This window comes from Oncorhynchus clarkii, chromosome 17 (genome assembly GCF_045791955.1).
Source record: "Oncorhynchus clarkii lewisi isolate Uvic-CL-2024 chromosome 17, UVic_Ocla_1.0, whole genome shotgun sequence".
Lineage (NCBI taxonomy): Eukaryota > Metazoa > Chordata > Actinopteri > Salmoniformes > Salmonidae > Oncorhynchus > Oncorhynchus clarkii.
In genome coordinates this window covers 71,960,179-72,029,002 of record NC_092163.1, presented here as the reverse complement: position 1 = coordinate 72,029,002, position 68,824 = coordinate 71,960,179, and the positions used below count along the sequence as shown (strand labels likewise).

At 41.2% G+C, this 68,824-nt stretch overlaps 1 protein-coding gene and 1 pseudogene across 1 annotated transcript; both read right to left on the bottom strand.

Moving 5' to 3' along the window:
• Positions 1-27,392: 27,392 nt before the first annotated feature.
• LOC139371358 (plakophilin-1-like) lies at positions 27,393-39,218 on the bottom strand. The gene is made up of 13 exons (XM_071111708.1): positions 38,936-39,218; positions 37,534-37,631; positions 36,060-36,565; positions 33,181-33,322; positions 32,888-33,095; positions 31,602-31,767; positions 31,107-31,224; positions 30,663-30,842; positions 30,294-30,464; positions 29,965-30,118; positions 29,473-29,659; positions 29,193-29,277; positions 27,393-28,417 (listed from the first exon to the last, which is right to left on the bottom strand). Exons 1-13 carry the CDS (start codon positions 39,126-39,128, stop codon positions 28,343-28,345), a joined length of 2,283 nt encoding a protein of 760 aa, XP_070967809.1. The 5' UTR covers positions 39,129-39,218; the 3' UTR covers positions 27,393-28,342.
• Positions 39,219-53,603: 14,385 nt separating this feature from the next.
• On the bottom strand, positions 53,604-58,084 carry LOC139369497 (sphingomyelin phosphodiesterase 2-like; annotated as a pseudogene).
• Positions 58,085-68,824: the final 10,740 nt, after the last annotated feature.

Below are 68,824 nucleotides of genomic sequence, written 5' to 3'. Positions count from 1 at the left end.
CATGCATTATACATGCATTATACATACATTATACATGCATTATACATGCATTATACATACATTATACATGCATTATACATGCATTATACATGCATTATACATACATTATACATACATTATACATGCATTACACGTGCATTATACATACATTATACATACATTATACATGCATTATACATGCATTATACATACATTATACATACATTATACATACATTATACATGCATTATACATACATTATACATACATTATACATACATGGACTTTGAGACATGGACTCAAACATGCAATCATTATTTCAATAGGCAGATGGTACTCCTTTATCAGAGTCAAATAGAAAATGACAAATATTACCATAGTTCTTTGTCTACTGAGAACTTTTTGTTGACCACGGTACTAAACATTTGGCCCTGTCCGGAAACAACCCCGGGTTTAGATCTGAAATAATTTAATAGGAATAAGCAATATGGTAGTACCTCTGCCTTTCAATTTGATAGGCCAGGTGGGACATTAAAGAAGGTAGCTTTTTCAGAACCAAATCTCTCTTTTTTTTTATGTAAATGGTATTTTATAGAAGGGTTCAGACGTACCCCAATGAGCGATACCTTTCCTCATCCTCGTTGTGCAGTACAGGTGCTCTGGGGAAAAAACTAGCAAAGGCTCCAAAAACACCCAAATAATGAAACATAGTCATAACATCGTCATGATGATCATCACCGTCAAGACAGGGTGTGCTTTGTTACAATTATTGTTACCAGGTATTAGCCTATTTACCAACCCCTGGTATTACTTATGGAATATTGCTCAAACCCATCCACTCCTCTCATATCTCTACACAAGTGCAGAGGGAGTTTGATTAGGGTTAAGGGGTTATGTCTCGACAGGGCCCACCTCAGTCTCAGAGCAGTAACTGCAGTGAGGGTAGAGGGCAGTGTTACCTAAGTGCGGAACGAACTATTAATGCTGTCTGTGTTCAGATTTCCATTCAAACTTGTAGTAGGCCTGACAATGTTGCATTAGTAGCTGAAAGGAATTCATTAACTGTGGATTGCATCCTAACTTGAAATATCCCATTGAATGGACTTTTTCATTCAATGGGATATTTCTGTGAAGAGTACATGGCTTTCCAGTCAGGCTTTGTCCCTGGAGTTCTCAAGTCCTTCAGTACAAGTGTGGAGGGATATGCAGTATCACTAGATACTGTAATATCACTTGTATCTAATTTAGCATTTAACCTCATGTCTGTCATGATAAGGCCAGGTATGTATGCATGAGGGCAGTTTTATTCATGAAGGTTATTATAAAGTGTTACCCAGTTCAGTTACAAAAACCAGAGGATTCTTTTTCTATAACCACATTAGCATATGTGGATGTTCATTTACTGTAGTGCTGATCTCAGTTTTATTATCACGGATCAACTCCACCATAAAAGTCTAACAATTCTCTGTAAAGAAGGTGTGGCAGTATTCTCGAAAATACCTTTTGGACACTGGTTCCCTAATAACGGGTTGTGTGTTGTTGCAAACATAATTCGAAATTAACGTTATTGTTTGAATGAAATTGTTTGGATTGTTTCAAGAGTTCATAAAGAGCTATGCATTTTGATATGTTTCGTTGTACTATAAGTGCTATGGGTTTAATGTTTCAGAAACACTGTGTTATTCTGTTCGTCGGACAAAGGAAGTTCAGAAAGGAGCAACACACGGGGTGCTCCTATCATAAACTGTTGAGGTGTGGTGTGTGATTAGATTGGAGAATACATGTTAAGTTTTATTTATTTTGTTGTAATGTTTTGGGCCATGCAAAGTGATTTTAACTAGATAGTAGGACATACTGGGAGTTGACACTCTTGGAAGAATAATAGCAGGGTATAAACTTAGATCATGGAGTCATTGGTAAACATTTCTATGTCTTAGCGGTGAATTTTCTATGCTGTTAAGATTTAAGATATGTTGTATTATTTTTATTGTGAAGATTTCTGGTACATACCATCTGTTAATTGTATTTTTATTTCTGGTACATACCATCTGTTAATTGTATTTTTATTTCTGGTACATACCATCTGTTAATTGTAGTTTTATTTCTGGTACATACCATCTGTTAATTGTAGTTTTATTTCTGGTACATACCATCTGTTAATTGTATTTTTATTTCTGGTACATACCATCTGTTAATTGTAGTTTTATTTCTGGTACATACCATCTGTTAATTGTATTTTTATTTCTGGTAAATCTGTTAATTGTATTTTTATTTCTGGTACATCTGTTAATTGTATTTTTATTTCTGGTACATACCATCTGTTAATTGTAGTTTTATTTCTGGTACATACCATCTGTTAATTGTATTTTTATTTCTGGTACATACCATCTGTTAATTGTATTTTTATTTCTGGTACATACCATCTGTTAATTGTATTTTTATTTCTGGTACGTACCATCTGTTAATTGTATTTTTATTTCTGGTACATACCATCTGTTAATTGTAGTTTTATTTCTGGTACATACCATCTGTTAATTGTATTTTTATTTCTGGTAAATCTGTTAATTGTATTTTTATTTCTGGTACATCTGTTAATTGTATTTTTATTTCTGGTACACACCATCTGTTAATTATAGTTTTATTTCTGGTACATACCATCTGTTAATTGTATTTTTATTTCTGGTAAATCTGTTAATTGTATTTTTATTTCTGGTACATCTGTTAATTGTATTTTTATTTCTGGTACATACCATCTGTTAATTGTATTTTTATTTCTGGTACATCTGTTAATTGTATTTTTATTTCTGGTACATACCATCTGTTAATTGTATTTGTATTTCTGGTACGTACCATCTGTTAATTGTATTTTTATTTCTGGTACGTACCATCTGTTAATTGTATTTTTATTTCTGGTACATACCATCTGTTAATTGTATTTTTATTTCTGGTACGTACCATCTGTTAATTGTATTTTTATTTCTGGTACATATCATCTGTTAATTGTATTTTTATTTCTGGTACGTACCATCTGTTAATTGTATTTTTATTTCTGGTACATACCATCTGTTAATTGTATTTTTATTTCTGGTACATACCATCTGTTAATTGTATTTGTATTTCTGGTACGTACCATCTGTTAATTGTATTTTTATTTCTGGTACGTACCATCTGTTAATTGTATTTTTATTTCTGGTACGTACCATCTGTTAATTGTATTTTTATTTCTGGTACGTACCATCTGTTAATTGTATTTTTATTTCTGGTACATCTGTTAATTGTATTTTTATTTCTGGTACATACCATCTGTTAATTGTATTTTTATTTCTGGTACATACCATCTGTTAATTGTATTTTTATTTCTGGTACATACCATCTGTTAATTGTATTTTTATATCTGGTACATCTGTTAATTGCATTTTTATTTCTGGTACATCTGTTAATTGTATTTTTATTTCTGGTACATCTGTTAATTGTATTTTTATTTCTGGTACATACCATCTGTTAATTGTATTTTTATTTCTGGTACATACCATCTGTTAATTGTATTTGTATTTATGGTACATACCATCTGTTAATTGTATTTTTATTTCTGGTACATACCATCTGTTAATTGTATTTTTATTTCTGGTACATCTGTTAATTGTATTTTTATTTCTGGTACATACCATCTGTTAATTGTATTTTTATTTCTGGTACATACCATCTGTTAATTGTATTTTTATTTCTGGAACTGTAATAAATATGATTACTTATTAATGTACATGAACCATAGTCTTCACAGTTCTGAGTAATATTCCTTGAATTATTATTTGGTGAAATGTTGTTCATAATATACATAGCATATATGCTCGGTCTCTAACTGTGCATCTCTGAGCTATGGGTAACTCAGTAATTTAATGCTAGGACATTGATTTCAAGATATTGGCTCTTTGATCCTTAGCCTATTAACCCTCCTGCTGTGTTCCGGGCGAATTGGACCAACGTTTTCTCTCTGAAAAATGTAGTTCATTTAAAGTTCCATGACTCTGTCCACACAGGGCATCTGAAAACACAAGATACATGATGATTTTCATTACATTTTGGGTGTTTTATTGAACTTTTGTACACCTGTGGTGTTCCCAGCCAAAAATGACCGGTCATTAGACATTAATGGGTGAGACTACAGATGGACACACTTCCTCTCCCAGAGCTCCCACATGCATTTGGGACGGCAGGTAGCGTTGGGCCCATAACCGAAAGGTTGCTGGATCGAATCTCCGAACTGACAAGATAAAAATCTGTCGTTCTGCCCCTGAACAAGGCAGTTAACCCACTGTTCCCTGGTAGGCTGTCATTGTAAATAAGAATTTGTTCTTAACTGACTTGCCTAGCTAAATAAAGGTTAAACAAATCATAAAAAATGCATGTGTGTTTGAGCACAAGCACACACACTTCACTCCCCTTCTTGGCTTCCATGGCAACTCACATGGGAACCATTCCCCCATGGGAACCACACCTGTCAGCATTTTCACAAACAATTGCAACATTGTTTCAATAATATATAGATATACTGTATGTGAGGCTTGATCTTTGATCATGACACTGGTGAGGAGGAGAGAGTCCTTGTTAAACTTAAACCCCCCTATCCACATCGATGGAACAGTAGTGGAGAGGGTAGCAAGTTTTAAGTTCCTCGGCATACACATCACAGACAAACTGAATTGGTCCACTCACACAGACAGCATCGTGAAGAAGGCGCAGCAGCGCCTCTTCAACCTCAGGAGGCTGAAGAAATTCGGCTTGTCACCAAAAGCACTCACAAACTTCTACAGATGCACAATCGAGAGCATCCTGGCGGGCTGTATCACCGCCTGGTATGGCAACTGCACCGCCCTCAACCGTAAGGCTCTCCAGAGGGTAGTGAGGTCTGCACAACGCATCATCGGGGGCAAACTACCTGCCCTCCAGGACACCTACACCACCCGATGTCACAGGAAGGCCATAAAGATCATCAAGGACATCAACCACCCGAGCCACTGCCTGTTCACCCCGCTATCATCCAGAAGGCGAGGTCAGTACAGGTGCATCAAAGCTGGGACCGAGAGACTGAAAAACAGCTTCTATCTCAAGGCCATCAGACTGTTAAACAGCCACCACTAACACTGAGTGGCTGCTGCCAACACACTGACACTGACTCAACTCCAGCCACTTTAATAATGGGAATTGATGGGAAATGATGTAAATATATCACTAGCCACTTTAAACAATGCTACCTTATATAATGTTACTTACCCTACATTATTCATCTCATATGCATACGTATATACTGTACTCTATATCATCGACTGTATCCTTATGTAATACATGTATCACTAGCCACTTTAAACTATGCCACTTTGTTTACATACTCATCTCATTTGTACATACTGTACTCGATACCATCTACTGTATCTTGCCTATGCTGCTCTGTACCATCACTCATTCATATATCCTTATGTACATATTCTTTATCCCCTTACACTGTGTACAAGACAGTAGTTTTGGAATTGTTAGTTAGATTACTTGTTATTACTGCATTGTCGGAACTAGAAGCACAAGCATTTCGCTACACTCGCATTAACATCTGCTAACCATGTGTATGTGACAAATAAAATTTGATTTGATTTGATTTGATTTGAAAGTAGTCTGTGATAAATAGCACAATATGTTTCATCTGAGTATTTGTTATAGTCAAAATAATCCATGCATAATTTTTTTTTTAACTCATAAACGAGTTGTATGAGCTCAGGTCAATGAGGCCTACAGGCCATCAATAGAAAATAGAAGTTCAAAACTTAAAATAGAAGTAATGTTCACAAGAACTTAAGTTGATAAAAAGATCTAACACAACATTAGGTGATACTATATTTATTATTATGGATTTATAATCAGCTATAATGGGGCGGTCATTTTGGACCGGGAACACAGAATGAATTAACATGAAACGAACACAACAGGAGGGTTAATAACCGCAAAACGGTAAACTTAGACACATGCATCTTATAGTATTCCGAGTGGTGACGCATGGCTCACAACCTTGGCTATACCCACTGGATATGATTATGGACATAATACACATAGTAATGGAGTCCGATTGATAACCGTTGTTTATTATTATTCAACATCATTTTTACACGTCTACATAATGGAGACCCCGTCATCCTGAATTGATGGGAATTTCCACCAACTAAATAATGGTTGGGCAATTTCCACCAACCCATCCACCAACCCACATAATGGTTGGGCAATTTCCACCAACCCATAATGGTTGGGCAATTTCCACCAACCCATAATGTTTGGGCAATTTCCACAACACTATAAAAGGTGACTCATTCAGTTGATGGGGGTGTTCTATATTACACTATATTCACAGGCCAGAAACACACTGTAAATATTTGGGGCAACATGGGTAGCTAGAAAAAAACGTTGAAAGGCTGTGGAGGCATGTTCTGAATCATATTATGTATTAACAGATTTGGCAGAGAGATAAAGAGTGCTGCTAACATGCTGATGCAAGTGAGGCCAGAGGAATAAGACACTGAACAATGGAGGTGCAGTGTGAAAAACGAAAATAGGCCTATACCCTTCAACTGTAGTGTATAACAATACTTTTATATCCAATGGGAATATACAGATGTAGGATTTGAATTTTCCATCACTAGCACATTAGAGGATGCTGCCTATATACGTAGACTTGAAACCACTATCCACTTTAATAATGGAACACTAGTCACTTTAATAATGTTTACATATTTTGCATTACTCATCTCATATGTATATGCTGTATTCTAATCTATTCTACTCTACTGTATCTTAGTCTATGCCGCTCTGACATTGTCCGTTCATATATTTATATATTGTTAATTGCATTCCTTTGCTTAGATTTGTGTGTATTGCGTGTATTGTTGCGAAATTGTTAGATATTACTTGTTAGATATTACTGCACTCTCGGAGCTAGAAACACAAGCATTTGGCTACACCCACAATAACATCTTCTAAACGTGTATGTGACCAATACATTTTGATTTGAGACAGTTTGCTCCAAAATAATCCTGTAGCAACAGGAAATGTGATTTATTACATGGATTATAGTTAATTAACGTTTTTGCAGGGGTTGATACATTTTCCGTGAGGGAAAATCAAGTCTGAAATTTCAAAGTGGAAATTCCAAACTTTAGAAGCCATTTTACACCTCAAATACACTGTAAATTTTCCTGCAACAGGGTGGTCAAATTAAGATCATACATTTGTCTGCAAATTTTTTCCTAATCTGACAGCTGATTCTTTCTTACTGTTGCTCCTAATTGGAAAATAATATATACAATAATTGTTGCCAATGAATAACAGATGAGCAGATTAAACATATCAACAATATCCATTCTATGAGGGTCACATTTCATAATCAGAAACAACAGTAGAAAGACCGACACATCTAGATATGTCCAGTTAGTTCTGTACTGTATGTGATGCGTATCAGGGCTATGCTGTGCTGTCCCTCATGCTATCTGGTGACCACTTGGAAGACTCTGGCCCTGTAATAACTCAGGTCAGAGGTCACAAGTCATAGGTAGCCTAATGTTGAACAATGCTCTTGTGTTCTTTGGCACAGTGGTGCCTGCAGAGTTCTTCCCGGCAGAGTGGTGCCAGGAAAATAACCTCTCCCTCAATGTCAATGAAACGAAGTAGCTGTTCGTGGAATTCAGGAAACAGCCGAGGGGGAACCCCCCTATCCACAGGACTGCAGTGAAGATGGTAGAAATCTTCAAGTTCCCCGGCGTACACATCACTGACAATTTGAAATGGACCACCCACACAGACAGTGTGGTGAAGATGGCGCAACAGCGCCTCTTCAACCTCAGGAGGCTGAAGAAATTTGGCTTGGCCCCTAAAACCCTCAGAAACGTTTACAGATGCACAATTGAGGGCATCGTCGAACTGTATCACCACCTGATACAGCAAATGCACCGCCGCAACCGCAGGGCTCTCCAGAGGGTGGTGTGGCCTGCCCAACGCATCATCACCAGGGGCAACACTGCCTGCCCTCCAGGACACCTACTGCACCCGATGTCACAGGAAGGCAAAAAAGCTAGGACCAAGACACTGAAAAACAGCTTCTATCTCAAGACCATCAGACTGTTAAATAGCCATCACTAGCCGGCTATCCCCCGGTTACTCAACCCTGCAACTTAGAGCCTGCTGCACTATATACATAGATATGGAATCACTTGCCACTTTAATAATGTTTACATACTGCTTTACTCATCTCAAATGTATTCTAGTCTACTGTATTTAGTCAATGCCACTCCGACATTGCTCATCCTAATATTTATATATTTCTTAATTCCAGTCTTTTACTTTTAGATGTGTGTGTATTGCTGTGAATTGTTAGATATTACTGAACTGTTGGAGCTAGGAGCTAGAGACTGTAGAACTGGTGTTATAGTGCTATTAGTCCAGAATAGGGGACCCTAGGGAAAAGATGCAGAATGCCACTCTTGGTTTGTGGATGTGTTTCATGTTTCCCTCTAGGGAGAGTCATAGAGTTAGTGTTGCCGACCACTGCACTGTCACTGGCACAATGACTCTGGAATCAATGGTGACCTTTGATTTTCAGCCTTGAAATGCACAGTCTGCAACAATGAGAGCGCTGTAGCGAGCTGTATCACTCTCCCTAGAGTGCTGCTCACATTGAGGACACCAATCCAATGAGGAGATACATTTCAGCTGTGCTGTTACACTCAATCAAGCTGTGTGAGAAAAGGGCTGACACACTAAATAATTGCTTTGATCCATTGATTGAAACATAAAAATAGAATGCTGTATAGAATTATTAGAATTATGACTTTGCTCTTCTGTTAGTACATTAGTTAGGACCCTACTGTCTTGGTTGGAGAATGCTTTGCTGTCTCACAATATGCGCTATTTTTGCAACAGAGGAGGTGGAGGAAGCCATGGAGGAGGAGGTTGCAGAGGAGAAGGAGGAGGTAGAAGAGAAGAGGTTGAAGAAGAGGTGGTAGAGGAGGTAGGGGAGAAGGAGGGTGCAGAGGAGGAGGAGGAGGTAGAGGAGGTTGCAGAGGAGGATATAGAGGAGGAAGAGTTTGCAGAGGAGGAGGAGGTAGAGGAGGAGGTATCATTTGCATATTTCTATTAGGGAACGCCTACTCGGTGAAGTGCGCGTAGGCAATAACTCAATTCGCTTTTGCATTTCTTATAAACAACTACATTTTTTAAAACTTTGGCAAAATGTAAAGTCTACACATCTTAGTCCACTCTGTTCATAACAGATTCTGGTTTTGTGAACAGAAAACTACATTGAGATCGAATGTTTCATCGATGAGAACATTAGTTCCATTGCGTTCTCCCACTGCCGGCCACTCGGCTCCCTCTCTTTACCATATTTGGTAAATCCAGTAAAATATCTCTCTCTGGGTGATTTGAAAAGTCATAGTCAATCAATCGATAATTTAATAATAATTTTAGCAAAATGTTTATCTTTAATTTACAATCTGTAGAAGCTATGAGAATAGTAAGGTTAAATTATTTTGTGAAGCGTCACAGCACAGTTGAAAAATATATGGCAAATAGAAATCCAAAATGGACGGTGTTAAGAGATAGATGGGAGGGGTTGAATGGAGCTGAAGGGTGGGACTAATAACAAGATAACCAATGTAAAACATACGGGATCTGTAAAATGTATTTAGGTTCAGATATTTTGTGAACTAGCACAGTTACAAATAGAAATCAAACTGGATGGGCATCAGAAATAGAAGGACTAAAAACAAACAAAATATAACTATTACTAGTGCTTCTACACCTGCATTGCTTGCTGTTTGGGGTTTTAGGCTGGGTTTCTGTACAACACTTTGAGATATCAGCTGATGTACGAAGGGCTATATAAATACATTTGATTTGATTTGATTTTGTCAGGCGGGTGTGTCCCTATATTAGTTGAATCTGCCCTGAGTTGAAAGAGAGAGTGTATACAGTGTGGAAGAGAGTGTTTAAGCAGAGTGGTAAAAGACTGGAGAATCTGTTTCTGTCCCTAGGGGCTCAGGAAGGTAAAAGCGATACAGGTATGGACACACCTAAACCACACCTGCACACCTTCCTTATGTAGTATGACTCACACAGATTCAGGCTGAACCAGACAATGCAGTGTTGTTCAATACCACGGTCTCATCTCAACTGATTATCTAAAACAACATGGCGAGTCATAGGTCTATAACCCGTGGGTTAAATACCTCACTGGCTAACTCCATCACTATTGACAGCAGCAGCTTGACATGCATGACAGAGCCTGTGTTCGAAAAGCATGTATATGGACAAGGGACAGAACACCCAGAAGAGGAGAGAAGTAAGCTGGGGGGTAGTAGGACTGGCTGGGGGGTAGTAGGACTGGCTGGGGGGTAGTAGGACTGGCTGGGGGGTAGTACGACTGGTTGGGGATAGTAGGACTGGCTGGGGGGGAGTAGGACTGTCTGGGGGGTAGTAGGACTTGCTCGGGGGGGGGGGGGGGGTAGGACTGGTTGGGGGGTAGTAGGACTGGCTGGGGGGAGTAGGACTGTCTGGGGGGGGAGTAGGACTGGCTGGGGGGGGGTAGTAGGACTGGCTGGGGGTAGTAGGACTGGCTGGGGGGTAGTAGGACTGGCTGGGGGGGTAGTAGCACTGGCTGGGGGGTAGGACTGGCTGGGGGTAGTAGGACTGGCTGGGGGGGTAGTAGCACTGGCTGGGGGGGGGGGGGGGGGGTAGGACTGGTTGGGGGTAGTAGGACTGGCTGGGGGGGAGTAGGACTGGCTGGGGGGTAGTATGACTGGCTGGGGGGTAGTAGGACTGGCTCGAGGGGGAGTAGGACTGGCTGGGGGGGTAGGACTGGCTGGGGGGAGTAGGACTGGCTGGGGGGGGGGTGTAGGACTGGCTGGGGGGTAGTAGGACTGGCTCGGGAGGGGAGTAGGACTGGCTGGGGGGGAGTAGGACCTCTGGGGGGTAGTAGGACCGGTTTGGGGGGGAGAAGGACTGGCTGGGGGGGGGAGTAGGACTGGCTCAGGGGGGTAGTAGGACTGGCTGGGGGGTAGGAGGACTGGCTGGGGGGGAGTAGGACTGGCTGGGGGGAGTAGGACTGGCTCAGGGGGGTAGTAGGACTGGCTGGGGGGTAGTAGGACTGGCTGGGGGGAGTAGAACTGGCTGGGGGGTAGTATGACTGGCTGGGGGTAGTAGGACTGGCTGGGGTGTAGTATGATTGGCTGGGGGGAGTCGAACTGGGTGGGGGTAGTAGGACTGGCTGGGGGGTAGTATGACTGGCTGGGGGTAGTAGGACTGGCTGGGGGGGTAGTAGGATTGGCTGGGGGGAGTAGAACTGGCTGGGGAGTAGTAGGACTGGCTGGGGGGGTAGTAGGATCGGCTGGGGGGAGTAGGACATGCTGGGGGGAGTAGGACTGGAACAGTTGTTAATCAATATCTTGTTATGGGTGGAGGGGTATATTTTCATGTGAAATTGAAACAGATATTGTTGGGTTGTGGAAACCAGTTTTGCAATGTTCTACCTAACTTTAATTGTGTCAATAACTGAATCCTCCCTTTTCCCACCTGGGGAGAAGATGGAGCAAAACCTAAACCATAGTAAGTATCGTGAACCAAAACTATATTCAATCAATTGAACTCAGAAAAGGTTCAGGAGCACATTTCAAACACCATTACAGCGACAGTTTTTATGAAGTGTTATAAGAGTTAATGTCTGTTGTTTTTATTATAACTAAAGACAGAACAGAATGGCAGGCCAAAAAAGAAAACAGTGAGAGAAGAAGAGAGCGATCTTAAGTGGACGACGAAAGGAGCTGAATATTTACCATCTCAAAGAGGACAAACTAATGTAACTGGGTTCAGTTAGAATTCAATCCTCCCTATGTCACTGGGTTCAGAAGAACTTTACATAGGCATGTCGTTCTGATAACAGTATGAGGGACATTCTCCAATAATTAATGTTAAAATCTTACTCTAACCAGATGAAAGACTACTCTCTCATTATTAATTATACACATATGTGTGAAATAGGACAAATATAAGCCTCCCACCAAATGATTATTATTATTATTATGCTACAGATGTTCAGTTAACCACTGAGCAGAATTAACCACCACCACTAATTTCCCCTTTGTTCTATGAAGTCCACTCTCTCCCTCATATAGAGAAAAGGCTAGTGAACTGTGGAAGTGGATATATCAACTTGAGGCAGAGAAAATGGATCTGCAGGACCAACACTCACGGCAGAAATATGGTGTAAGGTTGACACTTACTTTTCTTTCTATACTTTAGGCCATAGTGTCAAACTGAGTAAACAGCATGTGCATACGATTCACATGAAAGAGAAAGTGGGGGATCTAAGATCAGTTTTCTTTTTACAACAGCATTGCTAACACATGTACTATAAAGTGACATGAGTACATAGATTTATATACTGCTTTCTCATAAAATTAACACGCTTACACAATACCACAAAACCACACCCTCTTCATTACTGGAACTACTGTATATCTCACTTGAATGGACTTGACAGGGAGACATAGAATAGTCTGTTGGCTGTGATCCAAGAGAAATACATAGACATGCAGTGCGTTCGGAAAGTATTCAGTATTCAGGCTTTTTCCACATTTTGTTACATTACATCCCTATTCTAAAATCTATCTATCTATCTACACACAGCACCTAATAATGACAAAGCAAAAACAGCTTTTTAGATTTTTTTGCAAATGTATAAATAATAAATATCACATTCAGATAAGTATTCAGACCCTTTCCTCAGTACTTTGTTGAAGCACCTTTGGCAGCGATTACAACCTTGAGTCTTCTTGGGTTTGACGCTACAAGCTTGGCACACCTGTGTTTGGGGAGTTTCTCCCAATCTTCTGTGAAGATCCTCTCAAGCTCTCAGGTTGGAGTGTTAATGCACAGCTATTTTCAGGTCTCTCCAGAGATGTTAGATCTGGTTCAAGTCCGGGCTCTAGCTGGGCCACTCAAGGACATTCAGAGACTTGTCCTGAAGCCACTCCTGCGTTGTCTTGGCTATGTGCTTAGGGTCGTTGTCTTGTTGGAAGGTGTGAGGTCCTGAGTGCTCTGGAGCACTCAAGGATCTCTCTATACTTTGCTCCATTCATCTTTCCCCCGATCCTGACTAGTCCCAGTCCCTGCCGCTGAAAAACATCCACACAGCATGATTCTGCCACCACCATGCTTCACCGTAGGGATGATAGGGTTCCTCCAGGCGTGACGCTTGGCATTCAGGCCAAAGAGTTCAATCTTGGTTTCATCAGACCAGAGAATCTTGTTTCTCATGGTCTGAGAGTATTTAGGTTCCTTTTGGCAAACACCAAGTGGGCTGTCATGTGCCTTTTACTGAGGAGTGGCTTCCGTCTGGCCAGCGTACCATAAAGGCTTGATTGATGGAGTGCTGCAGAGATGGTTGTCCTTCTGGAAGGTTCTCCCATCTCCACAGGGGAACTCCTGAGCTCTGTCAGAGTAACCATTGGGTTCTTGGTCACCTCCCTGACCAAGGCCTTTCTCCCCCGATTGCTCAGTTTGGCCGTGCGGTCAGCTCTAGGAAGAGTCATGTTGGATGTCAACTTCTTCCATTTAAGAATGATGGAGGCCACTGTGTTCTTGGGGACCTTCAGTGCTGCAGAAATGTCTTGGTACCCTTCCCCCAGATCTGTGCCTTGACACAATCCTGTCTCAGAGCTTTACAGACTTCAAGATTCCCTTGACATCATGGCTTAGTTTTTGCTCTGATATGCACTGTCAACCATCGGACCTTATTTAAACAGGTGTGTGCCTTTCCAAATCATGTCCAATAAATGTAATTTACCACAGGTGGACTCCAGTCAAGTTGTAGAAACATATCAAGGATGATCAATGGAAACAGGATGCACCTGAGCTCAATTTTGAGTCTCATAGCAAAAGGATTGAAAACTTATGAAAATAAAGTATTAATATTTTATATTTTTAATACATTTGCTAACATTTCTAGAAACCTGTTTTTCATTTGTCATTATGGGGTTTTGGGTGTAGATTGATGAGGATTTGTATTTATTTAATATATTTTAGAATAAGGCTGTAACGTAACAATTGTGGAAAAAGTCAAGGGGTCTGAAAACTTTCCAAATGCACTGTATGTTATAAATATGATATGTGTATGTATTCACTGTCAAAACTCATTATATAAGTCACAGTGCTGAGGAATCGAGTCAGTGATCATCAGAAAGTGTGAGGACAAAGACTTGACCTAGATTTAAGGTAACTCCCAAAATAAAGGAAACACTTGATTAAATTAGGTATATCAAGCATATTGAAAGCAGGTGCTTCCACACAGGTGTGGTTCACTAAGCAATTAACATCAGATCATTCTTAGGGTCATTTATATAAATGCCCAGTGGCCCATTATTTTGGGCTAAGTGCTATCCGAGATTCTTGGGACATCCCTACCCAAAATCCTTACCCTAACCTTAACCCTTACCTAACCCTAACCTTAACCGTTTTAACTTCAATGGTGTAAGGACATCGAAAGGATAGCTTGATCTCAGTGACTTTGAAAGAGGGACCTCGAAGCACAAAGATACTGTATGGCCTATACTGAACAAAAATATAAACACAACATGCAACAATTTTAACAATTTTACTGAGTTACAGTTCATATAAGGAAATCAATCAATATAAATAATTGAATCAGGCCATAATCTATGGATTTCACATGACTGGGCATGTGTAGCCGTGGGTGGGGATAGGCCCACCCACTTGGGAGACAGGGCCACCCACTAGGGAGCAGGCCCAGACAATCAAAAGGAGTTTTTCCCCACAAAATGTGTTTATTAAAGACAGAAATACTTCTCAGTTTCCTCAGCTGTCCGGGTGGCTGGTCTCAGTTGATCCCGCAGGTGAAAAAGCCGGATGTCGAGGTTCTGGGCTGGAGTGGTTACATGTGGTCTGTTGTTGTGAGGCCGGTTGGACGTACTTCTATATCCTCTGAAACGACATTGGAGACGGCTTAAGGTAGAGAAATTAACATTCAATTATCTGGCAACAGCTCTGGTGGACATTCAGACAGTCAGCATGTCAATTGCACACTCCCTCAAAACTTGAGACATATATGGCATTGTGTTGTGTAACAAAACTATGCATTTTAGATTGGCCTTTAGATTGTTTTTCATCCAGTAGTGTTTCAGTCCTTGATAACACTCTGCTAGGTTTCCTCCAGTAGTGTTTCAGTCGTTGATAATACCCGGCTAGTTTTCATCCAGTAGTGTTTCAGTCGTTGATAATACCCGGCTAGTTTTCATCCAGTAGTGTTTCAGTCGTTGATAATACCCGGCTAGTTTTCATCCAGTAGTGTTGCAGCCGTTGATAACACTCTGCTAGGTTTCATCCAGTAGTGTTGCAGCCGTTGATAACACTCGGATGGTTTTCCTCCAGTAGTGTTTCAGCCGTTGATAATACAATATTAGTTTTCCTCCAGTAGTGTTGCAGCCGTTGATAATACCCTGCTAAGACTGATAAGCCTGTCCCAGTGTAAAGGCTCGCCTTGAGCCTCATCAAGTTTCTGCCCCCTCTTGAATTTCCATCCTCTCCACTCTCTGCCCATTCCCAGTTGTTTGAAATGAATCTGCTGACAGCTGCAGGCTGACCCTGAGAGGGGTTGAGAGGTGCTGAGAGGGGCTGGCGCTGTGGCACAAACGGCCCACCACAATCCAGACAACCAAGGCCTGGGGCTAAAGAAAAGTGTATCAGAAGAGACCAACCTATAGCTGAACAACCAAAACAACAAATGCATGCACGCCAACATGTACACAACACTCACACCAGTGTATGCACACACAGAAACACACACAGTGGGTACAATGGAACCGCAACAGCTGAAAGGCCTCAAATCTGCCTGTGAGGTCACCACTAGTATTACACCCTACAATAAAATACAGAAGACCCAACACTGGTATTGTAAGCACGTCAGCCCTACCGTCAGATACCTCATGTAGGGTATCTAATACATTCTATCTTTAGGTCTTATCTGACGGTTTAGCTCCCAGGCTCTAGCCTGAATATTGACTAGCCTGAGCATGTCGGTAGTGTATGTACTAAGAACGACATGAAACAGTTATTATAAGTCTGTGGGCCATACACTGTTGGAATCGTAAATTAACGGTGTTATACATCAAATTATGTCTCACTGGTTTCAGACCTGCACAAACATTCTGGACTCAGTCTCACTTCAATATGGATGTAAACCACGTTAATACTATCAATATTGCCTAAAACATCAGTGTGTAGCAAATATCTGGGGAGGTGAACCGAATGCTGAAATCCCACATTGTAGCATATTACATGTGGCATAATGGGCTGGCTGGTAGTCAGCATTTAGCAACAGGATCACTCACCGGATTAGCTACATAAAATAACTACGTAGTTATTCTCACAGGCAGAGTCAAACACTAGGAATTTGCGTAATCCCTGTCCCATGGCACATTTCTTTCAACAGCCTTCACTAGCTTCTCTCTGTAAACTTCACTAGCTTCTCTGCAGCCTTCACTAGCTTCTCTCTGCAGCCTTCACTAGCTTCTCTGCAGCCTTCACTAGCTTCTCTTTACAGCCTTCACTAGCTTCTCTCTGTAACCTTCACTAGCTTCTCTCTGTAACCTTCACTAGCTTCTATCTGTAACCTTCACTAGCTTCTCTCTGTAAACTTCACTAGCTTCTCTCTGTAAACTTCACTAGCTTCTCTCTGTAAACTTCACTAGCTTCTCTGCAGCCTTCACTAACTTCTCTGTGCAGCCTTCACTAGCTTCTCTGCAGCCTTCACTAGCTTCTCTCTGTAAACTTCACTAGCTTCTCTGCAGCTTTCACTAACTTCTCTCTGCAGCCTTCACTAGCTTCTCTGCAGCCTTCACTAGCTTCTCTTTACAGCCTTCACTAACTTCTCTCTGCAGCCTTCACTAGCTTCTCTTTACAGCCTTCACTAGCGTCTCTCTACAGCCTTCACTAGCTTCTCTCTGTAAACTTCACTAGCTTCTCTGCAGCCTTCACTAGCTTCTCTTTACAGGCTTCACTAGCTTCTCTCTACAGCCTTCACTAGCTTCTCTCTGCAGGGCATCACATTCAAACACTTACTGATAGGGTAGAGGACATGATCTGCACCATGCTACACCTGCTGCTAGGGGGCTATTCATCACCAAATCACTGACCGGGCACGCAGGGCATGTGCTCTGGGGCGTGACTTTCATGGGGCCCCCCATTCATTTGGTTAGTCACTCTCTCACAGCTATCATGAACATGGCATAAGTAATGGCAAATGTGTTGGCACTGTCATAGGATGCCACCTTTCCAGCAAGTCAGTTCGTCAAAATTTTTGCCCTTCTAGATCTGCCCCGGTCAACTGGTGTTATTGTGAAATTGGAAAAATCTAGGAGCAACAACTGCTCAGCCGCAAAATAGGAGACGACACAAGTTCACAGAAGAGGATTGCCGAGTGCTGAAGCGTGTAGCATGTAAAACTCCCTCGGTTGCAAAACTCACTACAGAGTTCCAAACTGCTTCTGGAAGCAACATCAGCACAATAACTGTTTGTCGGGAGCTTCATGAAATCGGTTTCCATGGCCGTGAAGCCGCACATAAGCCTAAGATCACCAGCATCGACTGCTTCAGAGCCAATTGACTCTGATGGACTCTGAAGCAGTGGAAACACGTTCTCTAGAGTGAAGAATCACGTTTCACCATCTGGCAGTCCAACGGACAAATCTGGGTTTGGCGAATGGCAGGAGAACGCTACCTGCGCCAATGCATAGTGCCAACTGTAAAGTTAGCTGGAGGAGGAAAAATGGTCTGGGGCTGTTTTTCATTGTTCGGGAGAGATCAATTAGTTCCAGTGAAGGGAAATCTTAACGCTACAGCATACATTAACATTATAGACGAGTATATGCTTCCAACTTTGTGGCAACCATTTGGGAAAGGCCCGTTCCTGTTTCAGCATGACAATGCCTCAGTGCACAAAGCGAGGGCCATACAGAAATGGTTTGTCAAGATCGTAGTGGAAGAACTTGACTGGCCTGCACAGAGCCCTGACCTAAATCCCATCTAACACCTTTGGGTTGAATTAGAAGGTCGACTGCGAGCCAAGCCTAATTGCCCAACGTCAGTGCCCAATCCTCACTAATGCAGGTAGCGTTCTAATAGCATCCGCTAAACCCAGATTTGTCTGCTGGAATATGGGGTTTCCCAACAGGATGAATGATGATGGCCAGCTTGCTGATATTACCATGGCGGAGGCGGTGCAGTACCTGTCCAGTGGAGATGTGAACTACCAGCACTATGGCGCCTCATTCATCCAACACCCAGAGGACAAGGCCAAGCAGGAGGTGAGGACCAGCCGTGGGTTTCCAGGACCCGGACGGATACTCTCTCTAATTCTCTCTTTCTTTCTCTCTCTCGGAGGACCTGAGCCCTAGGACCATGCCTCAGGACTACCTGGCATGATGACTCCTTGCTGTCCCCAGTCCACCTGGCCGTGCTGCTGCTCCAGTTTCAACTGTTCTGCCTGCGGCTATGGAACCCTGACCTGTTCACCGGACGTGCTACCTGTCCCAGACCTGCTGTTTTCAACTCTCTAGAGACAGCAGGAGCGGTAGAGATACTCTTAATGATCGGCTATGAAAAGGTGCTGACTTGTTGCACCCTCGACAACCAGTGTGATTATTATTATTTGACCATGCTGGTCATCTATGAACATTTGAACATCTTGGTCATGTTCTGTTATCTGGCCAACCCTCATAGCCTGGTTCCTCTCTAGGTTTCTTCCTAGGTTTTGGCCTTTCAAGGGAGTTTTTTCTAGCCACCTTTCTTCTACACCTGCATTGCTTTCTGTTTGGGGTTTTAGGCTGGGTTTCTGTACAGCACTTTGAGATATCAGCTGATGTAAGAAGGGCTTTATAAATACATTTGATTTGATTTTAAATGTTTTATTCCTCATCTGGGATTACACTCGTATTACATTTTTAAGCATTAACTCAACCAAGTTAACCAAGTTGCTACGCTTTATTTTGGGGCCAAGTGCTAGGAACAATGTTGACTAGAGATATATTTTGAACAGTGCACATTCATGGTTAAGTAATTAGAGCCTATTGAGCATAGGCACAAGGCATCCACAAGGTATCCCAACTTTTGTCACAGTTGTTAATGAATCAGACGCAGCTGAGAAGAAGCGAAACAGTTGAGTTTAGTGGAAACCATTAGTAACAAGAATGGTAACGAGCATTTGTTGTTACACGTCTCTAATTACAGACCGCAATTACTACCAGGTACATGTTGTTAGTACATTGTAACTATGAGCCGTTACAGTTAACTACTATAGGTGTTACAGTGCAATTACACATGTAATTACACTGTAATAAGGACCCTTTTAAAATAAGTGTAATCGAGATGGATAGAGTATCTCTCAATTTTAAATCAGGTGATCCCATATGCGGTCGAAACCTCTAGTATGGAAAGTTAAGGGTTAGGGTTAGGGTTAGGGTTAGGGTTAGGTAAAGGCATGCAAATTACAGGTCCAATTCAGCCATTCTTATCTCTATATCAAATTATTTCTGGGTAAAAATGAAATACCTCTGTGTACATATTTTCAATTAAAATAGTAAAAAAGCAACAAAAATAGCTTCTTAGTAAAGGGACATTTCTCAAGCAGGAATTCATTTAGCTAAGACTGTATGGGAGTGATCTGAGTGGGGAAGGAAAAGCTGTTATTGGCAGAGAGGTTTGGAACTATCTTTCTTATTGGTCTATTAACTAATTTACCGCATGGTGATGTCACCATGGAAGGCCAAAACTCCATCCCACCAATACAGGCTGAAATCTCAGGCGTTCTACTCAAAAAGCTCTTACTCTGAAATGTCAGCTCTTACATCTTTTTCAAAATGTCACAGTATTATTCCTACCTCATAGTGTGTAAATATACATATAAACCACCGGAAAATCACGTTTTTCACTGCACTGGGCCTTTAACATTGTGTTGGCATGTCACTTTCTGACACCATTCCTTTTCTGCCAGTTAAATATACACTTTCATAATTAGATAATGAAACACCGTGGAGGTGGAATAATTATGTAACAGGGTGGTGCTTTACAAGATCCAAACAATACAATGCTCTGCCTCTTCCTGATGTACAGTATCCATGGCTCTATACCAATGGCTATGTTGGTGGGAACCTGAAGTATCTATGTTAATGATGATTAATGCCATGGTCATTAAAAAAACAACCACACCTTCCTTGAAAACCACTTATGTGCCGACCTGGCTAAGTGCCAAGTCTCAGTAGTGTCGATGATCTGGGATTGTTTCACACTGTGGTTCTATACCACGTGACAGAGTAGATAATGTGTTCTTTGGTGGGTGTAGTCATCCACAAAATGAGTTGTAAGCAAAGACTATATCTCAAGTTAAAAGGTCAAACATTACCCAACTCCTTTCCCTATACATCCCTCTTAGGAAAAAAGGTGCTATCTGGAACCTAAAAGTGTTCTTCTGCCGTCCCCATATGAGAGCCCTTTGACAAACCTTTTTGGTTCCAGGTAGAACCCTTTCGCATTCCATGTAGGACCCTTTTCACAGAGGGTTCTACATGGAACCCAAAATAGTTCTACCTGCAACCAAAAACGGTTCTACCTGGACCTAAAAAGGGTTATCCTATGAGGACAGCCGATGAACCCTTTTGGAACCCTTTTTCTAAGAGTGTATACTGTGTATATTAAAACAATTACAATATTCAAACGGGCCAACAAATCTGTGCACACCATTGTTTGTTGTTACTTGCTAATCCCAGAGCCATAAATCAATAAGGTACAGTAAATACTGGGTGAAAGACATAAACTGGTATTGTGCCCACAGTACAGTTTTTGCCCTATGCCCACACAACATTTTTTATTTAACTTTTATTTAACTAGGAAAGTCCGTTAAGAAGAAAATCTTGTTTACAATGACGGCCTAGGAACAGTGGGTTAACTGCCTTGTTCAGGGGCAGAACGACAGATTTTTACCTTGTCAGCTCAGGGATTCAATCTAGCAACATTTTGGTTACTGGCCCAATGCTCTCACCACTAGGCTACCTGACACCCCATGATACAAGACAGGCAGGGTAAGTAAAACAAATCAAAGTGAGGTAATGGGTGTAAAGGGCACAGGGTGTGTCTGCTGCTGCACCACCTGCTGTTATTCAGGTGTAGCTTAACCGTCCTTGTATGACCAAGTGGCTATCAGGAGTCGTGTCTGTTTCTGCAGCATTTCCCGTGAATGCGATCTCCGTGAACGTCGGAAACATTGCCTTTAAAAGAATGTAAACATTTAGACAGGCAGCCCAATTAAGATTTTTATTCTCTCACTATAATTATTATTTTAATCAATCATATTAGCTCTGAAAAAGGTTACATGCAAAAAGATTTGATGTTATTGTAATAAAAAATATCACAATTGGGCTGCCTGTCTAAATGCATTCCACATTTACTGAGCTGCTGCCTCTGGTTGATATGGTTCTGTTATTTAGGGTTTCCCAACTCAGTTCTCAGGGCCCCAAGGGGGACACATTTTGGTTTTTGCCCTAGCACCACACAGCTGATTAAAAAGCCTTTAAAAAACGTTTTATTTTATTTTCTTTTCTTTTCTTTAACCAGGTAGGCTAGTTGAGAACAAGTTCTCATTTACAACTGCGACCTGGCCAAGATAAAGCACAGCAGTGTGACAGAAACAACAACACAGTGTTAAACAAGCATACAGTCAATAACACAATAGAAAAAAAGTAATTACAATTTAGCAGATTAACTGGAGTGATAGATGAGCAGGTGATGATGTGTAAGTAGTGATACTGGTGTGCAAAAGAGCAGCAAATTAAATAAAAACAATATGGAGATGAGGTAGGTAGATTGGGTGGGTGGGCTATTTACAGATGGGCTATGTATAGCTGCAGCGATCGGTTAGCTGCTCAGATAGCTGATGTTTAAAGTTAGTGAGGGAAATGTATGTCTCCAGTTTCAGCTATTTTTGCAATTTGTTCCAGTCACTGGCAGCAGAGAACTGGAAGGAAAGGCGGCCAAAGGAGGTGTTGGCTTTGGGGATGACCAGTGAGATATACCTGCTGGGGCGCGTGCTACAGGTGGGTGTTGTTATCGTGACCAGTGAGCTGAGATAAGGCAGAGCTTTACCTAGCATAGATGTATAGAAGATCTGGAGCCAGTGGGTCTGGCGAAGAAGATGTAACGAGTTCCAGTTGACTAGAGCATACAGGTCGCAGAGGTGGGTGGTATAAGGGGCTTTGGTAACAAAACGGATGGCACTGTGATAAACTACATCCAATTTGCTGAGTAGAGTATTGAAAGCCATTTTTTTGATGACATCCCCGAAGTCGAGGATCGGTAGGATTATCAGTTTTAATAGGGTAAGTTTGGCGGCATGAGTGAAGGAGGCTTTTGTCACGTTCTGACCTTAGTTCTTTTGTTATGTCTTTGTTTTAGTATGGTCAGGGCGTGAGTTGGGTGGGTTGTCTATGTTAGTTTTTCTATGATTTGCTATTTCTGTGTTTGGCCTGGTATGGTTCTCAATCAGAGGCAGCTGTCAATCGTTGTCCCTGATTGAGAACCATATTTGGGGAGCCTGTTTTCTATTGTGTTTCATGGGTGATTGTTTTCTGTTGTCTGTCTGCACCAGCCAGGACTGTTTTCGATCGTTTCTCTTTGGTATTTTTGTTATTTCCGTGTTCATTTTAATAAATATGGACACATACCACGCTGCACCTTGGTCCTCACCTTCTTCCACCAACAACGGCCTTTACAGCTTTGTTAGAAAGCCGTAGAAAGTCGATTCTAGATTTGATTTTGGATTGGAGATGTTTGATATGAGTCTGGAAGGATAGTATTCTAGATCAGAACCATCCAGAGTAGTGATGCTAGTTGGGCGGGCGTGTGCGGGCAGCGAAGCATGCATTTAGTTTTACTAGCGTTGAAGAGCAGTTGAAGGCCACGGAAGGAGTGTTGTATGGCATTGAAGCTTGTTCGGAGGTTAGTTGGCACAGTGTCCAAAGAAGGGCCAGATGTATACAGAATGGTGTCATCTGCATAGAGGTGGATCAGGGAATCACCCGCAGCAAGAGGGACATCATTGATATATACAGATGAAAGAGTCGGTCCGAGAATTGAACCCTGTGGTACCCCCATAGAGACTGCCAGAGGTCCGGACAACAGGCCCTCCGATTTGACACACTGAATTCTGTCTGCGAAGTAGTTGGTGAACCAGGCGAGGCAGTCATTTGTGAACAGAGTGGACAGAGTTTGGGAAGCGTTATTTGAAGTAGACCATGCATTCACACGGTATTGACATTGGCACTGTTAAGACTGGTAACGCCCTGCGATAGACTAACATTCTGTCCAGGGGGTGTATTTGTACGTAAAGATGTATCACTCTATAGAAACAGGCTCCTGCTCCTATGAGCCAAGACTCGTGGAATACTACTTACTGGTATCATCTTAGAATTGGTGAACTTGGGGAAACAACACAAAAAGCTAACAACACAAAAAGCTAACAAGCATGAGTTCTTAAGAACAAATGTTTTGAAAATATTCTTTATCCATTATCCATTGAGATCATACAAACAGAATAACAGAAATTATCTTTGGCTAAACATTACATATGCAATTTCTCATCTGAATTTAACCCAAGTGTGGAGGTTGGGTCTTTAGGATCCATTTTCAATGTTTACTAAATTAAAAATTATACAATGAAGAGAGACAAGCTAGCAGAGAAACAAGCTTGCTGCAATCAGGTCAGTGTGGGGCAAGCGGGTGGACCGCCTTCCCCTGTTTTTCAACCCTGGGCCCAATGTTACTGTTGATGTGCAGCTTATGCCATTTAGGAGCCGCTGCCCTTTCAGGCAGTACATACAATCTAAATATGGAATCAAGATCTGGGCTGACTGTGATGCTGCTTCATCAAATGTGTGGAACTTGCAAGAGTGTACGGGGAAGCTCCAACCTCAGCTGTTGAATACATGGAATAGGTCTATCAATTCCTCTAAGTTTGTGTTCACGGCTGACGCGTGCCTAGTGTCCTACGTGCCAAAGAAAGGCATACTTGTTGTACTCATGAGTATGCTTCATAGGGATGGGAGAATCTGTGGCCAGGAACATCAAAATACAGAAATCTTAATAGATTCCAATGCCTCAAAGGAAAAGTGGACAATTTAGACAAGCTGCTGACTTGCTACAGCTGCAAAAGAAGAACCCTGCGCTGGCCACTTGTGATATTCTTCAACATCTTCGACGTCTCGGCTTACAACACGTTTTTCATCTGGATGGCTTTGATCCCAGAATGGAACAGAGGGAAGCTCCAGAGGAGACAGCTCTTTCTCGAGGAGCTGGGCAAGGCATATCCCAAGGACCCCAGCTTCTGCAGCCATCGTGAGGAGGATTCAGGAGGAGGATGCTGGTGCCCCATCCGCCCGACCCACAGAACCAGCAACTCCAAAACCGGAAGTAAGTGTGAGTGATTTTGCTGCTTGTGTGTGTGTGTCTGACTCTCCTACCTTGACCTGCTGTAACTATATATGTGAGTGAGTGAGTGAGTGAGTGAGTGAGTGAGTGAGTGAGTGTGTTAGTATGAGTGAGATGTTAGTAAAATTCCTGAACTAAGTGTTTTCATCATTCTAGATTGCAGTCGGTAGCAACAAGAAGAAGTGATGCGATCTGTGTGGACCCAAGAAGGACAGGAAGACACAGTACACATACATCAAGTGCAAGAAATACATTTGCAACACTCACACAGTAACACTCTGTCCCTCATGTGGTGTGTAGACCGGCCTTAATTTGTGTTCAATGGGGCTCATTTATAATTTCCATAAAATACTGTACGTAAAATTTGTCCTTCTAATTTGTTCACTTCAAAGCAATAAACATCAATAGTGATGACCGTTATATTTCTTCAAGATTAACATGATTTATTCCACCCATGTCTTGATTATAATTGATTTTTGTTTCCAAAAATCACATTTTATTTAAAAAACGAATAGAGCTTTTATTGATGAATGTGATCTAGCATAGGTAAATGACAAATGTATAAAACCTTTATTTAACTAGGCAAGTCAGAACAAATTCTTATTTACAATGACGGCCTACCCCGGCCAAACCCGAACGACGCTGGGCCAAATATTAACCATGTATGCGGTCTGTATTGTTTGCTTAAGTATTAAGTATTTTTACGTAAATTCTTATGGCTGTATTGTTTTAAAAATAATGTTGTGGGTCCATCAGACCCGACAACATTGGGGCAATGACAAAAACATGTACACCACACAAGGGTTAAATACACAGAAGTGACTAAAATGTCAAGGTTAAACATTTGTGACAAATACAATATGTCAGTTACAACATCTGATCATTTCAGTAGCCTATAGCCTAGATTCAGTCCGGACCGCGGAATATCCATGTTATAGAGCTGTTGATATTTAAAGGCAACGTTGTTCATGGAGACTGTAATAAACCTATTCAAGCAAATCCCTTATCCTTTCAGTAAAGATACAATATTCTAAACATTCATCCGGATCATAACCAGATCATTCATACAATATAACAATATAACACTTCATTAAGGTCGGGTTTAGTTAAGTTAAGGTATATCTTTAGTGAGGTTAAGGTCAGAGAAAAGCATAAAAGTTACCATTGGATTAGAGTACCGCCATTAATTTTCCTGCCAGTTAAATAGACTGCCCAGTTCATAATTAGACAATGAAACACTGTGGATGTTGAAGCATGATGTCACAGATTGGTGCTTCACAAGATCCAGACAGTACAATGCTCTGCCTGACTCTATCCACGGCCCTATACCCATGGCTGTGTTGGTGGGAACCTGAAGTATCTACTTTAATGAGAATTAATGCCATGGTTGTCACGCCCTGACCATAGAGAGCCCTTGTTTCTCTGTGGTGTAGCAGGTCAGGGTGTGACTAGGGGGTATTCTAGTTTAATATTTCTATGTTGTGTTCTAGTTTAATTTTTCTATGTTGGTGTTTTGAATGATTCCCAATTAGAGGCAGCTGGTAATTGTTGTCTCTAATTGGGGATCATATTTAAGTAGCTATTTTTCCCACCTGTGTTTGTGGGATATTGTTTTGTGTTTGTGCATGTGCACCACTTAGTCACATTTCATTGTTCGTTTATTGATTTATCATTTTTTGCTTTAAGTTTCACTTTGAAATAAATATGTGGAACTCAACATTCGCTCAACATTCGCTGCGCCTTGGTCCCGTTCTCACGACAAACGTGACAATGGTTATTACTTGAGTCCCACAATCACACCGGCGTGATTTAGTGCTTCAAAACCCTTTTAAACCATATGTGTTTACAGATTATTCCATTTCTTCTGCATCCATAGATACCAACTATTAGTATGTGTGATTAATGGTGGCTGAGCTAGAGCGGTGTTTGTGAGACATGGGTGGATCCCGAAGGGGCCCGGGCCGGGTCATTGGACAAAAGCGTCTGTAGAGACTGAATGGTTTGCACAACAAGCTATGAAAAGCTGAGACGCTCACAAACAACATAAGAGTCGTTATAAGATAATGGGTTCTTCTGCATAGAAGATCATATGAAATCCCAGGACATAGTGTCTATAATACTGTAATTAGCTCACATAGTTGCTGTCATAAACTCCAAACAGTTGTCACTGACCAGTTGGATATTCATTTCCCACTGAGCAATTATAGCATTCTTATCAATTCATTTTTAGCAGGTTTTTGCTTGGCTGACTTTTCCTTTTAAATTGCACACCGTTGTTTGTTGTTACTGTACTAATACCTCTTCCTAATCCCAGAGCCATGAATCAGTAAGGTAGAGTAAAAACTGGGGAAAGACATAAGCTGGTATTGTGCCCACAGAACAGTTTGCGTCCTATGCCCAGACCAACCACAACATGAGACAAGACAGTCAGGGTAAGCTAAACAAATCACAGTGAGGTCATGGGAGTAGACCAGGGCACAGGGTGTGTCTGCTGCTGCACCACTGGCTGTTATTCAGGTGTAGCTTAACCGTCCTCATATTTCACTCACCATTTGTCTTCAGGCCTCACAGAGTTGCATTTCCCATTTACTGATTTGTTACCACTGCCAATGGCTGTTAGAGTTGTGTTAAGTAAAGCATGCATTCACATCAGAAGTCCCTATGATATACTAGTGCATGTCCAGGAGGTATCACTACAGAAACAGGAGATCATAGGCTCTTATGATCATAGGCTCCTGCTCCTATGAGCCAAGACTCATGCAATGCTACTTACTGGTATCATCTTAGAAAACAGCACAGAAAAGCTAACAAGCATAAAGAGTTCTCATGAGCAAATGTTTGGAAAATATTCTTTATCCATTATCCAATGAGGTTGTACAAACAGAATAATAGCAAGTGTCTTTGGCGATACATACAATACATCATCTGAATTCAAATACACAGAGGTGACTAAAACAAACAAAAAACTCAATTCAGCCGTAGACAGAAAACTGACCGCAAGAAGCCCAAACAGATCAAATAAAAACGGAATAATTTCATACCTTGCTTATGTTTGTACACAATCAAATACTGTATGTCTCTCTATTATCCATGGGAATACTTGGGAACAGATTTCCAAAATAAAAAAATAAAAAAATGGTACAGTATTTTATGGGCAAAAAATGGAAAAAACAACAGTATATATTGGGAGATCTAAACCATACAGGCATGGACAAAAGGATACATGTATCAAAAATGATTTCAGTATGGCTGTACTATACAGAAGAACATAGTAGGTTAAACATTAGTGACAATCACAATTTTTTTTTTTTGTGATGTGCTTTGTGTATGCTGTGGCAACTGTTACTTAGTGGACTATTCTAGCTTATTAAATCTAATGAAATGAGTTACAACATCTGATCATTAGCTTTCAGTAGCTTTTGGGTAATCAACCATAATTGTCATGCAAGCTAAGGGGGCCTATTCAAGCAATCCCAGTAACCAGCCATTACCAAACAAGATCTACATGTTTACAATGCAAAAGAAAAACAAATTATTTCTAGCAAAAACAAGAGAGCCCAGAAACCCCCCAGAAATACAAGATTACTAACCTTTATACGGACGTAAAATGGATAAGACAATTTAACAAAACAGATGGACAATCTGACTAACTTTAATGTGTTTTGAAATCTAAAGTAAACATTTAGTAACCATATAAACTGGACACAGTCTGACATGTGCTGTAGTAGTTGTATAGTCCATAAGTACATTGGGAGGTGATGTGAGATCCATGCCAGCTGTCTTCTTGTTACTCAACGACCTGCACAGACCTGTGAGCCACGCTGGTGATGTCATTCACAAAGGAACCCTTATTCATCCCTTGCTGTAGGACAAATGATTAAATAGACATTAGAATCCCCCCCTTGATACAGATTGTTTTCCTAAATAATGTCATGGTAACAGTTTCTAGCTCACAGCAGGTTTCTCACTAAGTGAAACTGAAATGTCAAGCAACTGAGGTAAGAGAGCTAGGCAAAACTATGTTCAGTATCAGGTAAGCATTCAAATACAAGGGATAAGATGTCCTGCGTGAACAGATAAGAGTCTAACACTGTGGTGTGAACCTGCATCCTTAGATTCATTGGCTGTTCGATTGCAGCAGCTCTACAGCTCCTGTGTACATACCATTGTTCAGGTGTACTGTATACTGTATTCACCCATCAGACAGAACATAATCCCTCCATTCATTCTCCACTGTTGTCAAAAAATTCCTGATCGGGGCGTGGACTAGGTTCTTACTACTGAGGAAACAAATGGCACACCTCACTTAATACAGACAGATACCAGGGATCTCTACAGCTATAGAAACAGCAAGTAGAGACAACATCAGCCAGCCACACTGAGTCATCCTCCTCTGGGGAAGGAAGGGGTGGAAAGTGATCATAAAGACACCTATCTTTGTCCTGACTGAGCCAGCCTATTCAGATCCTCCTTTCCTTCAAGAGCTATTGCCTCCATTGCATTTTTCTCATTTTTCAAATGCATTGAAGTGTAAACTGATAGATAAAATGCAATAGCTCTCAACAAATAAAAAGGTACAGGGATATCCCATATTAGTATGACAGAATTTGTTTGAATTATAGGCTCTAAATTCTTACCTTTTTTAGGAAACTCTGTATGTCCTTCTCTGACCAGAGGCTGTAGAGGAGCACACCTGCAGCTTTGCTTGCCTTTGGGAAAAGCCTACCAAGAGAAAGAACAATCCCTGTAAGGCTGGAGTATTCTGAGCCATTAACCTCAAAGTCAAAGCTCTGTTATCTGGCTTCTTTGGAAAGTCCCCAAAGAGGCTGTCCACAATTGTTAGATTTTGCAAATGTTTTCTTTACATAGAGCAGATCTTGTACTTTTTTGTTATAAAATATAATGAGCAGGCCTTACCTGTTCTTGCTCAGGTCGTTGAGTGAGTTGACCAGGTTGTTGCTCAGCACGCGCTTCCCCAGCTCAGGCTCCTTCATCAGAAGACTGTGGCTGGTTTGGCACGCCATAGCCAGGGTGTCGTCAGACTCTGTCCCTTCCTTGGTCCATGAGCTGAGGATGCCAACCAGCTCTGGGAAGGTCTGTCGGGCTTCAAGACACACCCCATTAGGTCATTCACTTCCCGCAAACACACTCTATGAAGTGTTGCTAACTTGACAACAAGAACAAAATGTTAAAACGAACACAAACTCAGATCAGGTATAAATTAAATGTTTAATCCTCTCTTGTTTAATCCTCTCTGAAAATAGAAGTGGCAAAATTGTTTAGCTAACCTGACCCTGCTGGATGTTTGCTCTCAATGCAAACTAAACCATTATTGAAACAAGGTAGCCTAACATTCTAGGTTCCATCCATTTCACTATGAACATGGTTAAGATTGGTGTCCATGCTCACCCATGATGCTCTGAAGGCGTTGGTTCTTGGCTAGGTTTCCCACCAAAGCCACAGCAGTCTTCTGTAGGCTGGGGTTGGAGGATTGCAGCAGGGGAGAGATTTCAGGCAAGCCGTTCAGCTTCTGGACAATGGTCTGGCTCATCACTCTAGAAACCTGTGAACACAGAGATGAGGGTCTTATAACGGGGTCTATGAAGCGTTTCTAAAAAGTTTTTGGGAGGACCATGATTTGAATCGTTGTTTTTCTACACACATTTGGTGCATTTAAAATAATTTTTGTGTGAAAATAATTAATTAAATAAAGAGTAAAAATGCTGTGTCGTTCGTACAATGCCTTGGTTAGCGGTGAGGTTCTGCAGGGCTCCACAGCAGGCCTCCAGGGTGTCTTCTCTCTGGCTGGACCTCAGCAGAGACAGGTAACTCTGCATAGTCTTGGAGTGGAAGAGCCAGCCCGCTCCTTTAGGATGCTGTTCCTCCATCACGGGGTAGTCAAAGTGATTCTACAGGAGTGAACGTTAATCATCAGATTTTTTTAGGTGTTCAGATCTATGATGGAAGTTGATGTACACAACATTTGTGTGTTTTAAAACATTCAATACTGTGCAGTACACGATGATGTCATTCTGTATCTATGTACAGTTTCCACCCAACTCTCTCCTCTCTCCCTTGATGTCATTAGACCTATATGCCTGTCTCACCTCCTGCTCCTGGACCTTGCTGCTCTGTTGGCTGAAACAGCCGATGGGGCCGGTCTCAGCTGAGGCGTTGGCCCGGCTGATGGTCCCGGCCAGGGCAGTGATCCGGCTGAACAGGGCCGGGGCCTCACTCTCCAGCTGGAAGCTCAGGTTGTGCAGGACACAGACACAGTTCTCCACAGACTGGCACAAACAGAGGCAAAATAACTGGTTTGGTTAGTTTGCATTAATCTGTACCTACCATACACATATCCATAGTATTATTCTTCAAACATCAAGTTAAAAAGTAGGTATCAAGTAAACGTAAGCAATGGAGAAAATGTATCCCATAAAATTTTCACATGCAGGTATAACTTATATTATTTGGAATTCTGAAGAATGGCATTCCATAAATGCATCAACACTTGTTTCAACGTTATTTTAAGATATTTAATGTTGCACGCCCACCTTGTCATCTGGCCTCTCTGATGCTACACACTCCTGGACGTAACTGCCCAGAGAGTCGATGAGGCCTCGACAGTTACGCATGGCCTGCCTGTTGCTTTGCGTCGCACAGCTCAGATTTCTGTTGGAAAAGTAGTATTGTCATGCATCAGGTAAAGGCAGGTCAGCATTGTGTAGTCTGACAGTGGAGACATGACAGACTAGAACAAAACCGTACTTTATCGTCCATTTGTGCCATTCACCCAATCCTCTGAGACAGCACCGACAAGTTGTTGGCTGGGAGCAGTCTAGAGTAGGCTACTGGTTCAGTCAGTGCAGTGCCCCTGGAGCAATTTTGGTTAAGTACCTTGCTCAAAGGCGCAACAGCAGTAAATAGTAGATACTCCTCCACTTGCCAGTTCATAAGTTTGTCTTTGTAACCTCTGGGCTAACTGATAGTATACAGTAGATCTGTGCAGTGTGCACCCCTGGTCTACAGTATTGATCGATGTGTCTCACCGTAGACATGCTGTAGCATGGTAGAAGACCTCTGGGTCCAGGTTCTTGTTGGTCTCATCTACTCCTCCTGTGTAAGGTACTACCACAGTCTCAGTCAGAACAGGCAGAGCGCTACGCACAAGCTCTGGCTTCAGACTGTCTGCAGACGACAGGTTCCAAAGGAGACCTGGAGAGACAGGACAAAGTTCAGAACTTCTGAGTTCAGTGGCAGTAGAAACAGCAGTTGTTCAAATATCTGATTACCTCTAATGCTACTACTGTGACATGATCATGGATCTTAGCCAGCTCAACTCAAACACAAAAATTCAACAAAAGCAATACTAGTTAGCCACACAGTGCACTTTGATCAAACTGTCATGACACGGGCATGGCATGTACTTTTTAATGCATAACTAGGAGAGAGAACAAAAACAGGCAATCCCTGTGAGTCTCCAGGACCAGGGTTGACAGACAATGTGAGGTGTTTCAGTGCAATCTACTACATCTCTGTAATTGTCACTGTACAGCATAGACACTGTAGCTACGTCCTGTTGCTAGTCAAGAAACCAGGGTAAATATTTGATAGCATTAGAGCCAATTTATAGAGCACAGCTTCAGGAAGACAGAACAATAGAGAGCAGGATGCTCTATCCTCCAGAACAGACTACTGTGAGACATCTCACACATCAAGTTTCTCTGGTACAACAGCACACGATAGATCATTTGTGTGACTGACAGCAAGAACTGATTAGGATTAAGGTGACAGGGTTTAGTGAGTGTTTCCCTGTGCTTTATGGCATGAATGCACTTAAAGCAGAAATTAGCAGTTGAAACAATAACAAAGCGTACTTCCCACCCCTGTTTCGGTAAAAAGCAGAGGGATGGGCTGGGAAATTACGACCAAAATAATAGACATAATAGAGCTATGGATACAAGGACTGTTTTAACTATGTTTTGAGGCTATATAGTGATTGTTTTACTTTGTTCACAAACACTGGAGTAAAACAAGCATGCATTTTTGGTTATGATAAGGTACGACAGTTGAACTAAGCTCATGACGCATCTATAAGTTATATTCTTCATGAATCAAAGGTATATCATTCATTTAGATGTCCAAAAATGGATGCAGAAAATGCAGATTGCCCCTTCAATTTAAATATGCACATTTTGGCATCAGAAAGCAACACAAGCGTGTTTCATAACCGCTTGCATTCACACACTGGTGCATATGTCTGCCAACTGTCAACTGTCTATGATGTCACTAGACAGAGAAGTGTTGAGTATAGAAAGAGAACAGTCGTCTGTACCTGTGAGTTGTTTCTGTGTCTCGGTAGAGTCTGTGTCTCGGAGCAGGGCCAGGGACTCAGTGATGCCCCCACAGCGCTGGACCTCCTCCTTGTTGCCCGCATCTTTAAAGGCAAGGTTCCGCAGTGCGGCCGAGGCTGTCTGTTGGACCTGGGGACTGGGACTCCTCAGCAGGTTCACCAGAGGAGGGATCCCTTTGAGCCGCAACACCTGAGAGACAGGTAAAGCTGTTAGAAGTTCTAACAGGACAGTGTTGTTGAGTCCGGGTCCTGGAGACCCACGTCTGTGTCCTCACCTCCTGCTTGGCCTTTTCCTCGGAGTAGGTAGAGTGTTGGATGAATGAGGCGCCATAGTGCTGGTAGTTCACATCTCCACTGGACAGGTACTGCACCGCCTCCGCCATGGTAATATCAGCAAGCTGGCCATAATCATTCATCCTGTTGGGAAACCCCATATAGGTACACTACATGACCAAAAGTATGTGGACACCTGCTCGAACATCTCATTCCCAAAATCATGGGCATTAATATGGAGTTGGTCCCCCCTTACTGCTATAACAGCCTCCACTCTTCCGGGAGGGCTTTCCACTAGATGTTAGAACATTGCTGCAGGGATTGGCTTCCATTCCAACGGACACATCTGGGTTTAGCGGATGCCAGGAGAACGCAACCTGCATTAGTGAGGATCAGACACTGACAATGGGCAATTAGGCCTGGCTCGCGGTCAACCTTCTAATTCAACCAAAAGGTGTTAGATGGGATTGAGGTCAGGGCTCTGTGCAGGCCAGTCAAGTTATTCCACACCGATCGACAAACTATTTCTGTATGGCCCCCACTTTGTGCACAGGGTTATTGTCATGCTTAAACAGGAACGGGCCTTTCCCAAACGGTTGCCACAAAGTTGGTAGTACAGAATCATCTAGAATGTCAATGTATGCTGTAGCGTTACGATTTCCCTTCACTGGAACTAACGGGCCTCTCCCGAACCATGAAAAACAGCCCCAGACCATGATTCCTCCTCCACCAAACTTGACAGTTGGCACTAACCATTGGGGCAGGTAGAGTTCTCCTGGCATCCGCCAAACCCAGATTCATCCGTTGAACTGCCAGATGGTGAAGCGTGATTCACCCCTCCAGAGAATGCGTTTCCACTTCTCCAGTCAAATGGCAGTGAGCTTTACACTACTCCAGCCGATGCCTGGCATTGCATATGGGATCTTAGGTTTGTGTATGGCTGCTCGGCCATGGAAACCCATTTCATGATGTTCCTGATGGACAGTTCTTGTGCTGACGTTGCTTCCAGAAGCAGTTTGGAACTTGGTAGCGAGTTTTGCAATTGAGGACAGACAATTTCTACGTGCTACACGCTTTAGCTACCGGCGGTCCTGTTCTGTGAACTTGTATGAACTACCACTTCGCGACTGAGCCGTAGTTGCTCCTAGACATTTCCACTTCAAAAGAACAGCTCTTACAGTTGAATGGGGCAGCTCTAGCAGGGCAGACATTTGATGAACTGACTTGTTGGAAAGGTGGCATTGAAAGTCAATGAGCTCATTCTACTGCCAATGTTTGTCTATGGAGATTGCATGGCTGTGTGCTTGATTTTATACACCTGTCAGCAAAGGGTGTGGCTGAAATAGCCAAATTCACTAATTTGAAGGGGTGTCCAGATACGTTTGTCTATACGGTGCATTCAGAAAGTATTTAGACCACTTTTTCCACATTTTGTTACGCTACAGCCTTATCCTAAAAAGTATTTTAAAAATTGTTTTTCTCACCAATCTACACAGAATACCCCACAATGAAAAAGCGAAAAGAGGTTATTAGATTAAAAAAAACAAAATGTATAAAAATAAAAAATGAAATATTTTATTTACATAATTATTCATACCCTTTGCTATGACACTTGAAATTGAGCTCAGATGCATCTTGTTTCCATTGATCATCCTTGAGATGTTTCTACAACTTGATTGGAGTCCACCTGTGGTAAATTCAATTGATTGGATATATTTTGGAAAGGCACACACCTGTCTATATAAAAGGTCCCTTAGCTGACAGTGCATGTCAGAGCAAAAACCAAGCCATGAGGTTGAAGAAACTGTCCATAGAGCTCCGAGACAGGATTGTGTCGAGGCACAGACCCGGGAAAGGGTAACAAAACAGTTCTGTAGCATTGAAGGTCCCCAAGAACACAGTGGCCTCCATCATTCTTAAATGAAAGAAGTTTGCAACCACCAAGATACATCCTAAAGCTGTACGCCAGTCCAAACTGAGCAATCGGGGGAGAAGGGTCTTGGTCAGGGAGGTAACCAAGAACCCGATGGTCAGTCTGACAGAGCTCCAGAGTTCCTCTGTGGAGATGGTTGTCCTTCTGGAAGATTCTCCCATCTCTGCAGCATTCCACCAATCAGGCATTTATGGTAAACTGGCCAGATGGAAGCCACTCCTCAGTAAAAGGCACATGACAGCCCACTTGGAGTTTGCTAAAGGGATGTTTTTCAGGGACTGCGAGACTAGTCAGGATTGAGGGAAAGATCTATGGAGCAAAGTACAGAGAGATCCATGATGAAAACCTGCTCCAGAGCACTGAGGATCTCAGACTGCGGCGAAGATTCACCTTCCAACAGGACAACGACCCTAAGCACACAGCCAAGACAACGCAGGAGTGGCTTCGGTGACAAGTCTCTGAATGTCCTTGAGTGGTCTAGACAGAACCCGGACTTGAACCCGATCGAACATCACTGGAGAGACCTGAAAATAACTGTGCAGCGTCACTCCCCATCCAACCTGACAAAGCTTGAGCGGATCTGCAGGGAAGAATGGGAGAAACTCCCCAAATACAGGTGTGCCAAGCTTGTAGCATCATACCCAAGAAGACTCAAGGTTGTAATCGCTGCCAAAGGTGAATCAACAAATGTGATATTTCTAAAAACCTGTTATTGCTTTGTCATTATGGGGTCTTGTTTGTAGATTGATGAGGGGGAAAAAACAATTTAATGCATTTTAGAATAAGGCTGTAGCGTAACAAAATGTGGAAAAAGTCAAGGGGTCTGAATACTTTCTGATTGCACTGTATAGTGTTTCAACAGCTGTTCAGAAACATTTGAAAATCAACTCATCATCAAACCCCAAAGCAGCATTTACACAATATCTCAAATTCACTCATTCCACTCACCCTGCTTCAATCTTGCTCTTGACCACTGATATCTTGGGCTCGGCCATGGAGGGGTTCGATGGTGCCCTCTCAATACGAGTTTGGCTGCTGGTAATCTGGCCGCTGCTTTTCGTCTGACGGGTGCCAATCAACTGGCTGTGCCTTTTCTGCACATCGTTGCTGTTGACAATGACCTGAGAGGGGCCATTGCCATTGGAGATGAACTGGCTGTTACCCCTCTCAGTAAGGAAGAAGCTGGATCTGTTGGATTGGAGCTGCCGGGCGGGGGCTGAGGACTGAAACTGCTGTAGGGCTGAAGCCGGGGCCTGGGCAGGGCGCTGTGTGGTGGTGGGGAAGGGGAAGGGGTCCGCATCAGGCACACTGCGGCTGCTGTTGCGCTGACCCCTGGCTATGGGGGGACTGAGAGGTAATCGTCTCTCCCACTGGCTGGAGCTGCTCATGTTTCTCTGAACAGTAGATCCCTTGGAGGACAGTACCATTCGCTTGGTGCTCTGCTCATGGCTAAGCTGCAGAATAAAGTTATTTTAGTAAATGCTAGCAGACACTTTGGAATCAGGAACACTTTCACCAGCACCTGGCAGCAAGTAGCGTAGCTGTTAAGAGCGTTGGACCAGTAACCGAAAGGTCACTGGTTTGAATCCACCTCCCTGAGGTGAAAAATAAATAAATCCATTGATGTGCCCTTGAGCAAGGCACTTAACCCTAATTGCTATGGGTATGAGTGTCTGCAAAATGACAACAGTGTAAATGTAGCACTTACAACTTCATTTGAAAATCATAATATACACAAGGTGGCCCACTGTGAGTGAAGATAAATATAATGTACTGCATATAATCAATCTATTGTTATTGATAACTATTGATTTGTCTAATTGGCAGAGGGCAGTGGGAAACCAGAAACTCCAAAGCTGGTTGGAAACTTGGCTTGGACCAGAGTTCAGTTCAGAGTACTCATAATGCCTCATCTATGTGAAAGTACATGATTAAGACAGAGGTGTGTGTTACAACAATGAGTCAGATGCCACTATGAGAGGATGACTCTCTCTGGAGTTGTGCTGGAGGGAGAGCTGCTTGGAAAGAGCAATATTCCCCATTCTTCTGGTGACTGGGCAGAAACTCACATGTTGACTCCCAGTCCTGTGGTTAGTCAGTCATCTGTAACACCTGCTTCTACCTGACTACACTCATGACATAATGTTCACATAAATCTAGTAGCTGGTCACAGTGGATACAGTTCTGGGTTCCGAGATTAGTCTCAGACAGACTACCCCATCACGATGGCATTGCTTTCATATTAAAAGCCATCACTCATTAGGAAATAATTTTATGAGATGAATACTGATGCTCACTATAGTATCCAAACTGTATACTGTTAAATACAACTGATAAACCTAGTACAGTTATCAAATCATGGGGCAATGTATTCTATCTTCAAATGTATGTGATGTGAAAATTAAAATGAAAAGCTTCATACCGTTCTTGAGAGGCCATTTGTACCATTCGAGAAGACAATTCCATTGGGACTGGTAGGTGACTTAATGGAGTCAGTGAATACGCTGACATACATAGGACCTGTGGAGAGAAACATGGGAGATCCTAAATGACTCTTAAAAGCTGTGTAAATATGAGTTATCACAGTAAAATATTGGGTGTAACACTCTTAATTAATTTGATTTTTTTACGTGACTGAATAGACGCCAAGAAGCAAGTCTCCAAGCCGTAATGATTCATGTTAATGCATGTGAAAACTTAAATTGTCTGTGTGAACTGTTAACCCGCCGTTCAGGGGCGGGTTCTACTAAGCTAACAAATGGAATTGTTTTAAGATAGTCTCATTTAGCTATTTGATTTTTAGGACACATTTAGGTATATATATATAGTATTTTTGTATTTTTTATTTAATCTTTATTTAACTAGGCAAGTCAGTTAAGAACAAATTCTTATTTACAATGACGGCCTACCCCGGCCAAACCTAGACTACACTGGGCCAATTGTGCCCCGCCCTATAAGACTCCCAATCACAGCCAGATGTGATGTTCCAGTCCCTGGATTCAAACCAGGGACTGCAGTGACGCCTCTTGCACTGAGATGCAGTGCCTTAGACTGCTGTCATCAAGGCAAAGGGTGGTTACTTTGAAGAATCTAAAATCTAAAATCTATTTAGATTTGTTAAACGCTTTTTTGGTGATTCCATGTGTGATATTTCATAGTTTTGATGTCTTCACTATTATTCTACAATGTAGAAAATAGTTTTAAAAAATAAGAAAAACCCTTGAATGAGTAGGTGTGTCCAAACTTTTGACTGGTACTGTATATTTTTTTTAAATATAATATTTATTTTGGCCTTTACTAGTATATCGCATAGAAACGCAGTAAATAGCACATTAATAAATAGCAAAACAGAGAGTCAAAATGTTTTATCATAAGGAGGTTTTGAAGTGTCTGTCCTATATCTAGGAGTTATAAGAAAGCTCAATAAATATTTTTTCATTTGTATGAGTCCCGTTACACTAGTGTGACACTCCCCTTTCCATAGTGGGATCATATTTCGATGGCCTAACCGTTCTGATGCTAGAGACATTTTCGCGAGAAGACAGATTTTCGGGATGTGACAGCATAGACTGTCCTTTAGCCTATGCTTACTATATTAAAATGACACATGTTGCACTTTGTTTACTTAACAGAGTTAACAACAGTGGAGTTAATGACATCTAATGTATGTTTTTTTTTTATTTACTCATTAATAAATCATTAACAACAATGCAAATCTAATGGGGGTAAGTCAGAACATTAAACCATAACCTGATTAGGCTTTAGGTCAAATAAAATAGCATACAAATAACGTAATACGTTTTTATTCTAATAATGATGCTTACTCGTTGGCGACTTCGTTGGCGACGATAAAGATCCATTTTTACTGTACTTCGACTTGCCCCTCTTAATGGTTTGCACCTGATCCAAGACACGCTGCTGTTTGGACCTAAGTTTGTTATCGGACGGCAAAGCAAGAGATGTCTCCTCCACATTTCCAATGGATATGGCCGATTTCAACGGGTCCATTGTCATCATGAAGGTCTGTTTCCAGTTGTAAATCCAAAGTGTTATGGTTCGTAGCCTACTATACCTTGCTCCATACAGGTGGCGTTTGTACAGGCAATCTAATATATGAAATGCGCACGATTGCCCAGCCCTCAACAATGAACCACGCCCATTATAAGTAATATGTGTCTGGTGTGTCTGATATGAATGTTCATATTACTAGTAATGATTGGTCTTCCTGTGCAGCTACTGTCCAGTGATTATTTCGAAGACTATAAAATGTAAATTACTCAAACCCGTATTAAGTCAGTGCTCAGAACCATCATAGCCTGCTCTGACAGGTAGCCTACTTCTTCTCAGACATTCCAGCTAAGCTCATGTCATGTAGCCACTGAGGGAGCTGCGGAATCCTTTCAAAACCTCTTTGGGATTGTCTACCTCTCCGGCACATGCTTTTTGACCCAGTGGCCTCATGGGTGTAATTATATTCATATTTTTAAGAATTTCATAATAATAAACATTTCAAAAAAGCTGCGAGTCAAACGGTTTTGTTATATTTCAGTCTTCTGTGATGTATATAAAGTGTAATATTGGGATGCAAACTCAAAATGTAATGCATTTCAACTCTACATCTGACATTGTACAGATGTCTTATTTTTTAAGCCCATAACCATGTGTGTGAGGAGTATATTTTTGTTCCAAAATAGATTGGTTTAAGACGGCCAATAATCACTCAGTGTGAACTTGATTTAGCCACTGCAGTAAAATTGACCTCTGATGATCATTGACCTATTGTTTTGTATTTTCTTGTGTGCAAATATTTTTTACATATTTTACCCTACAGCACTGTTTCAAATGTTTAAAAGAAATACAGCTTGAATGACCCTACAGTTGTAGGCCTATAACAATAAAATAATAAAATGTTGAGATTAAAATCACTGTATTGGTGAATTGCATACAAGGTCCAACTGAAGTGTAACTTCCGCTTTTAACCCAACCCCCCCGAAAGACATACAATACAGTGTCTTCAAAAGTATTCACATCCCTTGACATTTTCCCCATGTTGTTGTGTCACAGCCTGATTTTAAAATGGATAACATGTTGTTGTGTCACAGCCTGATTTTAAAATGGATAACATGTTGTTGTGTCACAGCCTGATTTTAAAATGGATAACATGTTGTTGTGTCACAGCCTGATTTTAAAATGGATAACATGTTGTTGTGTCACAGCCTGATTTTAAAATGGATAACATGTTGTTGTGTTACAGCCTGATTTTAAAATGGATAACATTTTGTTGTGTCACAGCCTGATTTTAAAATGGATAAAATTTTGTTCTGTCACAGCCTGATTTTAAAATGGATAACATGTTGATTTTGTGTCACTGGCCTACACACAATACCCCATAATGTCAAGGTGGAATTATGTTTTTAGAAATGTTTACAAATTAATAAAACATTTAAAGCTGAAATGTCTTGAGTCAATAAGTATTCAACCCTTTTGTTATGGGAAGCCTAAATAAGTTCAGGAGTAAAGATGTGCTTAACAAGTCACATAAGTAGTTGCATGGATTCACTGTGTGCAATAATAGTGTTTAATGTGATTTTGGAATGACTACCTCATCTCTGTACCCACATACACATACAATTATCTGTAAGGTCCCTCAGTCGAGCAGTCAATTTCAAACACAGATTCAACCACAAAGACCAGGGATGTTTTCCAATGCCTCGCAAAGGGCACCTATTGGTAGATGGGTAAAAAATAAAAAGGCATTGAATATCCCTTTGAGCATGAAGTTATTTATTACACTTTAATGGTGTATGAATACACCCAGTCACTTCAAAGATACAGTCATCCTTCCTAACTCAGTTGCCGGAGAGGAAGGAAACTGCTTAGGGATTTCATCATGAGGCCAATGATAACTTAAAAACAGTTACGGAGTTTATTGCTGTGATAGGAGAAAACTGAGGAAGGATCAACCACATTGTAGTTACTCCACAATACTAACCTACATTATAATTGAAAAGAAGGAAGCATGTACAGAATAAAAAAATATTCCAAAACATGCATCCTGTTTGCAATAAGGCACTAAAGTAAATCTGCAAAAAATGTGGCAAAAAAATGTACTTTATGTACTGAGTACAAAGCGTTAGGGTTGGGGAAAATCCTACACAACACATTACTGAAAACCCCAATTCATATTTTCAAGCATGGTGGTGGCTGCATCATATTATGGGTATGCTTGTCATCGGCATGGACTAGGGAGTTTTTTAGGATAAAAATAAACGAAATAAAGCTAAGCAAAGGCAAAATCCTAGAGGAAAACCTGGTTCAGTCTGCTTTCCACCAGACACTAAGAGACAAATTCCCCTTTCAGCAGGACAATAACCTAAAGTCCAAATATGCGCTGGAGTTGCTTACCAATACAACATGGAATGTTCTTGAGTGGTCTCGTTAGTTTTGAATTAAACCGGCTTGAAAATCTATGGCAAGACATGAAAATGTCTGTCTAGCAATAATCAACAACAAACTTGACAGAGCTTGAAGAATTCTAAAAATAATAATGTTCAAATATTGTACAATTCAAGTGTGCAAATCTCTTAGAGTCTTACCCAGAAAGACTCACAGATGTAATCGCATCCAAATCCTAATATGTATTGACCCAGGGTTGTGAATACGTATGTAAATGAGATATTTCTCAAATGTTTTCACTTCGTCATTATGAGGTATTGTGTGTAGATGGGTGAAAAACATCTATTTAATCCACTTTGAATTCAGGCCGTAACACAACAAAATGTGAAATAAGTCAAGGGGTATGAATACGGACTGAAGGCACTGTATACATATACGTGTTCATATTATTTTATTGTTTTTGAGGTATGGGAGTCTGCCAGACTAGGCCCTGGGATCTGTTGTTGTGATAATAACAATATGCTCAATAATAACATTTGATAAATACAATTGCTGAATTCACCATGGTGATCACTACATTCATCATAATACCAACATCCATGACGAACTGTGATTTCCACACCAGACCAGAGGCTAGACAGTTGAGTCACCATGGCAGGTAGCCAAGTGGTTAGAGCGTTGGGCCAGTAATTGAAAGATTGATGGATTGAATCCCTGAGCTGACAAGTTAAAGAAATCTGTCATTTTGCCCCTGAACAAGGCAGTTAACCCACTGTTCCCCTGAACAAGGCAGTTAACCCACTGTTCCCCTGAACAAGGCAGTTAACCCACTGTTCCCCGGTAGGCCGTCATTGTAAATAAGAATTTGTTCTTAACTGACTTGCCTAGTTCTCCATTTTGAAGAATAATAGCCGTAAGAATACCCTGGGAAAATACCAAGACCGTTTAATTAAATTGTCAGATTTGATGGTGTTAACCCGGCCGCTCATCATCATTGTAAAAAATGCACTGGTGTAGACAGAAACAACAAGCACCACACCCATGGGTATTGGCATAGCTTGGCACCACAGTCAAAGTTACAGCTTTTGGTGGCGTCCAACCTACACTTGGCAATCTGCACCAAGCATTCATTTCCCATTTTGGTGAACCCTTAGATGGAATTAGGTGTTGATGTTCAGGCATGTTTAAAGATTCGTTAGAGCAGAGTTTTACTTTTGTATTGAAGTCACAGAACTTCTGTCATTCATCATGCTTTCAATACAGACTAACAGTTTGTAGTTTACAAAAGTCAGCAGTAGACCTAGGCTACATTACTATTACATTATAATCAAAACCCAATGACAATGTAAAGAAGGGCAGACAACAAATACTATTTAAATAATGGAAGTGACTGTACAAACTTAATAATGGCATTCATTATCTAGATTTCACTTGACATTTAAATGTCCTGTTTAAGTGCATTTCCTCCAAAGACTACACCACAGATAGGATACATCACATGGTTCATAATTGAAATATGGATCACCTTACATTCCCAATTTGTTTAGATTTGAATGTGATTGCAATCCACAGATGGTCAGTATCTGTTGGCTACTGTACATGTGCAGCATTGCTCTCTAGTGGTGAACAAGAGACACATGTAGAAATGGAGAGATCTTCATACTGCATGATCAATCAATCATTCACATTTATTCAGAGAGCAGATGTCACAAAAGTGCAATACGGAAAACCCAGCCTAAAACCCCGAACAGCAAACAATGCAGATGCATCACTCTGAATTTACATTTAGGTCACAGTCTTGAAGGAGTTCCCACATATGCTGAGCACTTGTTGGCTGCTTTTCCTTCACTCTGCACGCTTGTGTACCTGAACATCCCTAATGACCTTTAGTGCGAGGAGCTTGGGAGTTGTTGGCAACAGAGAATGGGTGCGTCTTGACATTAAGCTCTGTACAGGACTGCTGCCGAAACCCTCTGTGGGAGAATTTCTCCACGCCAAAATGGCTTGCCACACATCTGTGCCTTCCTTCATAGCCTGTGATGAGAGTCTTTGCTATTTTCACTGCTGACTCCACCTTATCATTACTCTGACTGTGGTAGGGTGAGGAGGTCACATGATGGAAGTCCCAGGCTTTTGCAAACAAAGCAAAGTCTTGACTCGTGAAATGTGGCCCATTATTCGTAACTCCACCACTGTCAGGTATGCCATATATGCTAAACTGCTGCGTACAACAGTTGATGATGTAATCGGCAGTTGTGTCAATCACTTTCTCCACCTCCCAAAAATCTGAATTGGAGTCCACTTCAATCAGAAAAGGAACGCTCTTGACTGTGAACAGATCCATTCCCACTTTAGACCAAGGATGTGTTGGTACGTCATGTACCTTTTGCTGCTTTCGTAGATTTGCATTACATATGTTGCACACAGCCACAAAATGTTTGATTTATTGGGTCATGTTGGGACAGAATACTGAGTCAGTAGCTTTCCTGAGACTGACTTTGGCCCCTGAGTGCCCTGCATGGATATGAGAGAGAACTTTTGTAGACAACCTCTTCCTGCATTGTGAGTTTGTCTCTGTATGTTCAGTAGTCCCTTACCAGGATGGGTGTACTCTTTCTTGTGTCCGGCCAGCCTCTCAGGATAAAAGACTGACGTCTTAAGTCTTGTCCTCTGCTGAATGAGCTTTAATAGCATCCCGTGTCTGTGGGGTGTCTGCGGGGAGATGTTTTGATCAGTAACATGGTTCATATCTTCAAACTCAGCCTGTAGAGCATTTACAGTCTCATTTGACCGATATTGCGGCTGAATAATTGTTGGTAGTGCTGCTGTAGACAAGAAATCTGTAATGTGAAGCTCTACTTTCTTGTATACGACCTGTAGTTGATAACGCTGAAGCTTTAGCGTCATCCTTTGAAGTCGCTTCGGGGCAGACAGAATAGTTTTTTTTTAATATAACCTCAAGTGGCTTGTGATCAGTGTGCACTGTGATAAAGTCCCTACCATGGAGGTATTGATCAAAACGGTCACAGACGAACACCATGGCACTTTAGGCATATCCTTGATCCATGAGTGTCAATGTCCTTGAAGCAAATGCAATGGGCTGCGCCTTCTGCATGAACACTGCCCCTAGGCCTTTGTCACTTGCATCACATTGTAGGGTTACTTCCTCAGAGAGGTCAAAGTTCCTCAGTATTGGTTTGGTTGTTTACCAATTTTTTGATTTTCTCCAATGCATCATCATGTTGAGGAAGCCATGCCCACAGCACATCTTTATTGGTCAGCCGACGCAATGGCTCATGTCGGGGTAGGTTCCTTGTCAATCATTGGCTTATTGGTGAAATCAGCAGTCAGACAATATCTTCTTTACGTAAATCAATCAAACCTTTATTAATGCAATTGCAGACAGAAGTTGACAATGGAAACACAGCATGAATGTTTCAGAGTAAGTTCTGCAACCAACCAAAAGGTGCAGCTGATTATATACCTGTGATCACTTCCCTGATGGTGAGATCATCTACGTCAGTGTATTTGTGCAGCAATAAGCTGAGGCTACCTTATGAGGTAACCTAGTACAGTAGCTTCTCTGAATTCATTAGCATTGTCCACTGTCACACAAGATCAAAATGTCAAAACCAGACAGTGTTTACTTCTCAGCTCTTTACCTAGTTCTGGTCTGACTCATACCTAGCCTGCAGGCACGTTCTTGCAACAGCTAGAGCATAACCACAAAGACTAATATAGATGGCTTGTGCAACATATACAGTGCCTTGCGAAAGTATTCGGCCCCCTTGAACTTTGCGACCTTTTGCCACATTTCAGGCTTGTATTTTTTTGTGAAGAATCAACAACAAGTGGGACACAATCATGAAGTGGAACGACATTTATTGGATATTTAAAACTTTTTTAACAAATCAAAAACTGAAAAATTGGGCGTGCAAAATTATTCAGCCCCTTTCCTTTCAGTGCAGCAAACTCTCTCCAGAAGTTCAGTGAGGATCTCTGAATGGTCCAATGTTGACCTAAATGACTAATTATGATAAATACAATCCACCTGTGTGTAATCAAGTCTCCGTATAAATGCACCTGCACTGTGATAGTCTCAGAGGTCCGTTAAAAGCGCAGAGAGCATCATGAAGAACAAGGAACACACCAGGCAGGTCCGAGATACTGTTGTGAAGAAGTTTAAAGCCGGATTTGGATACAAAAAGATTTCCCAAGCTTTAAACATCCCAAGGAGCACTGTGCAAGCGATAATATTGAAATGGAAGGAGTATCAGACCACTGCAAATCTACCAAGACCTGGCCGTCCCTCTAAACTTTCAGCTCATACAAGGAGAAGACTGATCAGAGATGCAGCCAAGAGGCCCATGATCACTCTGGATGAACTGCAGAGATCTACAGCTGAGGTGGGAGACTCTGTCCATAGGACAACAATCAGTCGTATATTGCACAAATCTGGCCTTTATGGAAAAGTGGCAAGAAGAAAGCAATTTCTTAAAGATAACCATAAAAAGTGTTGTTTAAAGTTTGCCACAAGCCACCTGGGAGACACACCAAACATGTGGAAGAAGGTGCTCTGGTCAGATGAAACCAAAATTGAACTTTTTGGCAACAATGCAAGACGTTATGTTTGGCGTAAAAGCAACACAGCTCATCACCCTGAACACACCATCCCCACTGTCAAACATGGTGGTGGCAGCATCATGGTTTGGGCCTGCTTTTCTTCAGCAGGGACAGGGAAGATGGTTAAAATTGATGGGAAGATGGATGGAGCCAAATACAGGACCATTCATGAAGAAAACCTGATGGACTCTGCAAAAGACCTGAGACTGGGACGGAGATTTGTCTTCCAACAAGACAATGATCCAAAACATAAAGCAAATTCTACAATGGAATGGTTCAAAAATAAACATATCCAGGTGTTAGAATGGCCAAGTCAAAGTCCAGACCTGAATCCAATCGAGAATCTGTGGAAAGAACTGAAAACTGCTGTTCACAAATGCTCTCCATCCAACCTCACTGAGCTCGAGCTGTTTTGCAAGGAGGAATGGGAAAACATTTCAGTCTCTCGATGTGCAAAACTGATAGAGACATACCCCAAGCGACTTACAGCTGTAATCGCAGAAAAAGGTGGCGCTACAAAGTATTAACTTAAGGGGGCTGAATAATTTTGCACGCCCAATTTTTGATTTGTTAAAAAAGTTTGAAATATCCAATAAATGTCGTTCCACTTCATGATTGTGTCCCACTTGTTGTTGATTCTTCACAAAAAAATACAGTTTTATATCTTTATGTTTGAAGCCTGAAATGTGGCAAAAGGTTGCAAAGTTCAAGGGGGCCGAATACTTTCGCAAGGCACTGTAGTTTTAGACACACAGTATATATCTTTAAGGCCTGCAGCAAAACCTATGAATCTTAAGGTTCCCTTAATCAATAATGGGGAGGGGTTTTGGGACCCTACCCCCCTACACTCACATACGTGAGACGTCAGACAGGTAGGGTAAGAATGTGGCTATGTAATTTACAAAACCAAGCAGTCACTGCACTGCTTTTGCGTTTTTAGCAGCGACCTACATTTCCCATGTACGTGTATGTAATACTTGTGAGCCTGAGCTTAACTTTGTCTTTATTCAGCTTTATTTTCATCTCCCTTTCTCTTTGTAAGAGCTGAGTCAGGTTGTGGTCATGGTCCTGCACTGCTTCTTCCATTGTAGCACCACAGACGTATACCAGAATGTCATCAGCTATGATGCTTATTCCTGGCAGTCTCTGAAGTGCCTCATGTTGCCTTCGCTGATATTCCTCTGCAACTGGTTTCACTCCAAAGGTAACCTTGTCCACCGGTTTCTACCATGACTTGTCCAAAATGTGGTGAGGTAACTACTCTCTTCATCCAAACGTACCTGCCAGTACCCATTTTTTGCATCCATAACCGAAAAGATTTTAACTTTCTCCAAGCTTGGCAATACCTCTTCAATGGTAGGAATGTGGTAATGTGCCCTACATGAGGATTTGTTTAGGGCACTTGGATCGAGTCAGACTCTTATTTTGCCAGACTTTTCCACCACAACTATGTTGCTTATCCACTTAGTAGGTTTGGTGACCTTCGTAATGACAACCTGTTCCTCTTTTGAATCAACCTTTAGTATATTTTCCTTGAGTGAAATGGGAATTCTGCAGGGAAACTGTTGAACTGGCCTAACAGACTCATCCCCCACCAGGTGAAGCTCACCTAGCAGGGCACTCATCCCTTCCATCCTCAAACTGTTTCAGTATTGCCTCGGAGGTGTTCAAGTCTGGTGGGATCTTTGGTTTTTCTTTAGTGCTGACATGATGAACAGCATGTTGGTGGTTGAGCCGTAGCAACTTAAACTTTTCACACGTTTCTGCTGAAAGGAGAGGCTTTTGCAAAGTTTTCACCACTTGGAACTTTAGCACATAAGTTTCCCAATCATGATTGGCTTGTAGTCCACACTCCCCTACTGGTGTAATACCCGAGCCATCGTACAGCCTTCGCCTTGCTCCATCCTGTACGATGGCTTTGCATCTCCATTCTGCATTGCTTGCATAAAGTCTCTGTCGCTGAGTATATTAACAGTTGAGCCACTGTCTAGCTGGCGTATGATAGTGCTGCTTGGATCATAATCACAGTTACCACATGTCAGTGGGGCAAGCTATAAGTTTGTAAAGCATTTATCTTTGCCACTTCTGTCATGTATAGCATGCCCGCTTCTTCATCATCATTATGATCACTGTATGTATCCTGTTCTAGCATGATTGACAGGCTTACTTTGTCTTTGTCTAAACACTTTAACAAAATTGATATTTTGGGTATTTGACTCTTGCGTGTGTTGATCCACAGTACATGCACCCATCTTTAGTATTTTTCCGCCTTGCATCACTGTCAGATTAATTATATTTCCATTTTCTATCGACATGGTCTCTGTATTTGTTCTGAGTGGCATAATTGACAGATTCTGCCTGTTCAGGGACAGTGTTCATCTTTTTTAATTGGATCTGCGTCTGTTTGATTGCTCTGCAGATATCTGTGGCTTTAGTTAGCATAAATTGTGGTTCGCGCAGCATTCTTACTCTGTTATCTTTACAGCCAATCACAAGTCTGTCTCTGACCATTTCATCTCTCATTTACTTGAAATCACATGAATCAGACAGTTGACGCAGCCTCACAACATATTGACCAGACATCTCTGCTTGTGTTTGTTCACATGTTAAAACTGAATCTTTCATAAATAACGTTAGGAGAGGGTTCAAAATGTCTTTGTAAAACGTCAAGGATTTTCTAGGTGACGCTGAAGCATATGGCACTCTCTTTCAATATCACTGAACAGTGTTGCCAATCTCATATGCAGGTCTTTTTAATCTAAGCCTGTAGCGATTTCATAATTCTCCCTCTGATGACAGAAACAACCAGCTTTGATACAAATCGCCTTTCATGTCCATGAAGTTCAAGCATAATCCTTTAATTGGGTATTACATGTTACAAGACGCAACATCTTAATCAGACACTCATAACGCACCTGTTTATATATCCTAGATAGGTTCCCCACTAGCGTCATCTCTGGATTGGCATTATGCCTATTATCAGATTTCCGGTCTAATGTCTAATTTCCGGTCTAACGGTCTAATGTCCATTGCTCGTGTTTCTTGGCCCAAGCAAGTCTCTTATTATTATTGGTGTCCTTTAGTAGTGGTTTGATTGTAGCAATTCGACCATGAAGGCCTGATTCAAGCAGTCTCCTCTGAACAGTTGATGTTGAGATGTGTCTGTTACTTGAACTCTGTGAAGCATTTATTTGGGCTACAATTTCTGAGGCTGGTAACTGTAATGAGCTTATCCTCTGCAGCAGAGGTAACTCTGGATCTTCCTTTCCTTTAGCAGTTCTCATGAGAGCCAGTTTCGTCATCGCGCTTGTTAGTTTTTGTAACTGCACTTGAAGAAACTTTCAAAGTTCGTGACATTTTCCGTGTTGAATGAACTTCAAGTCTTAAAATAATGATGAACTGTTATTTCTCTTCGCTGTTCTTGCCATAATATGGGCATGGTCTTTTACCAAATAGGGCTATCTTCTTTATACCACCCCTACTTTGTCACAACAAAACTGATAGACTCAAACCCATTATGAAGGAAAGAAATTCCACAAATAAATTTTTATGAAGGTACTCCTGTAATCCAGGTGACTATCACCACATTTTCCATTTGTTTTGTCTTCATTGTACACATCTGGTTTCCATTCCCATAATTATATGTTCCTTATTTAACCCTCTGTATCCCCTGTGGTTTTGTGCGTGTTTGTTCATTGTAAGTTGGTCTCATTTGTGAGCTTGGTTATTTTCCTTCTTGGAATATTTGTTTTTTTGAGTAAAGTTACGTTTATTACTCATCTCTGTGTCCTGCGCCTGACTCCGCCTTACCTGCTGCACTTAGACGCCTTACAATCTCATAAAGCTGGTTGAGAGTTTGCCAAGTGTGCAAAGCTGTCATCAAGGCAAAAGGTGGCTACTTTGAAGAATCTCAAATATAAAATATTTGGATTTGTTTAACACTTTTTTGGCTATTACATGATTCCATATGTGCTATTTCATAGGTTTTTTTGTCTTCAATATTCTACAATGTAGAAAATAGTAAAAATAAAGAAAAACCCTTGAATGAGTAGGTGTGTCTGTGATGAACACGATGAGAACAGAGAGCTGTTTCAAGCCCAAGGCGCAGCAGATGTTTATTTGTAAAGGACCACAGGAGGCAGGTAGCTGGGTTCAGGGGCAGGCAGAAGGTCATACACAGGAAGAGGCAGGTAGCTGGGTCTAGGGGCAGGCAGAAGGTCATATACAGGGGGTCCAAAAAGGCAGCATTACCGGCAGGGAAAAGGCTAGTAACGTCTCCCGGGAGATCAGGCAATAGGTTGATAACAGGAAATCCAATAGGCTAAAGTACAGGCAGGGAATAGGCAAAATGCCTCGTTAGTGAGGCAGCCAAAAACGATCATACACGGGAGGATAAAATTAAAGTAAAAACAGAGCTCCAACTAGAAGTGTGTCACAAAACAAACAATACAGCACAATGATGGGGTGCAAAGAACTGAACTAAATAGTGTGTGATAATAACATACAGGTGTGTGAACAGGTGATCAGAATTCAAGTGATTGGGAGTTTGAGAGTGTGAGTTGGAAGTAGACGTCACAGTGTTCAAACTTTTGACTGGTACTGTATATATAAACATATATCACAGTCTTTTTCCATCATTACTGTAGGAATGTAATATACAAAACAATATATACAGTGCCATGCGAAAGTATTCGGCCCCCTTGAACTTTGCAACCTTTTGCCACATTTCAGGCTTCAAACATAAAGATATAAAACTGTATTTTTTTGTGAAGAATCAACAACAAGTGGGACACAATCATGAAGTGGAACGACATTTATTGGATATTTCAAACTTTTTTAACAAATCAAAAACTGAAAAATTGGGCGTGCAAAATTATTCAGCCCCCTTAAGTTAATACTTTGTAGCGCCACCTTTTGCTGCGATTACAGCTGTAAGTCGCTTGGGGTATGTCTCTATCAGTTTTGCACATCGAGAGACTGAAATTTTTCCCATTCCTCCTTGCAAAACAGCTCGAGCTCAGTGAGGTTGGATGGAGAGCATTTGTGAACAGCAGTTTTCAGTTCTTTCCACAGATTCTCGATTGGATTCAGGTCTGGACTTTGACTTGGCCATTCTAACTCCTGGATATGTTTATTTTTGAACCATTCCATTGTAGATTTTGCTTTATGTTTTGGATCATTGTCTTGTTGGAAGACAAATCTCCGTCCCAGTCTCAGGTCTTTTGCAGACTCCATCAGGTTTTCTTCCAGAATGGTCCTGTATTTGGCTCCATCCATCTTCCCATCAATTTTAACCATCTTCCCTGTCCCTGCTGAAGAAAAGCAGGCCCAAACCATGATGCTGCCACCACCATGTTTGACAGTGGGGATGGTGTGTTCAGCTGTGTTGCTTTTACGCCAAACATAACGTTTTGCATTGTTGCCAAAAAGTTCAATTTTGGTTTCATCTGACCAGAGCACCTTCTTCCACATGTTTGGTGTGTCTCCCAGGTGTCTTGTGGCAAACTTTAAACGACACTTTTTATGGATATCTTTAAGAAATGGCTTTCTTCTTGCCACTCTTCCATAAAGGCCAGATTTGTGCAATATACGACTGATTGTTGTCCTATGGACAGAGTCTCCCACCTCAGCTGTAGATCTCTGCAGTTCATCCAGAGTGATCATGGGCCTCTTGGCTGCATCTCTGATCAGTCTTCTCCTTGTATGAGCTGAAAGTTTAGAGGGACGGCCAGGTCTTGGTAGATTTGCAGTGGTCTGATACTCCTTCCATTTCAATATTATCGCTTGCACAGTGCTCCTTGGGATGTTTAAAGCTTGGGAAATCTTTTTGTATCCAAATCCGGCTTTAAACTTCTTCACAACAGTATCTCGGACCTGCCTGGTGTGTTCCTTGTTCTTCATGATGCTCTCTGCGCTTTTAACGGACCTCTGAGACTATCACAGTGCAGGTGCATTTATACGGAGACTTGATTACACACAGGTGGATTGTATTTATCATCATTAGTCATTTAGGTCAACATTGGATCATTCAGAGATCCTCACTGAACTTCTGGAGAGAGTTTGCTGCACTGAAAGTAAAGGGGCTGAATAACTGCACGCCCAATTTTTCAGTTTTTGATTTGTTAAAAAAGTTTGAAATATCCAATAAATGTCGTTCAACTTCATGATTGTGTCCCACTTGTTGTTGATTCTTCACAAAAAAAATACAGTTTTATATCTTTATGTTTGAATCCTGAAATGTGGCAAAAGGTCGCAAAGTTCAAGGGGGCCGAATACTTTCGCAAGGCACTGTATATATTTTTCCATCATTCGTTGCACTAAACTGAACCCCTGACAAAAGCATGACAGGGTTACAGTTCTGTTCTTTTTAAAATTGCATATTATATTTGCATATGCGGCAATGGTTGCACTGGTCTTCATTTTACAGTACATTCAATTACAAGGTAGATACAATAAAATTGTTATCTTCTTAATGAAGTGCAAGTACCCAAACAACTTGATCTTATCAGAAATTGTGAATCTTTATATAAGTGTGCATTGATTGGTTACCATAAAATGTGTTAATTTCATAAATGATGATTAGAGCAAGTGACTTGATAAATCAATGGTTTCTAAACACTGTATAAAACAAGCAAATGCATCCAAATCTCTCCCTTTGGGACAGCGATCTGATCATCTCCTCCAACACGTCTACGTAATAAAAGCCTTCTGTACAGGTTAAGAGGGGAACTGTGCATCTTCCCCAGATGTTTTGTCCATTTTAAACGGGCCATGTCACAGGATCTCTTGTCCTGCAGGGCACTCTAATGCTGAATTACTCACCCTTATGCCATGCCCATACTGGACGTGCGTGTGCATACATTTATTTTGTCCTCCTACACCAAACTTGATCACGACACGCAGGTTAAAATATCAAAACAAACTGAACCAATTACATTAATTTGGGGACAGGACGAAAAGCATGAAACATTTATGGTAATTTAGCTAGTTAGCTTGCACTTGCTAGCTAATTTGTCCTATTTAGCTAGCTTGCTGTTGCTAGCTAATTTGTCCTGGGATATAAACATTGAGTTGTTATTTTACCTGAAATGCACAAGGTCCTCTACTCCGACAATTAATCCACACACAGAACGCGGTCAACCGAATCGTTTCTAGTCATCTCTCCTCCTTCCAGGCTTTTTCTTCTTTGGACTTGATATGGCAATTGGCATCTAACTTTCATAGTACTACCACGACGACGACCGACCGACCTCAGTTCTTTCAATCACCCATGTGGGTATAACCAAGGAGGAGATGGCACGTGGGTATCTGCTTCTATAAACCAATGAGGAGATGGTAGAGGCGGGACTTGCACCACATCACGTTCAGCGTCAACAAATAGAACTGACTTCCATTTTAGCACTTGGCAAGGCAGACGCTCGTTGGCGAGCATGAGCAGTGTGGGTGTAATGATTGAATAACGTGCGTGTACATTTATTTTGCAACGCGAGCGGTGTTGTCAGCATGTTGACCACACTGCTCGTTGAAGGAAACCTGGAAGAAGGGCTGGTCGGCTCCCAGGACCAGCCAGTGGACAGCAGCGATGGCCAGCTCCATCAGTAGCAGGGCCAGACCCATCATCCCAGTACGGGTTTCCAAGTAGCGCATTCTCTCAGCACAGTGCAGGCCCACCTTCACCTCAGCATGGTCCTCTGTCACTATGTCCACTAGCTCAGCTTACGTGAGGGAAGAAAACTGGAATGGTGTGTTGTCCATAGAGAATTTTAGAAAGTAGTGTGGTGAATATCAATTATCTTGAAGCTGTTAGAATCAAAATGACAATATTAAAAAAAAAAAAAAAGTTCTACATTAAATCGTTATGGACCACATCTGGATTTACAATGAGTACCTGCAGCAAATTCCTGCTCTCCCCTGTGTCGTCCCTCCAGCCTGCAGTGTCTTCGTCAGGGTCTGCAGCTGCAGCTCAGTGCCTCGTGGTCAGAAGAAGGGAGGGGATGGTCAGGGACAGAACCCTTGGTGGTGGAAAGAGACTTCCACTGGATAGACATGCAACTTGACCCCTGGGGATGATACAGCACATATTCTAGTGTATAAGTTTACTATCAACACAATGATCAATGTCTATTTTATTTTGTAAAAAGTAGGCACATTTATTGTTCAGTACACGGGAGTATGTCAAATATGAAAGTTCACATTTAAAAAAAAAAGCTGTATATCCAACTATTTGTCCCACTCTGTCACCTTGTAGAGGATGTAGTCTATTTGGATGTCATTTCTTAAAGGGACAGAGCTCTTTGGGATTCATGAAAGGGTTATCTGCTTTTAGAGTGATGCCATCCTCCTAGCCCTACAGAGAAAGGATCATTAACATCTTTTCATTCTAACACAACATTATAATGAGTATTAGAAGCATGTCCACAAATGTTTATTTAACTAGGCAAGTCAGTTAAAACCTCTCTGGGATATGTGGGATGCTAGCGTCCCACCTCGCCAACAGCCAGTGAAATTGCAGGACGCAAAATTCAAACAGAAATCTCATAATTAAAATTCCTCAAACATACAAGTATTATACACCATTTTATAATCGCTTATGTTAGGTCAGCGCCTAGCCACAGAAAACCATACAGCCATTTTCCAAAGAAGGAGAGGTGTCACAAAAGACAGAAATAGCATTAAAATGAATCACTAACCTTTGTTGATCTTCATCGGATGGCACTCCCAGGACTGCATGTTAGACAACAAATGTGTGTTTTGTTTGATAAAGTTCATCTTTATGTCCAAAAACCTAATTTGAAATTGGCACGTTATGTTCAGAAATGCATTGTCTCAAACAAACATCAGGTGAAAGTGCAGAGAGCCACATAAAATCACAGAAATACTCATCATAAACATTGATGAACGATACACAGTATATTGGATAGGCAATCACCTAAAAAAAACTACAAACCTCAGATTTCCCACTTCCTGGTTGGATTTTTCTCAGGTTTTTTCCTGAGTTCTGTTATACCCACATACATTATTTTAACAGTTTTGGAAACTTTAGAGTGTTTTCTATCCAAATCTACTAATTACATGCATATTCTAGCTTCTGGACCTGATTAGCAGGCAGTTTACTCTGGGCACCTTATTCATCCAAGCTACTCGATACTGCCCCCCGTTCCCAAATAAGTTTTAAGAACAAATTCTAATTTACAATGACGGCCTATGGGACTCCAAATCATGGCTGGATTTGGACAGCCTGGATTTGAACCAGGGACTGTAGTGACAAATTATTATTATTTTTACCTTTATTTAACTAGGCAAGTCGGTTAAGAACAAATTCTTATTTTCAATGAGGGCCTAGGAACAGTGGGTTAACAGGCTGTTCAGGGGCGGAACGACATATTTGTCAGCTCGGGGGTTTGAACTTGCAACCTTCCGGTTACTATTCCACCGCTCTAACCACTAGGCTACCCTGCCGCCCCAGTTACTGTACATTTCAAATAAAAAAATAATGACACTGGACATTAGTGTGATTATCATACATCAAACTTAGGAGTCTCAGTAACTGTCCCAGAGGCCGTTGTATGTCCATAGCAACCGGTTGCCACGGTCCTGGGGAAGCGTGTTCAGATCAAATCCCTGAGCTGACAAGGTAAAAATCTGTCGTTCTGCTCCCGAACAAGGAAGTTAACCCACTGTTCTTAGGCCAGTTAAGCATTTGTTCTTAACTGACTTGCCTAGTTTTAAATAAATGTGAAATTTGTTAAAAAATAAATCCCCAAAATCACCAGGTCTGCTCCACTGAAGGTATGACAAACACAATAACTAAAAACAACATCTGTTAAAATTACATTGAAATGAAAATGTCAAGAGAGGCAGTGTGCATTGAGTTTAAGCCTTCTTACAATATGAACTGCTGTAGCTCCCAGGCCTGTACCACTCTATGAGGTTGGTAGGAGTCCGCCTCCCTGCGGTTACTCAATTCTACACATTTTAGAGGCTGCTGCCCTATACACATAGACATGGAATCACTGGTCACTTTAATAATGTTTACATACTGCTTTACTCATTTCATATCTGTATACTCTATTCTATTCGACTGTATTTTAGTCAATGCCACTTCAACATTGCTCGTCCTAATATTTATATATTTCTTAATTCCAGTCTTTTACTTTTAGATGTGTGTATTGCGGTGAATTGTTAGATACAACTGCATTGTTGGAACTAGGAACACAAGCATTTCACTACACCTGCAATAACATCTGCTAAATATGTGTGTGACCAATAAAATGTGATTTGATTTACAGTACCCTGCATGCAGCTGGACAAAACAGGAAGAGGACACCACATCAGTGATAGATGCATCTCATACATGTGTCGGCTCCAGGTAGAGGCTGCCCTTAGTCACAGATCTAGGATCAGTAAACTCCCCAAAATCCTAACCATTATTATCCCCACAGCTTTGCCTCTAAACCATTCTGCATGGTGGACCTGGAAACAGAGGACAAGAGACAGTCAGGACTGAAGAGAATGTCTAACTAACAAAGATCCAACCATCAAGCTGTATATACAAATGTATAAAATGAATGACCATGTATGGATAGCTGTTTAATGAATAGCGTATTGGGATACATGTGTACGCTACCACATGTGTGTTTTATCACACTTTAGATTAATGCTGCAATATGTAACATTTGGGGGGAGATACGACCAAATTCACATAGAAATATGAGTTATAAATCTATCATTCCCATTGAACCCAAGTCTAAGAAGTGGTAGATATGTTCTATATGTGTATTTCTATGTTTCCCGTTCTTAAGTTTACTTTTGTCGTTTATTTTAGGTTTTGTACACCAGCTTCAAACATCTGAAAATACAGTATTCTTGGTTATGGAAAATATATTTCACAGTGGTTAGATTCAGTGGTCACCAACCTTTTCTGAGTCAAGATCACTTTCGCAGTCAAAAAGCAAGCTGAGATGTACTGCTCAGTATCAAGGCACAAGGCGAGACCCAAATGCAGACAAAGGAGGCAGATGGTTGGAGTCTTACAACGTTAATTCATCCAAAGGGGTAGGCAAGAAAATGGTTGTGGACAGGCAAAAAGGTCAAAACCAGATCAGGAGGTACAGAGTGGCAGACAGGCTCGTGGTCACGCAGGTAGGTACAAAGTCCAGAAACAGGAAAGGGTCAAATCCGGAAGGACTAGAAAAGGCGAATGGGAAAACGGCTGGTTGACTTGGAAACATACAAGAAAAACTGGCACAGAGAGACAGGAAACACAGGGATAAATACACTGGCCCAGAGACACAGGAAACACAGGGATAAATACACTGGCCCAGAGAGACAGGAAACACAGGGATAAATACACTGGAGAAAACAAGCTACACCTTTAGGGGGTGGAGATAATAACGAGGACAGGTGAAACTGATCAGGGTGTGACACTCAGATGTTTTTTTTACATTAACCTCACACAAACAGTTTTGTAGGAATGAGGTTTGGGCAGTAGGCCTAATACATTATCACAGCATATTGGCTATATGATTGGCCTGCCAATATTGTTAACCAGACCATACTATATTTCAAAACTCAAGCTTTGATAACAAAATACAGTGCCTTGCGAAAGTATTCGGCCCCCTTGAACTTTGCGACCTTTTGCCACATTTCAGGCTTCAAACATAAAGATGCCCGAGTTTCCGACTTGGATGACCGCTCAAATAGATTTTTCCCAACCGCCTCCCACCTGCTCTCTCCTTCCTTTCCTTCGGTGAGACTGACCAGAGAGGGGACATCGTCTTCCACCTGCTCTCTCCTTCCTTTCCTCCGGTGAGACTGACCAGAGAGGGGACATCGTCTTCCACCTGGTCTCTCCTTCCTTTCCTCCGGTGAGACTGACCAGAGAGAGGGGACACCGTCTTCCACCTGATGGGGAAATTCGAGTCGCACCGCATCTGCCTCATGCACAAATTCATGTTGTTCCTTTGACCAAAGAAATGTAAATATACCTTCATATTAAAATCTACACGACGAGCTGCTAATAATTATAAAATGCAGGTAACAGTAACAGCTTAACACGATTTTATAAAAGGAGCGCAAGCCTTTATAGTTCGTTGGCTTTTCTACAGAAATATTTGGTGGTCGTCTAGGAATGCCTTGAAGATCGACCGGTTGGAGACCACTGGTTTAGATGGAACAATGATTCTCTATACTATACTTGCTTGTTTTGTCAGATAAACTGAAATTAGGTAAACTATTCGAATTTTAGCAACCAGGAAATGTTAGAGCGATTTCTGCATAGTGCACCTTTAAGGGTATGCTTCCTACAGAAGGACTTTATAACACATTCATAACCGATATACCTATGTACTGCTTATGAATGTGGTATGAGTCATAATGTCCTAATGTAGGTATCGTTCAAGTAAAGGGTTGAGGCTAGTCCTATTTGTCTTATGTCTTACAGCTGCAAACCTCTAGTGATAAGACTGCAAACTACACCAGTCCAGACATAGTCAATGTGCTGCAAAGTGTATGTGACTTCTGAATAAACTGTAAGAACAAACTGACTAACATTTGCCCCACTCTTTTAGAGAATTACTGAGTGGATTAGAAATGCAAGGCCTTTGAACTAATCTCCATCTTGTGCCTGGGTACAGAGGTCAAACAAGTATAAAAAAAAATAACCTAGCTAATCTTCCTGCTTTGAGGTCATTCTATTACAAACTAATTACCTCACAAATTAATAGTAATGTTTCTTGTGGTTGACATTAGACTGCAGTGTACAATACAGAGCAGAGATCACTGTGTGTATGCTGGGTTCTGATTAACATAAGGCCTTAATATCACGTTGTTCGTAATAATGGTCGGACCAAGGCGCAGCGTGCATAGAGTTCCACATGTTTATTAAAATGAAACTCACCAACAAAACAATAAACAGCAAATGAGATGTAACGACTGGAGTGCTCACAGGCACTACACAAAAACAAGATCCCACAAACTATAAGGTGGAAAAAAGGCTGCCTAAGGATGATCCCCAATCAGAGACAACGATAGACAGTTGCCTCTGATTGGGAACCATACCCGGCCAACAAAGAAATAGAAATAGAAAAACTAGAATGCCCACCCAAATCACACCCCGACCTAACCAAATAGAGAAATAAAAAGACTCTCTAAGGTCAGGGAGTGACACTTAAAGCTGGGATCCGCGAAAGGTTAAACAGTTTTTGTTTTACAATGAGAAGCATCCAGCTACTTAATAATGATTAAAAATATCAAGTGCTGAAAAGCTTGCTCAATAGAAAGGGATTGCTGTGGGGTGAATTTGCGGTATGGATGTGGTACATGTATGTACATGTATACAGTACATGGTATGAATGTAAGGGTGATTGTACAGCTTTGGCAGAATGCCCAGACATTGTAGACAGTTGTGAGATTAGTGGAATAGGTCGTAACATAGTGGACCTCCCTCACCAAAATATGAACACAACAGACCAGTGTGTGTGCTCAACAGCTCTCCGATCATGGCGTAGCACTGCAAACAGTGCTTGCTGAGGTAACGAATACCCCTGTGAAAAGGAAGGACAGACATCACAACATTCTAAGCCTAAAAGCCTATGTGTGATATGCAACATGAGATGCATACTCTCAAAACAACACTCCCCAGCAGTTGAGGAAAAAGGCCTGGTGGTGTTGCTGTCAGCCATGCTTATAGGAATGAATGAGCTGATGGCAAACATTAGCAAAGGTCAGTAGCTGCCTGTGTGGTTAGACTAGTCCCAGTGTGGTTAGACTAGTCCCAGTGTGGTTAGACTAGTCCCAGTGTGGCTACACTAGACCCAGTGTGCTTAGACTAGACCCAGTGTGGTTAGACTAGACCCAGTGTGGTTAGACTAGACCCAGTGTGGTTAGACTAGCCTCTGTGGCAGCGGAGGTTATAGTCCCTGCTGTGTGAGGATGGAGCCACGTCCCTGGTTAGGATCAGCAGTGAGCACTGAAAACTATGACTGGAACTCCTTCAACAAGACATTCACAGAGCAACTGAGTGAAAGCTCACCACTGTCTTTAGCCAGCCTAGGCAACTTTTATGGTCACAGTCTATGCTCAAAGTCCTATGTGAGATAGAGGTGAGAACATTATACAGAGGTTCAATAAAACAGCTATGAAGGCACCGGCCTGTCACCTGGCAGCACTATAAATCATGAATCCACACAGACTAACAATGCAGAGGGCCACCACACTGTCTATCTCCTCTCTTGCAGTGGGCCATTGCAGACTGACCCTACTAACACACTGCTGACATAGGACACACTGACACAGGACAGAGGAATGGGGGCCGGTGGAAAGACCAGGAGGGTCACAGTCAGAATGAGGGTTCTTCCACTGAATACAAAGGGTGAGCCTAAGCTTTACCCAGTGTCAATACTCACTGCCTTAGTCAACAAAAGGGTGAGCCTAAGCTTTACCCAGTGTCAATACTCACTGCCTTAGTCAACAAAAGGGTGAGCCTAAGCTTTACCCAGTGTCAATACTCACTGCCTTAGTCAACAAAAGGGTGAGCCTAAGCTTTACCCAGTGTCAATACTCACTGCCTTAGTCAACAAAAGGGTGAGCCTAAGCTTTACCCAGTGTCAATACTCACTGCCTTAGTCAACAAAAGGGTGAGCCTAAGCTTTACCCAGTGTCAATACTCACTGCCTTAGTCAACAAAAGGGTGAGCCTAAGCTTTACCCAGTGTCAATACTCACTGCCTTAGTCAACAAAAGGGTGAGCCTAAGCTTTACCCAGTGTCAATACTCACTGCCTTAGTCAACAAAAGGGTGAGCCTAAGATTTACCCAGTGTCAATACTCACTGCCTTAGTCAACAAAAGGGTGAGCCTAAGCTTTACCCAGTGTCAATAATCACTGCCTTAGTCAACAAAAGGGTGAGCCTAAGCTTTACCCAGTGTCAATACTCACTGCCTTAGTCAACAAAAGTAAAACACATTCCTAAAAGAGGCCTTTAGTTTACAGGTAGGCCATACAAACATCAGGTGAATACAAAAAACTGTTCTGGCATTGTCAATACCCACATTTGACCTATGGTTTAATACATGTCAATACCCACATTTGACCTATGGTTTAATACATGTCAATACCCACATTTGACCTATGGTTTAATACATGTCAATACCCACATTTGACCTATGGTTTAAAGAATGTCGATACCCACATTTGACCTATGGTTTAATACATGTCGATACCCACATTTGACCTATGGTTTAATACATGTCAATACCCACATTTGACCTATGGTTTAATACATGTCGATACCCACATTTGACCTATGGTTTAATACATGTCAATACCCACATTTGACCTATGGTTTAATACATGTCGATACCCACATTTGACCTATGGTTTAATACATGTCGATACCCACATTTGACCTATGGTTTAATACATGTCGATACCCACATTTGACCTATGGTTTAATACATGTCGATACCCACATTTGACCTATGGTTTAATACATGTCGATACCCACATTTGACCTATGGTTTAATACATGTCGATACCCACATTTGACCTATGGCTTAATACATGTCGATACCCACATTTGACCTATGGTTTAATACATGTCGATACCCACATTTGACCTATGGTTTAATACATGTCGATACCCACATTTGACCTATGGTTTAATACATGTCGATACCCACATTTGACCTATGGTTTAATACATGTCGATACCCACATTTGACCTATGGTTTAATACATGTCGATACCCACATTTGACCTATGGTTTAATACATGTAGATACCCACATTTGACCTATGGTTTAATACATGTCGATACCCACATTTGACCTATGGTTTAATACATGTCGATACCCACATTTGACCTATGGTTTAATACATGTCGATACCCACATTTGACCTATGGTTTAATACATGTCGATACCCACATTTGACCTATGGTTTAATACATGTCAATACCCACATTTGACCTATGGTTTCATACATGTCGATACCCACATTTGACCTATGGTTTAATACATGTCGATACCCACATTTGACCTATGGTTTAATACATGTCGATACCCACATTTGACCTATGGTTTAATACATGTCAATACCCACATTTGACCTATGGTTTAATACATGTCAATACCCACATTTGACCTATGGTTTAATACATGTCGATACCCACATTTGACCTATGGTTTAATACATGTCAATACCCACATTTGACCTATGGTTTAATACATGTCGATACCCACATTTGACCTATGGTTTAATACATGTCAATACCCACATTTGACCTATGGTTTAATACATGTCGATACCCACATTTGACCTATGGTTTAATACATGTCAATACCCACATTTGACCTATGGTTTAATACATGTCGATACCCACATTTGACCTATGGTTTAATACATGTCAATACCCACATTTGACCTATGGTTTAATACATGTCGATAACCACATTTGACCGATGGTTTAATACATGTCGATACCCACATTTGACCTATGGTTTAATACATGTCAATACCCACATTTGACCTATGGTTTAATACATGTCGATACCCACATTTGACCTATGGTTTAATACATGTCAATACCCACATTTGACCTATGGTTTAATACATGTCGATACCCACATTTGACCTATGGTTTAATACATGTCGATACCCACATTTGACCTATGGTTTAATACATGTCAATACCCACATTTGACCTATGGTTTAATACATGTCAATACCCACATTTGACCTATGGTTTAATACATGTCGATACCCACATTTGACCTATGGTTTAATACATGTCGATACCCACATTTGACCTATGGTTTAATACATGTCAATACCCACATTTGACCTATGGTTTAATACATGTCAATACCCACATTTGACCTATGGTTTAATACATGTCGATACCCACATTTGACCTATGGTTTAATACATGTCGATACCCACATTTGACCTATGGTTTAATACATGTCGATACCCACATTTGACCTATGGTTTAATACATGTCGATACCCACATTTGACCTATGGTTTAATACATGTCGATACCCACATTTGACCTATGGTTTAATACATGTCGATACCCACATTTGACCTATGGTTTAATACATGTCGATACCCACATTTGACCTATGGTTTAATACATGGCGATACCCACATTTGACCTATGGTTTAATACATGTCGATACCCACATTTGACCTATGGTTTAATACATGTCGATACCCACATTTGACCTATGGTTTAATACATGTCGATACCCACATTTGACCTATGGTTTAATACATGTCGATACCCACATTTGACCTATGGTTTAATACATGTCGATATCCACATTTGACCTATGGTTTAATACATGTCGATACCCACATTTGACCTATGGTTTAATACATGTCGATACCCACATTTGACCTATGGTTTAATACATGTCGATACCCACATTTGACCTATGGTTTAATACATGTCGATACCCACATTTGACCTATGGTTTAATACATGTCGATACCCACATTTGACCTATGGTTTAATACATGTCGATACCCACATTTGACCTATGGTTTAATACATGTCGATACCCACATTTGACCTATGGTTTCATACATGTCGATACCCACATTTGACCTATGGTTTAATACATGTCGATACCCACATTTGACCTATGGTTTAATACATGTCGATACCCACATTTGACCTATGGTTTAATACATGTCGATACCCACATTTGACCTATGGTTTAATACATGTCGATACCCACATTTGACCTATGGTTTAATACATGTCGATACCCACATTTGACCTATGGTTTAATACATGTCGATACCCACATTTGACCTATGGTTTAATACATGTCGATACCCACATTTGACCTATGGTTTAATACATGTCAATACCCACGTTTGACCTATGGTTTAATACATGTCAATACCCACATTTGACCTATGGTTTAATACATGTCGATACCCACATTTGACCTATGGTTTAATACATGTCAATATCCATTTGACCTATGGTTTAATACATGACCTATGGTTTAATACATGTCGATACCCACATTTGACCTATGGTTTAATACATGTCAATACCCACATTTGACCTATGGTTTAATACATGTCAATACCCACATTTGACCTATGGTTTAATACATGTCGATACCCACATTTGACCTATGGTTTAATACATGTCGATACCCACATTTGTCCTATGGTTTAATACATGTCAATACCCACATTTGACCTATGGTTTAATACATGTCGATACCCAATTTCGACCTATGGTTTAATATGGAATAATAGGTCTAAGTGAATTGAGAATTTAGAAAATGCTTTTTTTGTTGTTGCTAAAACTGACACACTGAGATTAATATTACATGAAAAAGCTACTGCCATGCAGTAATGTTTGTTAAATGTGTTTCAGTGTTTAGTGTGTGTGTGTCCCATACAAAAAAAAGATTGCAGTTAGAGTGCTGTATAACTACAGTTAGAGTGCAGTATAACTACAGTTAGAGTGCAGTATAACTACAGTTAGAGTGCAGTATAACTACAGTTAGAGTGCAGTATAACTGCAGTTAGAGTGCAGTATAACTACAGTTAGAGTGCTGTATAACTACAGTTAGAGTGCTGTATAACTACAGTTAGAGTGCTGTATAACTACAGTTAGAGTGCAGTATAACTACAGTTAGAGTGCAGTATAACTACAGTTAGAGTGCAGTATAACTACAGTTAGAGTGCAGTATAACTACAGTTAGAGTGCAGTATAACTACAGTTAGAGTGCTGTATAACTACAGTTAGAGTGCAGTATAACTACAGTTAGATTGCAGTATAACTACAGTTAGAGTGCAGTATAACTACAGTTAGAGTGCAGTATAACTACAGTTAGAGTGCAGAATAACTGCATTATGCAGCAATTACTACGTCCAAAATTCCACATTTGACTGCAGTTACTGCACATTTACAGCAGTTTCAAAAATACAAACTTTTTTGTAAGGGGTGTGTGTGTGTGGTATCTGGTATGTAAACTTGTTCACGCAAGCACGTTAGCGACTACGTATTCAAAACAGAGGACTTTGCTGGCAACATAAGCTTAGGATCCTAAAGTTAGACACAGCCAACTGCTTGTCCTCCCTGGGTGGCAGTTAGCCATATTTATGGCTAAAAATAGTACCTTTTTTAACTAGACGTTTTACAATTGGAGTTCAAACATTGGAGTAAAATTCTTAGCTAGGCACCAGGGAGCTCGAGTGAGATTATTCAGGGAGGACTGGCTTGAGACAAGCTCGCTAACAGTACCCTTAGCTGGATATTGACCACTACAGAGTATATCGATGTCAGTGTACCACAACATAAACAAACTGCACCAAAAAAAGTTTTTTGCTAACGTTGACTTTCACGACGTCAAAGAAACTGCCCCTATAAATGATAGCTAATAGCTAGCTACATACATTGAGGTGCTGGGTGTCAATATGGTGCTAATAAACTTTAACAAATAGCTAGGTAGATAATAATCATACTAGATGGCTAGCTGGTCATTGGCCAGTGACTTCAATGAATTTGGCCAGTAATTTCAATGAACTTAGCCAGAAAGGAAGAGGGAAAGCGAGAGGGATAACTGGGCCCAAAATCTGTCTTCTCCAGCAGGTGAATTTTTTCCTTTTGTTTTTTGCTCACCAAGCGAAGAGTTTTTGTATGGAGATCTACTTGTGTCGAAAAAATGTAGTGGATTTTCTTCTAGTTGTGGCTTATTTGATCGAATAGAAGTTTTATAGTGATTAGGTGGCTAAACGTGTACTAATATTTAGTCCAGAGAGGGCATATGAATAATACAATTATTCCCTCGTAATGTCAAGATCACTATTTATGTATCTCATGATCGCAACATAGCAAAACTTGTTTTGTCACTCTATGAATAGAAGTGGAAGTATTGATGATAGTGTAATGAAACAGCAGGGAGCAGGTCTCGAGCCCAAGGTCCGGCGCGCTATCGAATATGCCGCAAAAACATGCTCCAGCCACATAGTTGATTTCCGCGCTTATAAACCCAGGGTCGTTACCATAGATTGACAGTATGGCCAAGGCGGCAGAGCCCACAGTGGATCAGCGCATACGTTTTTATTGACTGCTACACTAAGGAATAGTACAGTTTATGCTAACATCATGCTTTAATTTGTGTTTGGAGCTCATTATAAGTTAGAATGATAGCAAGCTAAATGTCCCTTACCTTAAGCAAGAGCTCATGGGACAGCTAAACCCTTGGGCGCACCGATTGATATCACCTCGTTAGTAAGTATGCTGGCTTGTCCATCTCATTAATCAGGGAGTGTTTCACCCGTGCTAGCCCGGGTGATATTTAAGAGTGGCTGGCCCAGTGTTCCATTGGAGCTTGGGAGATGTTGGGAGCGCAAACCTTTACGTCAGCTCAGGTGCAATTTTTAGGTTGAGTTTTAGGTTCCCCTGTTTGTTTTGTTCCATATTCTTTTTGCTCCCTATCCTAAATTGTGGGTTTTTCTTTTAGTTTGTCATTTCGGAGGCAAACCTAGTGGGCATCCATGGCGATATTTCACAATTTCGTTCTTAAATTTTGGGGGATTTATGTGTATTGTTCGGTGTTACGTTCCCAAAAGACAAACTCAAAATGTCTCTCACAGCAAAGGGAACTAAAAAAGAAAATCACTTTCACAACCAAAACAAAGGGGTTCAAAAGGGGTTCTGAAAGGCACCCATTTGTGTACCCACTGAAAGATGGCAAAGCCATTCCGGAGAGTCCGGAATATAAATATACCCTACCGTTCAAAAGTTTGGGGCCCCTTAGAAATGTATTTGTTTTTGAAAGAAAAGTAAATTTTTTTGTTCATTAAAATAACATCAAATTTGTGAGTTTGATTACAGGCTCAAAATGGCCAGAAACAAACTCATCGGTCCATTCTTGTTCTGAGAAATTAAGGCTATTTCATGGGAGAAATTTCCAAGAAACTGAAAATCTCGTACAAGACTGTGTACTACTCCATTCACAGAACAGGGCAAACTGGCTCTAAACAGAATAGAAAGAGGAGTGGGAGGCCCCGGTGCACAACTGAGCAAGAGGACAAGTACATTAGTGTCTAGTTTGAGAAACAGATGCCTCACAAATCCTCAACTGGCCGATTCATTAAATAGTACCCGCAAAACACCAGTCTCAACGTCAACAGTGAAGAGGCGACTCCGGGATGCTGGCCTTCTAGGCAAAGTTCCTCTGTCCAGTGTCTGTGTTCTTTGCCCATCTTCATCTCTTATTTTTATTGGCCAGTCTGAGATAAGGCTTTTTCTTTGTAACTCTGCCTAGAAGGCCAGCATCCCTGAGTCGCCTCTTCACTGTTGACGTTGAGACTGGTGTTTTGCGGGTACTATTTATTTAAGTTGAGGACTTGTGAGGCATCTGTTTCTCAAACTAGACACTCTAATGTACTTGTCCTCTTGCTCAGTTGTGCACTGGGGCCTCCCACTCCTCTTTCTATTCTGGTTAGTGCCAGTTTGCCCTGTTCTGTGAAGGGAGTAGTACACAGCGTTCGAAATTTCTTGCATTTCTAGCATTCATTTCTCAGAATAAGAATAGACTGATGAGTTTCAGAAGAAAGGTCTTAGTTTCTGGCCATTTTGAGCCTGTAATCGAACCCACAATTGCTGATGCTCTAGATACTCAACTAGTCTAAAGGCCAGTTTTATTGCTTCTTTAATCAGAACAACGGGTTTCAGGTGTGCTAACATAATTGCAAAAGGGTTTTCTAATGATCAATTAGTCTTTTAAAATTATAAACATGGATTAGCTAACGCAACGTGCCATTGGAACACAGGAGTGATGGTTGCTGATAATGGGCCTCTGTCTGCCTATGTAGATATTCCATAAAAAATCTGCCGTTTCCAGCTACAATAGTCATTAACAACATTAACAATTTCTACACTGTATTTCTGAACAAATTTGATGTTATTTTAATTGACTTTTTTTTTTTGCTTTTCATTCACAAAAAACAACAGTTCTAAGGGACCCAAAACTTTTGAACGGTAGTGTATATGTATGTATATGATGTGTTTTTAGACAGTATGGACAGTATATGAATAGAAAAGGTGTGTACAGCAGTAGTTCTATAGGAGGAGCCTTGACTAGAATACAATACACACATATGAAGTGGGTAAAACAGTATATATAAACATCATTAAAGTGACCAGTGTTCAATGACTATGTAAGCTGCAGGGTAGAGTACTGGATGGTAGCCGGATTGTAACAGTGGCTAAATTCAGGGCAGGGTACTTGGCGGAGGCGATTAGTGATGACTAACAGTTTAATGGCCAGGAGAAGCTAATTTTCAGTCTCTCTCTCTTGATCCCATCTCTTCTCTGCCTTCTAGATGGTAGTCGGGTGAACAGGCCGTGGCTCGGTGGCTGAGGTCCTTGATGGTCTTCTTGGCCTTCCTGTGACACCAGGTTCTGTAGATGTCCTGGATGGCAGGCAGTGTGCCCCTGGTGATGTGTTGGGCTGACCGCACCATGGTCCTTGAAACAACCTACAAGGCAGCATCCTAACTTATCAGCCTCTAAGGCTGAAATGTAATATTTTCAGCCTGTAAGGAATGGAGCTCACCCACTGTAAATGTAAATATTATCTACAAAACACGAAGTGTCCCTTATAAGTATACACGTATCAGTTAGTATACACTCTAACAACAAGCATAGATCAC

What these genes read in the sequence shown, in the direction of transcription:
- LOC139371358 (XM_071111708.1), bottom strand. Translation starts at nt 39,128, where the DNA reads ATGATGACAATGGACCCGTTGAAATCGGCCATATCCATTGGAAATGTG. An exon ending in GCCAACGAAGTCGCCAACGA is followed by an intron (nt 37,632 to 38,935) that starts GTAAGCATCATT and finishes TTCTCTCCACAG; the next exon opens with GTCCTATGTATGTCAGCGTA. An exon ending in GCAAGGTCCAGGAGCAGGAG is followed by an intron (nt 30,465 to 30,662) that starts GTGAGACAGGCA and finishes TCACTCCTGTAG; the next exon opens with AATCACTTTGACTACCCCGT.